Raw genomic sequence first — 72,089 nt, 5'->3', positions numbered from 1 at the left:
ATGTCACTTTTATAATGGTTTAAAAATAGGAACTTTTGTGTAATTACCCCTGATATATAATCCGAATAGTCTACATGAAACTTCAAAGTGTTACCTTTAATTTGAAACCTGGATTATGCTTCTACACCAATAGGTTGCCACACAATAAGCCTTTTTTGTCAGTATTTCATATTTTATTATAACAGTAATATTCATATTATAAAAGTATGTATGTAAATATAAATAAATTAGGACTGTGAAATAATTAATCACCATACCATACCATACCAGCTTTATTTATAAAGCACTTTAAAACAACCACAGTTGATACAAAGTGCTGTACAATCCAAAAACACAACAAAATAAAAATAATTATAATTAAAAGTAGTTTAAAAACAAAGACATACACTTTAAACTAGATCTCGCTGGTGTTGAAAGCCAAGTTAAATAGATGGGTTTTAAGACGAGCTTTAAAAGTGGACAGAGAAGGGGCCTCTCTGACCTGCAAAGGTAAGTCATTCCATAATTTGGGGCCCATAACAGAGAAAGCCCTGTCCCCTCTGAGCTTCCTTTTTGTTCTCGGTACCTCCAAGAGCAGCTGATTTGCTGACCTGAGAGACCGATGGGGTATGTGGAGTTGAAGAAGCTCAGTGAGGTAAGCCGGGGCAAGATTATGCAATGATTTAAAAACAAACATAAGAATTTTAAAATGAATCCTAAAATATACAGGCAGCCAGTGAAGTGAGGCCAGGACAGGGGTCACATGGTCCCTTTTTCGGGTACCTGTCAACAAACGTGCAGCAGCATTTTGTACTAGCTGCAGACGTGAGAGCAGCGCCTGACTGACTCCCAGATAAAGTGCATTACAGTAGTCCAATCGAGTTGAAATAAAAGCATGGATCACTGTTTCAAAATGCTGCCTGGAAAGAAAAGATTTCACTGACGCCAATCGCCTTAAATGGTAAAAGCTGGACTTAACCACGGCTCTAATTTGGCTGTCCAATTTAAAATCACTATCCACCTTAAAACCAAGATCTGTAATAACAGGTTTAAAATATTCCTCCAAAGGTCCCAGGTCAACAGAGGAGGACTCACAGGAGCCACTGGGTCCAAACACCATCACCTCTGTTTTGTTTTCATTAAAGTTTAAAAAGTTCAAGGCCAACCAAGCTTTAATATCTCCTAGACAAGCCAGGAGATGTTTGATTGACCGTACATCCTGCTGCTTTATGGGCAAATAAATCTGACAATCATCAGCGTAAAAATGAAAAGAGATCCCATGTTTCCTAAGGATAGAACCCAGAGGCAGTATATAAAGAGAGAAAAGCAGTGGGCCAAGAATTGAGCCCTGTGGGACACCGTAAGACATTGAGGCAATAGATGATTTAGAGCCACTAATATTCACCGAAAAAGTTCTCTCCTCCAGGTAAGACCTGAACCATTTAAGAACAGTGCCATCAATACCAACAATGTGGTGTAATCGCGATATTAAAATGTTGTGGTCTACCGTATCAAAGGCAGCAGTTAGGTCAAGTAACATCAGAACAACATGGTGACCAGAATCACATGCAAGAAGAACGTCATTAAAAACTCTAATCAAAGCAGATTCTGTACTATGGAGAGTTTTAAAACCTGACTGAAATACCTCCATGATGCCATTGTCTTCTAAAAACTGTGTCAGCTGACAATACACAATTTTTTCTAAGACCTTAGAAAGAAAAGGCAGCTTCGAAATAGGCCGATAGTTAGCCAGAACAGTAGGATCAAGGCCAGGTTTTTTAAGCAGAGGCTGCACTACTGCATGTTTAAAACTAGCGGGAACCACACCCGAAGACAGGCTGCTATTTATAATTGCAAGAACAGGCTGCGCTATACTAGGAAAAATATCTTTAAAAAGTCGTGGAGGCACAGGATCCCGGGGGGAACCGGATAGCTTAATGTGGCCAACCACGTCCTCTAACAGTGAGACAGTCACAGGCTCAAACTGATTGAAAGCAGCCGAGCAGGGGAGCAGCCGAGCACAGCTGAGCACACCCAAATAAAAGTGTTTATATATATATATATATATATATATATATATATATATATATATATATATATATATATATATTCCATGGTTATAATTATTCATAAGTGTGCAGTGTCATAACTACATGTCTGACTTTTGTTTAACAAACCAAACAGTTTGAGAATCGTTATACAATTGAGGAAGTTATGGTTATTTAAGTACATGCGCCATTGAAACACAATGTTACGAATGAGCGAGCTGCCTGTGGCAAGATGGCCGCCACGTGCGGACGTCGACCCCCATTGGCCAGCAGCGCGGACGAGACACACTGCTTTAACTACTAGGCCATCACTCTGTCTACACTTTTACATTTGGTCCATACTATTGCCACCTTAATTAAAACATTCTGTTATAGACTGTCCATTGCTTTGATTGGTTAATCCCAGGTACTTAAACTCAACAATCTCAACTTCGTGCTCCCTGCATGAAGATTGGTTTAAGGCTTACATCAACAATTTTTTAGACTCTGTTACATAAAATGGCAGTTTTTGGAGTCTTCTGTAAACCACCTTTAGATCTCAGTCAAGATTACTGGGTATTGCAGTTGCAGCAAAAGGCAGCCAAAATAATTGCCAACAAAGCTCTATGTTTTTTCTTACAGTTATTGATACTAAAAAGTAAAAAAAATTATCCCACACCAGCTGCATAGAACCATCAGTTAAATTAACCTACAAGTAACCTGCCCTAGAAAGGAGAAAGAGTTCTGTCATGTTTGCTCAGGCTCAAATCAGAAATTCAGACACTTACCATGTTTAGGATGTCCTGACTTCTGCAAACGAGGCTTTGACATCAGGAGCAGATACAATATATACTGTCTGATGAGGAAGTATCTGAAAGCGTGGGTGCTTTTTCTGTGGTCTAATGATTCTTCGGAAAGGTCAAACTACTTCCCATGTGAAGTGGTTGTGGAAAGTAAATGCTTAGAGGTTTAAATCACGTTGTCAGGGTTATTATTGGTGACTGCTCTGTGTTATTTTAAGGAAGCAGAGAAACAGTTGAATTTTGTATCATTAAATGGATTCATATTTTGATTTTGGCTCATATCATCAGCTGCTGCTCTCTGAGTTCCACCCACCCACAGTTAGTGTTGATCGGGTACATTTCCCATGTACCAAAAGAAAACATTTGTTCAAACACTATTATGCAAGAATACATACCATGGAAATATCCAGCTATCTTTCTGTATGAACTGTGCCTATCAGCACAAAATCAAGAGACCTGGTGAGGATCCTGGCTTTAACTGATAAGAGATTTTCATTTATCATCAGCAAAACAAGTCCAGGTAGTCATTTCTCTCACAGCAGCATAAAAAGGAGAGATTACAGTTTGCAGAATGCACTGCTGAGGTCTCCTAATGTTATTTGTTGTTGTTTCAACTTTTAACTTCATGTTCACTCTGTCATTATTTTTCTTCATAGTAGGTACACCTGGTCTGGCGTTCTGTTAGCTGTGATATCGTCCTGTGGGGCAGATCATCCGCTATTACCATATAACATAGAAAGGATTCCTGGGTCAATGTGTGCTTCTGTGCTTGTTGTGTCTCTGCTCTGTCTTCTCTAACCCCAGTCGGTCGAGGAAGTTGACAGTTCACACTGAGAATGCTTCTGCTGGTGGTTTTCCTGCTTTTTCCACTGTCGCTTCATGAATGCTCAGTATGAGGGATTGCTGCATTTATTGCACTGAAATTATCAGATTAATTCACGTTTACGGACTTTTTAAAGAACGCAATAAGCTGGCTCACCTCTCCTCTACGTGCTCCACCCAGCCTCACTGCTGAGCATTTCTTTAAATAAAGCAGTCACCGTTTCTCTGTACAGTTCACCTTTTCATGACATTTGAATTATAAGTAAAAGTAAATGTCACTGATTAGGGTCAATAACTGCAGTTACTCTTTTTTTCCACATCATGACTAGATGAAGGTTTGGAAGTAAAATCTTTAAAACACGTAATAAATTACTTGATCGATGTATGTGGTTTCATCTATTGTTCATGTTATACTTATTTTTTAACGAAAAGCCTCAAGAAAATATACTTTTTTGCACAACTTGAAAAACTCCTTCTTTCTCAGCCTCTAAGAAATGTCTCTTCTCAGACATCTGCATGACTACGTACAAATTTACCCGACTTTGTAATATTTGAGAAGTCTGAATGATCATTTTCTGCCTAATGATGTAGGAGAGGTTAAATAATTTCCTCTTGCTCATTTAAGAGCATTTCAGTGACTTAAAGGTGGGCAAAGTAGAGCAATTTGCTGAGTTAGGCGAGAAGTCATCGTTTCAGTATCTCTGAGTATTTTTGTGAGTCAGACGGATACACGTGACATCTGTTCCTGTTTCCACAGAGCACTACAATTGAAATACAGCGTCAGAAGGATTTCATTGACCGATTCTCTTCTTAGCTTGATGTTGTGAGATGTTCCATGCCCAAAAATCCAGCTGTTCTTACAAAGATGTACTGAGGTTGCCGCTTTTTCAATAATAAAAAGAACCTTAATTGCTTTTGCACGTACTCCTATTAAAACTAAGACCATTTAAAAATATTCAGAGTTGAAAACATACATACAGGATATATATTGGAAGCATAGTAAGAATATACTGTTTAAGTGTTTATATAAATGTTTAAAAAAAATCAGCAAGACATGTTAGTGTTTTGATTACAAATAGACAAATATGGGTGTTCATATAAAAGCCCAGTGCAGGGATTATGAAAAATAAAAAATGTAATCAAATAAAATAGTTTTGGCTTACTGATCAAAGCTGTGTTTTAAATCCAACAGAAATCTACATTAATTCAGCCAAAGAAATGGGAATAAACTGTGTCTGATAGCTGAATGCTACTTATATGAATACTTGCCTGTTTATCAATTTGGTTTTCCCTATTACTTTATGAGCCTCTTTTGTGCTTGAATAATGTATATTTACACATTAAATTTGTTGAAAATTAAATAAGCTTTCATTTAAAGGTTAACAGAATTCAACTGAATGATCTGGCTTTGAAACAAAATACTTTATAAAGAAATGAAATCAAGTGTGGTGCATTCATAACCTAAAAAAAGGCCGCGTTCCAACTTTTAAAGTGGAACAAAGGTTTGGTCCAGCTTCCTCCAAGAAAGCACTAAAACTGGTCATTGCAAGCTTTCACTTCCACAGAAAGCTCCTATTGACTGTGATCTGTCAGCAGAACTGCAGCAAATTGTCTCTTTCACTTTCACCAATGGAAGGTGTTCCCTTGGTAGCCAGGCGACTCCAGAAAAAAGGACTTGAGGCCAAGTTAACCAGCAGTGACGCTCTTGGGGATCATAACTGACCAGAATCCTTCTTGAAAAACTTACCAAAGGGACAGTCTGTGGACACAAACTGGAAGAGGAAAGCTGTTTTCACCCCCCAGACTCTGACAACAACGAGGCTTGATTAGCCATAACATAGAAGTAGAACTGGGCACACGTAGATAAACTCAGATAAACATCAGGAACTGAACTTCAGATTAGATTTTGTGGGATATAACCTCCTGTACCAACCTTATTGGTTGTCACACAAATCTCCATCCTATGAAGCAGGACTAGACCTTAGGAGGAATATCACACTCCTTCCAAGATTCATTGAGTAGCAAGAATAACCAAGAGGCCATGGCATAGGACGGATAAAGAACTAATGAACTAAAATTTCATTTTGTTTAATGATTTGTGATTTATCTTCAGAATTAAAGGGGCAGACGGTAGGCACAGCTGCCAGCGTGGTGTAACGTCACACCTCAGTGTCTGCTGGCACATTAAAAGGTACCAGCAAAGGACACTGAGGAAGTCCTTTGTCTTGACTATTGTGTTCATTGATGTTTCACCCCTAGCAGCACGTACACAACGCACACACTGTCTGAATCGCTCACATTTCACCTCCGTGGAGACAGCACATGCTGTAGATAGAATAGTACTGAGTATGAGGCAGCGTTTATTAAAATTGAGCGTGACAGATTTAATTACATGTACTAACTGAAAATTCTTTAACCCAGTTTCCCTAGACGTATATTTGCTGAGCCTTTGCTTCAGCTAACTGTAAGCACTCTCTTTTATCCTCTAGACCTGAAAGCTGGTTTAGAGCTTATCTGCTAAGCTGTATTTCTCTCCTGGATGAAGCCACTAAAGAAGCTACTTCTGCCATTATGTTTTTACTGTAATATTCCGATTATAGTTCTGGTTTATGTTTTTGTTTTTCTCCTGTCTTTGATTATTTTGCTGTTTTGATTTGTGTCTTGTCTGGATCCTCGTTTTGTTGGTGTAATGTTTTGGTTTACCGTGTTATCACTTTTAGTCTTAGCCTGTTCTTCTGTCTTTAGTTTGTTCTGCTTAGGTTTATTTTTATTCTTAGATTTGTCCTGTTTGCTCCCTTAATTATTTCCACCTGGTTTTGGTTAATTAGTCCCTCCCTGCTATTGTGTCTGCCCGCCTATTTAAACCCCTCTTAGTTTTCTGTTTGTTGCTGGGACTTCACAATCACCTCTCTCGGCTGTTGGTAAGAGCCCTCCTGTATTCTTGTTTTGCCTGACCTGTTCTTTGTTTTTTGAGTCTGCCTAGCCGTTTGATGTCGGAATATCCGCCAGCCTGGATCCTGTCTGTTTGCCTGTTTTTCCCCTCACCATTCCTTCAATAAACTCCACAAAAAAGGATTACGACTGCGTCTGGTTGAACTCTGGGTTCATCTCTACATAAAACATTACATTTACTTTTCTATCTCCTGGATCAGTGCCTCTGTGTTCCTTCTGTGTGTGTCTGCTATGTTTTCACTGAGCACAAGTCAGTTGTGGCAGATGGTATTACACACCGAGCCTGATTCTGCTGGAGGGTTCCTCCTTTCCCCTGTTGCTACATGGATGCTCGCCACAAGGAAATGGTCACGGACACAATGCAAGCGGCCGTCCACTGCTGCTACATGTTCATTAAGGAGGATTGAATGCTGCAATCTGCTGGGTTTCCTCAAAAAACTTTTGAACCAATCCGTCTATGTGATTCAGTCGAATTCACTTCGTACAGAGCTCTATATAAACAAACAGAATTGAATTGGATCGTTTGTGTTTGAGTGCTGTCATAGCTGATGGTTGTAAAGCCTTAAGTATTCATCCAGCCATCACATTAAAGTGAAACACAAAAGGCCTGATTGCGGAATATAAAGGGGAACCTTAAATGTGATTTTGTTTTCTTCTTAGTTGTCTTTGAAGGAGTGGGGAAAACTATTCCACTGACGCAACTTCTGACCTGGGTTTATTGGGTTTCCTCATCCGCCTTTGCAAAGTGTCAAATGCTTGGCAGAGAGGAAATACACACACTGAGGAACACACCTCAGGTAGCAGGTGCAACCCAGCAGCTGGTTAGCTCTGCGTCCTCTGCTGTAATGGCGCTACCAATCTCTAGGTTAGGACAGGTCTGACAGGTAAAGTGTTAATTAATGCTGGTAAACATTATTGGCTGCGCTGATTGGTAACTTGATTGCTAACCTGTCAGATGTTTCAGGGTGATTTAGTGACACATAGCAGCAATTTAAATTATTTCATGATGTACTTTAGCGCAGGAAGTAAATATAAAATAATTTTGCCCTCGGGCCAGGGAAGGCTGTCAGTGAGCGTGCATCCAGACCATTTAAGACCCATAAATTATTATTAGTTATGACTTCCTGCTTTCCAGGGGATGCCCCAAGAAATGAATGACATGAATATTTCTAATGATCATCAGCTTCCTTTAGACACTCTATTAGCTAGAATAGCTTTGACTCTGCTAATCAGTTATTGTCGAATTATTTGTGCCCCTGTTGGGTTTAGATTTAAAATTATATTTCAGTTTTACCAATATGTTTCTTCTTAATAGAAGTAATATTGCATTATGCAGTCCCAACTTGAATCCGATGAGTTAAAGATTAAGATGATGGCAAGGAGGCCTTGCAACCACAAAGACTTGGAGCTCGTCACAACAGATATATCCCCAACATATTAGTGGAAACATGCAAAAATAATTTTATTTTGATTAAGGAAATGGATGATATTGATTTAAAAAATTCTAAACTATTAAATGAAATCTGGGTAATACATTGTTTCCTTCAAGACTGATACAGATTTTACTTTGTCTTATCATCCTTTGTGAGACGCCTGTCTAATTTCCTACCAAAAACAAACTAAGCCCATGTGTTGGGTGTCATTTTGGGCTTAACTGTACATTTCTGATAGTTTGATAATGAAGCGACTGATGATACTCTGGGGCTCAGGCCTGAAGCACATCTCTGGGCCAGACATTCACACTAAGAGTGTCCAAAAAAGGGCATAAGGAACACCAGTGAGATGGAGGGCTGAGGATGTCCATAAATGGGCAGTGCATGCTCTCTGGAGGCGTATAAGAAAAGAGCAGGGAACAGTGCTCCAGAGAATCCCTTTATCCTGTTACTTTGGATATGTGCCTGATTGAAATAGAGTCCTCATGTCTTATGTCTTGTTATGTTTTGTCTCTCCTATTGTGTCTCTGCTCTGTCTTCTCTAACCCCCAGCTAGTTGAGGCTGATGATTGTTAATACTGAGCCCGGTTCTGCTGGAGGTTTTTCCTTCCCGTTAATGGGGAGTTTTCCTCTCCACTGTCGCTTCATGCTTGCTCAGTATGAGGGATTGATGCAAAGCCATGGACAATGCAGACGACTCTCCCTGTGGCTCTACGCTTCTCCAGGAGAGAATGCTGCTTGTTGCTGCTTGATTTCATTATGAAATCAAATTCTTGCTCTCAAACAGCGAGAAAGCTCTAATAGTACAAACCAGAATCTGCCAGACCTTTATCCACAATACAGCCTCTTCTTTCTGTTTTTCTTTTTTTTACATCTCCACTATATCCTAATTTTTCAACAGTCTGGTCAAAATATATCCTGGAAACAAATGTAGGAACACATTAGCTGTGGGAGTTTGTTTTACTTCACATAGATAACGTAGAACAGGATGACGACATTTGCATCCTTTTCTGTAGAACAGCAAAGAATTTACCTCCTGTATGATTTCCTTGAATATGTCAATGTGATTTTCCTTGGCCATTTGCATACGAATGAATGACCAATCAGGGCAGCCAAACTTTTTTACAGTAGCAGGCCACAAACTATCAGGTAGGAGGGTGCACTTATGCCGGTGCCCGAGCCCCAGAAGGGAGAATTTTGAAAAATAGAGTCTCCCTGATGTATTTTGGAAGCTTTCAAGACAGGTGATTATTTAAACAATAGAGTGAGAGTGCATGTTTCAAATTGAATAAAAGGCAAAAAAAAGAAGTGAATAATCAATTCTTCAAAAACAACCTTTGTTTTTTTATTATTATTCTTAAAACATTTTTTTCACATGATGTTATCATGTTTTAACAAGGTAACAAAAGACTAAGAGTACATATAAAGTACAATAAAGTCAAAAGAGTGCTTAGATATATGTCCTACTACTAATAGAGACTGAGGTTCAGTCAGAGTTTGAGTCAGATTCTCTATGATCATCTGAGGAATATTGATCAAGGCCCAATTCAGCAATTGCCTAATCAGCAGATATTTGCTGTCTGTCTTTTTCTTTGTCCACTACTACCTGGGTTTGTTCCACAACAGTTGGATTACTAGTGGTTTTGTTTGAGAGCCTGCTTTTACATGTCATCTTCCCCATCATCCTCCTTTTTCTGGTCAAGAATTGTGTTACTGTCTTATCAACCACAACATTCAATTCTGATGAATTCACTTTTGGACCATTAATGGAAATATGGAGCAAGGAATTCAGCATGTCCATTTTCATACTACTCCTCAGTCTGGTTTTGAGGCGTTTCATTGCACTTGCCCCCCTTTCAGGCCAGGCATTGGAGATTGGTGCTGCCAAGGCAACCTCAGCCAGGTAGCATAGTACTTCATATTGAAGACTACTCTGAAGTACAATCAAGCGCTTCAAACACCACACTGTTGGAGTTGTACCAATTTGTCTTTCCAGCTCTGGCTTCCACCACCTAGCAAGTTGGTACTTGAACAGATTCCACTCAGCAAGCACCTGACCACGCTTCACTTTATCATTGCTAAAGAAATGTTTCCCTATTGCTGTGATTTGGTCCTCCCCATACTTTGAGAATTCAGGTGTGCCTACCTTTGGCAGGAGCCTAGGATCAAAAACACTAAACCGATTAAGAATCTCAAGGCCACTGTCAAAACGATTTTCTATGTTAGTTGTTAGAGCATTTACATATTTTTCCAGCAACCTTGTCAGTTCATTTTCTACATGGCCAGTAAGGGAGATACCACTTCCAGTGGCTTTTCTCAACTGACTTTTTAAACTCTCTGATGGCATTTCAGCAGTGGTGGAGAAAGTACTCATACAATGTACTTAAGTAAAAGTACAAATACACAGACAAAAATTTACTCAAGTAAAAGTCAAAGTACCACATTATTATTTTACTTAAGTAAAAGTAAGAAAGTACAAGCTTTTAAAACTACTTAAGTATTAAAAGTAAAAGTACTTGCCAACCATAATACCTAACGGCTTATATAATGTCATTAAGTGTACCTATCATATTTAGTTTTAATAAATCAGTAATGTACCATTTTAATGAGCAATGCTGCAGATAAAGCATGTTTTTATTGTGTTTACCCCCGTTTCCAACCAGAACGCGCGATGACGTAAAAAACGCGCGCTCGCGTAAAATACGGGTTGGAACTGCGCGTTATTGTACGGACGATAATACGCCTAACACAAATTAATTTAACATCGATAGCGTTTAGCAACTTAACTTACCTCAATATGTTTTTTCAAATTTGATGGTGAATTTTTGAAAGATAGAATTTCATGCTTTCGGGGAAGGCAAAGGCGGCATTGGAATCTCCAGGAAGCGTTTTTTGACCCAGTTATTTCAAAGAAATCTTTTAAATAAGGCCATGGGTGTAGCAGGTCTTCTGGAGGATGACTATCCTTGGACTCCATTCTGGGAGTTAATGATTCTGCAGGTCCTGCGTACTGTGCTGCTCTTCTTGAGGGAGGGCCTAATGGTTATTTCCCGCTTTGGATTGGTTCAGCGGACTGATTCTGCTCTCGCAGTTGGATACTTTCAAACTAACGAACAAATCAAAAAACCGAAATGCGTCTTGGATGTAACGGGTAACGAAACGCTGTATAGAAATGTAGTGAAGTAGAAAGTACAGATACTTACTGTTAAATGTAGTGGAGTAAAAGTAGAAAGTATCCATTATTAAATCTACTTAAGTAAAGTACAGATACACGGAAATTGTACTTAAGTACAGTAACGAAGTACTTGTACTTCGTTACTTCCCACCACTGCATTTCAGATGGAGCATTGGTCATCTGATGCTGACTTTTTAAACTCTCAGCATCTGAGAGTTGTAAGGCACTGTAGTGAACATCACCTGCCTGTAGAGATTTGCTCATGATAGATAGCACTGGCATTATTTGATGGAGAAGGTAGACAGCACCGAGGAATTTGGGAGTCCGAAACTCTGCAAGAAGACCAGAGGTTTTTGGCTCACTGTCAGCTAATTGGCTCAGTGTTAGAAGAATAGAAATATAATCTTGATGGACAGATTTTATAGAGTTGTCAAATGACAACCATCTGGTTGTACATGCCTTCTTTAGGCGTCTTTCTACCCTGGACTTGGAGCATGGAGAAATGAACCCTGCAGCAGCTGTCCCAAGAGGTTGTCTTTCAGCAAGTTCAATGCCTCTCAACTTCATTTGTATGCTGAGGTACAAAGACAACCTCTCGGGAGAGCCTTTAAAAAATTTCCAAAGAGATACTAGCCAATCATGTACCTTATTAATGTACTTCAGACTATCATCTGCCAGAGTGTCGGTGCACGCCAAGGTCAGTCTGTGGCACACACAGTGGATGCTAATCATAGCAGGGTTGACATCTCTCTTGAGTTTGGCTGCCACCCCATTTGTCCGGCCTGTCATGACCGATGCTCCATCTGAAACAAAGGCAGTCATGTTTTCTGGATAGTGTTTAATTTTTCCAAATTTTGTATGAGAACTTTCACAATTGTTTCAGAATTTTGCTGAATCTGAGTTGGCCAGCAGGTTGTCAGCAAAGAGGAAATCTGTGCACACCTCTCCACCCTTGAATACATATTGGACGAAGGTTACTATGACTTCAACAATTGCTATGTCCGTCACCTCATCAGTCAGAAGGCCATAGCAGTTAGCTTCAGTGACATGATTAGCAACTTCATCCCTTATCACCTCACCAAGAATGAGGAAGATTTCTCTTGCAATACCTGTACTGGTATAAGTTAAGTGTTTCATCTCCTCCACTCCAACCCTCTGCAGTAAACCTAGCAATGAGTAAAGTTTGATGTTAGGGAGTTCCTCCTTTGCTAGCCAATAGGCAGCAAAAAAGGCATTGGAGATGGTGGACACTTTAGTAGTCTGCTTTTCTGTCAAACATGGACACTCTGCTGGTAGGTTCTGACTGTATAGATGCTTTGTGTTTGTCACTTTCTGCATGCTGTTCAACAGCCCGCTTGCAGAACCTGATAGCTGATTGCTGATTGTACTCAGCTGCCTTGTTCTGGAGGTTGGATGTATTATGTTTTTTACACAGCAAGCAAAACATACCAACATTTTCTTCATATAAGAGCCACCACATCCCTGTTACCTTGCAATATGCCACCTGTGAATCAAGGACCCAATTGTGAGAAAAATATTCCCTGCGCTTATTAGGTTTGTCTATTCTCTTAGTGTCATTTGGTGTCAACTTGACACAACCTGCTTCCCGGCAGACATGGTACTGGTGCACTTGGGTCTCTGCATTTGGGAACTGTTGCTCGGCCAGTTTCTTCACTTCGTCAGCATCAACTTTTGGGCTTGACTTATCAGGAATCTTGCTGTTACTGCTTGTGGTGGTGCTGGACTTTTCTTCCAGGGCCCCTGAAAAATATTAATATGGAAATTAAATATTTTAAGATGAGGTGAATGAAGTTGCAAATTTGCTGACAGGGGTACACTACATAACAATTACACAAAAACAGAAGCAGACGACAGGAGGTTAGCTAGCTCACTATGTTATGGTAAATAAAATTTATTTAAGCTATGTGTTTGTACTATTAGCAGTACAAACTATTAAGTTAAAGCTGAAAAGTGAGTTTGTGCAATTGCATACTGTGGGACATACATCATGCAGAGAAAAAGCTCTGAAAAACCAGCAATGAGTGAGTGCTGGTTGAAGAACGTGCAGCACCAGGTATGTTGAAAACTCAGAAGAGTACCACCACCAAAAAGTTAATAATTTTATTATATTTTATACCTAATACATCTTCAACATGGCTCTTTCAAAAATTAATTCTGTGGAGAGAAAACAAAATGTAAGCATTATAAATACTTCAACAAAACAAAAACACCAGAGAAGGTTCAGAGAAACACCTCCAATTTCTATTCCAGACGTGGTGGACTGGGACCTTGGAGAGTCTGGCACCATCAGCGATGGGCTGGCTTCCAAATCCAATCCATCATCACATGAAGGTGTGGTGGACGATATGAGTTCTTGAGAAAATTAATTTTTTTCATCAGTTGCAAGTGAGGCAGACTGGGACGGTTGAGACTCTCCTGGAAAAATATGAAAAATATGTTTATTGAATTTTAGTCATTTATTGGCTTAACACCAATCATTTGTCACTGTTAGTTAAAATGACTCTGGGCATTATAGTGTAGCCAATAAGCCTTAGCCTATAGTAGGCCAGGCCTATGAAAATATAAATAATTAAATATATTATTAGGCTATCATTAATAAAAAAAAATACAAATTTTAATCCTAATTATTGGAAAAATCAAGCTTGAAATTAACACAATCAATACATATAGGTCTATTCATCTTCTTCTTCTTCTTCTTCTTCTTCTTCTTATTATTATTATTATTATTATTCACAGTTCTGTTCTAAAAACGATCGTAACATTTCTTCACAAACAAAGTCGAATTTTTATGATAAAAATACAGGGTTTGAATTTGAAATTTAATTTACATGTTGAATTTATTTTAGTCATATCACTGTTGAAATCTCTTATCTCACAGTTAAATTTCACTTGCACTAGAGACGAACACATTGTCGTATACAAACCTGGCGAAGTTGCCCGTGACTTTTTAGAAGGTAATCCGCACAGCCAAGAATCCAACGTAGACCTTTTCCTGCTGGCCATTTTTGCAAATTAGTGATCACGTGCTGTCAGGACAAATCAGGGCACACGGAACAAATCAAGTGTGCGTTAACCAATCAGAGTTCGGCTTACTACGGCGACTACATTCCAAGATGGCAGCGACCAATGACGTTGATATCTGTGTTTTGATTGGAAAAGTAGCATCTCGGTTGAAACAAGGGGCCCAATCACTGGTTGCAAACGTGATTTTTGGGATGTATAGTCGGGGAAAAGTAGGTAGACGGCGGTTTGCCGCCATTGACTGGCTACTTTTGACTGCCCTGACCAATGCTTCCTGTGTTGACAAGCGTCTTACGTATTTCTTACTGTATTCTCAATCAAACAAGCCCCCTGGTTGCGCAGCTCCCTCAGACTGCGAGACAGATTTTTGGCTAGATCCAGGTTGTAGTTAGCCGTTTTCCACAGGTGGAGGATCTGCAGGGGGTACTGCCTCGGCAGGCAGGTGGCCACCACGGCCCTCACATCCTGCTCCTGGACCTTTATCCCCGGCAGGCTGTTGGTCACCTTCATCAGGTCGTCCACGGTCAGGTTTTTCAGAGCGTTGCAGCGGGAGACCTTTCGCTCACAGTGGTTCACACCTGGTGGAATGCAGGGAAACTTGAAATAAAAGTGTGAAGGTGCTTCCCTGTTTTATCGTCTTCCTCCATTATGATGTTCAGGCAGCTTTTTTTAATCCCACTTTTTTTCATTTAGCTGCAGTAACACGCATCAAACTGATTCATAACATTTGTAAACACCTTTAAAAACAAACAAAAAAAATATGTATAACTAAAGCATGGTGTTTTAATTTTTAAGGCCTAGTCACACATGTAGCAGGATGTCTGGGAAAAACGAGACATTTTCATGCGGTTGTAAACGGTGTTATACATCCCTTAAAACGAATGATCCTTAAAGCTCCGGCTAAAGTGGAGATTTATAAACGCCTCGGTTTAGAGCCTGCATGTTTACATGAAAAGACGGATATTAATGTCCGCTGCGTCACACACGAGCGACCATTGGTTATACACTTGGTCATACAGTGGAGTTAAAAATTTATTTCATCACAGAGGTGCTGATTTTTACATTACTTCAGATGTTCAGAAAGTTTTTTAAAGATAGAATCTCCCGGGCGTCATGATTCATTCCTAACAGGAAGTCATGGTTGTTTTGAAAGATTCTGATTGGCTGACATAAGTTTTAGTTTTGTGGTACACTGCCTCCTATGAGTCTGGCGTATTTAAAAAAAAAAAAAAAAAAAACGCTTAGCGGCGCATTTCTGCAGGTTGGTGTGGATGAAAACATTTCTAAAAAAAATCATGATGGTGGCAAAGACACAGAGTTACACACAATTCATGAAAAAACAAACTAATCTAACCTAAAGTTAGTTCCAAAGCAGAGCTTTGTCAGAAACGCCAAAATTTAAAGCACAAAAATAAATGCCACAGTAAATATGGAGGCACATTGCTCCTCACCACTTTGCCAAAATGGGAAAGACAAGAGCACATCTCACACTTGCAAGGTATCAGTCTTCATGACTAAGGAAGTGGTTACAACAAAAAAGCTCCTTGTCTAAACTTGTCCATATCTGCAACCTGATGGTCAGTAAAACGTTACAAAACGGCCAGAGCAATGACAGACGCAGACCCATTTTTTCTTTAACAATCCTTATGCGAGTCTCCATATCACCCATTCATTTTAAGGGATTTCTAATGATGGCTGCGCGCTCAGGATGTGTTTCTGATCCATACCTTGTATGATGCCGTACAGCTTGTCTTTGTTCTGCTCCCTCCACAGCCGCAGCAGGTGCAGGATCTGCTGCTGGGGAGAGCACGCCGTCTTCAGCCTCTCCAGGCTCTTGAGGTCCACCTTCTGTCCAGGGAGACTCTCAAGGATGCGCTCCAGAGGCAGCGAGGACAGCCGCAGCGAGGCCAGAGACTGGAAAACTGCTTCCTCGCAAAGAGTCACGTCTGGGGGGAATTATAAAACAGAAATCATTGGTGGAATTATTACAAGACGTATAACACACAGTTACTGCATGTTTAACTACTAAATACTTTCATGATACTTTTCATTTTGTCCCCCCACATTTACCAGCCTTGGTGAATTCAATGCATTTAGCAAACGTATATCCACATGAGAAAACCTTGAATTACATGTACTTTAAAACCAGAATTCCTTTAAGAGAAGTGGGCAAGAATATTCAGCTTTAATGTTAACATGCATTTTTCATAGCAATAGTCATGTTGCAGTTACACTCCAAATTACTCATGTCCCTGATGTATTTAGATTTGAAATGAATCTCATTCAACCAAGAGGTTTGTTACAACCTAAATCTGCCAGAGTATGAATATTTTTGCCCTTAACTGTGTTTATTCTGACTGAATATAAAGCATTTCATCAGACTACACGTCTCATGTGTTCATACGTGTTTTTAACATGTTGTACCATAAAAACAACAGCTCAGTCTTCTGTCTGCGGAGCAAAGCTTAAATGTATGAGCTGCACAAAAATGCAAGTCTGAGGCTGCAAAGAAGTTCCTATAAGCCTATAAGGCAAAGTTATATATATATATATATATATATATATATATATATATATATATATATATATATTAAGCTAAATCTCATTATTAGGAAAGTGTAGAGTAGCTTCCTGTCGCTGAGGACAGTCCCATTTGCATATGACATTCAGAGCTGAAGGTGATCAGAAAGTTATCGACGTTTCGATAAATAATTTCTGCAAGCGTGTTTTTTTTTTTTGGATTAATTTCAAATATTCAAGAGTTAGCAAAAAAGTATTTTTAAGCCAGTGGTTGGAAAGACTTTACACTAAAATGAAGAAGAAAATTACATATTCTCTCTCATGCCCTGATGATATAACTGTGGCTTTCCGTCATTGGCATTCGTACATCCCACATCACTCAGCAGCTTTGGGAACCCCAATGATCTCAGTTTCACATTTTTGCTAAAATCGGCCAACCGATGCAGGATTGGCTGCAGGCCGTTTGCAGCTGTGTGGTTCAAAGGACGACAGCTGGTGAACAAAATTTTTGAGGGAAGCATCATTCTTGTTGAGGGCCAAGATCTTTGTGACTTATGGAGCCAGATCGGTGTCGATATTCACAAGCAAGCACAGCCCGATTCATGCAAGCACAAAAAAATCCACACATGCACAGTTTGATTCATGCAAGCACAAAAATATCCACAAATGCACAAAAAGTCCATGCACACACAGGACAAGATCCTAGAAGATTTTTGAGACTCCCTGCCGTGCGCTGATTCACGCATACATTTTTTTAAACAGAGAATGGTTTGCAACCAATCAGAAGCCTCCCTTGTATAAGCCAATCACTGGAAAGTACTGCACTTACTCATAAGCCAATCACATTCAATCTGTTCAGGAAGCGCGTACTATGAGCACACTACCTGTGTCTCAATTCGGCGGCTACGTCCTTCGAAGGATGCATTTTAAGGCCGGTGACGTCACAACGATGCGCGAAGGCTGTCCATTTGGCAAAAATTCTGAGGATGCTTAAAATGCAGGCTTCGAATGCGTCCTCCTTTTCCCCGAATTCTGAGGATGCACCGATACCATCCTCAGTGGCCTCGCCTGCCATAAGATTTCCCGAGGTGCTTTACGCGCTTTTTTTTTAGTAGTCGAAGAAGAAGAAAGAAGGCGGATTTTCATCAAAACTAATGAAAGTAGTGCTGAGTACAGCTTTAAATGTAAGTAGTTTGTTTTTATTTTTTTAACTGAACATCTATTAAAATACATGACGGTAACGGAGCCACCGGAATTTGTAGGACCAGCTAAAGCTAAAGCTTAGAGCTAATCTGTTGATACGAGACGTTCAGCAACATTAAAAGCCTTCATAAAAATGTCACAATTTTTGATTTTAACCTACATCTTATTGTAACTGTGCTGATAGCCGTGTCCCTCACAAATCCGATCAATTTATTCTCATGCAGTTTATTACAAATAATTAGAACTGTCAAAGCTTAATGCAGCTGAAGAAATAACATCAGTCCAGCTGTACTGGGCTGTCAACACTGCCCATGTTTTGTTTGAATACTCAATAACGTATAGTTAATTTACAGTACAATATAATAAGGTTTAAAGTATAATTCACTTGAAGAACAATACCGGTGTAATTATACAGAACAGTCATTTTGCCTGTTGACATAACAGAAATATGCTTTACATGACATTTTGTTCTAGGGAGCAGGGAGCATACAGAGGAGTTGATAAAACTCCGTGGGCAAAATGACCACCTCTTTACCGGGGCCAAAAACACTGCCGCAGTCGGATGAAGGCAAGAGTTGAGACATAATTCCATAAACATGTTGTATTTGTATGTAAAATTCACACAAAGTCCTGTTCAAACACCAACGTACAAATATAATCTTTTGATCACATCAAATGATGCCCAGATGTCACTTTTTTTAATCTTATAGTTGTGATAGTAGTGATCCTTGTGTGTTTATCTCTTCTCGTTTCTCTTGTTTAGAACTGAGCCTGGAGGGTGAAGTTAAGCCACAACAGGCCAAAAAAGAGTGGGACAACTTGAAAAAAAATACAAAGTATGTTCAGGTTTGGCTAATGTAATGAAACACACACACACACACACACATATATATATATATATATATATATATATATATATATATATATATATATATATATGAAACACTCCTTTTTTTCAGCTTTTACATTATCTGTTTCATCACTTCTTTACAATTTAAGTAAACTTAGAACAACTTCTCAGTGACAACATCAATTTATTTTTAGAGAAACAAGTATTTACAATAAACTATCAAAAGCATTTTAACTATTTACATTCGATTTTAAAATTAACTACTACAACTATTTACAGAAAAATAAATATTACTAAAGAACACATATATATATATATATATATATACACACAAATTTTGACTGAGCAGGAGTCCCTGGTGGTGCTGCTGGACTGGATGGGATGCCGCACAGATGACCTTGGAGTCTTCTGACTGCGAGTGGGACATCATCTGGGGGGTGGGGGATGCCTCTCTCCACTGTTCACCACATCGTCCATCAGGGTTTGCAGGGCTGACCCAATTGACGGCTGCCAAGTTCCTAAAAATGTTTAAGAAGACGCAGAAAATGACTTTTCTACAACTGTTTTCATAACCCTTACATGAGAAAAGCTAAAAAGTGATTATACTTGCCATCTAAATGTAATCGTGGTCGGGTAGAACCTCCTCCAGGGCAGACACCTCGGCAGACAGCTGGTCCCGCCAGGGAGCACCGCTGACTGCCTCCAACACGTTCTCCCCCTCCTCATCCACTGGCTTGTCGTCCTGCACTTCATCGTCTGGGGCCATGATATCACCGGCTCCCAGGCAGATGTTGTGCATTTAAGTTGATGCAGCGGTACATCGGCCTTGTCTGGATAGAGACATGAAGATTAAGAACAACAGGATTAGATGATAGCAATTTCATTTTAGCTGATACAATTCTAGTGAATGTTAACCCCTTAACACCTGGTGTTGCTAATTTGTGACCAAACAATTCTGGCCTTTACTTATTTTACTTCATCTAGATCCACTATTTAACTTTTTTTTTTTTTACGTTTTTATATTTAGATTTATTTTTCCTGTATTATTTTTTCGTTATATAATTACAAATAAAATCAGGCAGTAAGGGGATAACAATTTAGACAAATAATGATTTATTTCCCAATATTAGTTTGGCTTCTCAACACAACATTAGTGATAGTGAAAGTAGTGATTTAAGTCAGTTATTTACAGGGTTTGTACACATTTAACTATTCAATTCAAATTACTAAAGTTACAAACATAAACCTATATCAAGTCTTACAAATAAATATAACATTTTATATTTAAACATATTCGTCAATCTGCTAACAAGCGTTTGTTTAATAACTGGTATATTATGATCATTACATCTACTTGGGGTAGACGTGATGACGTCGTGTCGCAACCAGGAAGTGCTCCAAAGGCTAGACCGTCCCATTTACCAACGGTTGAGGATCCTCCGCAGCATCCTCCGATGGCTGGGTCCTCCTAAGGCTGTGTAGGCTGGGTCCTTTGAAGGACGCAGCCACCTAATTGAGACACAGCTTGTATGAGAATGACTCACGTGTTTCTTCCTCATAACACCCACACATAGTTTCTAGAGTGTACTGTATCTTCTGCTACTACTACTACTGTGAGATGTGAACTTCAGAGTTCATCATAAGAAATATCAGATTGATCTCGGTCTGAAAAAAAAAATCCTGCTTCTTTTTTCATGCAACGGTATCTTAATGTTATTTTTGAGTCTTGTAACATGAATACAGGGCGACACGCCGCAGTGATACTTCACACAAGCCTATCCTGAAAAGATGCTGCGTAAGTTTCGACAGTTTACCGACAGCCTTTCGTTTCGTCTGAAACGGCCGTTTTCAGGGTGCCAAAATCATCTACTTCGTCAAGCTCATCAATTAATCTGACGTTATTCAAGGAAGTGAGCCCGCAAGCATACGACTGTCAATCAAAGCCACAGATCACTGTATGAGAATGACTCACGCGTTTCTTCCTCATAACACCCACACATAGTTTCTAGTGTGTACTGTATCTGCTGCTACTACTACTACAATGACATGTGAACTTCAGAGTTCAGCATAAGAAATATCAGATTGTTCTCGATGTAAAAAAAAAAATCATGCTTCTTTTTTCATGCAACGGTATCTTAATGTTATTTTTGCGTCTTGTAACATGAAAATGAAGTTTATTGATTGAAACGCACGCTATAGATGGGAATGAGGGGTTCTTGGTTATTATAATATTACAATAACTGCTCTGAGCTTGTGGTATTTCACCCCGCAGATCACATGACTGCCTGTATGTAACAGAAATAGTGGTTTAATCCCTTCCTCTTTTTTTATTTTAAAGCCCTGACCAAAGAATTGAAAGTGCGTGGGAAGACACCGTGCCCTGTATCAGATGAAACGTTTTTATGCGTTTCCCGCTCACATGGCCTTTTATCATTGCGCAAAAACAAAAAAATCACCTGCAGATATGCATACGGCAAATGTTTGCTGCACTGCTGATGACAAAGCACGTACAGTACAGACTTTTGAATGAGACAGACAATTCGACACACATGCTGACATTAAGGATTTTTTTTCTTTTTCTCAAAATGTGCCGAACTACGGAGCCCCTAAAGGGACACCGAAGAGAAATAAAAAAATAATACTTTCTCGTGCGCACCACTTAGTTGTTGCATGATCGCATGAGTATTTCGGGCAACCGTGTTCATTAGAATGGATGTAGATGAACTAATTGCGCTATATTTTCAGTTTGGGCTACCATACAAAGACATTGCTGCATTGCTTGCAAGACGTCACAGTTATGTTGTGTCTGAACGTCACATAAAACGTATCCTGAAGTCCTGTGGTCTATTTAATTCCAAAAAAAGTAAAAAAACAAAGCAACTGGACTTGTTTTCCGTAGTTGAAGACATTTCGCTTCCTCTCCAGGAAGCTTTCTCATTTCAAAAAGTCTGGAGTAATGTGCACTACCAAGCTTTATACTGCTGCCTAACAAAGGCCTTGTAATGGTCAAAAATTCATCTTCAGCAGCAGTTCATGTTTACTTTCAAAGTAGATATGATTTATCATATGTTACTGGAGCGCATACAGAAAATGTAATTAAGACCTTGAAAGAACTCAGTACACATATCCTATTAAAAAGTGTTATTTAAGATAAGATAACATTAGCTAATCCTTTATTTATCCCACGACGGGGAAATGATAGGATTAAAGCAACAGGCAGGTGCACACAACACAACAAAATTACATAAGGATTGAAAGATATAAGAGGTGGATTAGGAAAAAAACACTATGAACATAACATTATTATTATTTAATTGTAATAATAAAATAAAAATCACAAAACCCGAAAGGTCAACAGTTTCATGATACATCAAGCTTAGGGACTGGCTAATATACAGCAGGTCAAAAAAGGCCATATTTTGGCTGCAGTGCTTTCTGATCTCTTATGAAGAAAAGATCAACTAGTGTACTAAATTCAATAGATGGGTTGAAAATATCCTGTATAAAATACAGAGATTTCCAGGGCATGAAGTATACAGTTAAGTTGACTTTTGTTTTGGTGTGTGTGTGTGTGTGTGTGTGTGTGTGTGTGTGTGTGTGTGTGTGTGTGTGGCGGGAGGTGTAGGGGGGGCCCAAAATACACCGTAATACGGTGGCCCTGAGGTGCAAAGCACTACAACATTAACAAAAACATTACAACATTTAGGAAAGCACTACAACATTTACAAACCGGAAGAGGTACGTCCCAGTGGGAGATCTAAGAAATCGCTGATTGGACTACAGCTTGTTTTTACTTTTGAACCGGAAGTTATTCTGGCTTTAATGTGTTTTTTAAAAAATAATAATGTTCTTGGTGATCCAAACCGTAAGAGGCAGTCTAAAACGCCACTTAGTCTGTGTATAAGTTTCGTTTTTATTACTTCTGCTTTTTTTTTTAACAACGTGTGCTGTGTTTCTGTGCATCAGCGCTCTAACTGGTCTGCTCCTCTCCCCTCCCTTCCCACTTCGGTAAAGTTAGAAAGATATTCACAGATTCGGCTTTTCCGGATCAATAACTCATCGGCGGATGATTTATTCTACAAAACAGACACCTCTCTGTAACCACAGCAAGGCAGACAGTCAGCTACAACCGTAGTTTCCTCAAAACGAGTCTCCCACCGCGCAGGGAGTGGTTCACTCAAAGCTGTGTCTTTACGCTGATCCAGCTGCTCCATTTTACCCTCGTGCGCTGCGCGGAGCAGACCAGAGCGTTGAGGTACAGAAACACAGCGCACGTAGAATAAATCATCCGCCGATGAGTTATTGATCCGGAAAAGCCGAATCTGTGAATATCTTTCTAACTTTACCGAAGTGGGAAGGGAGGGGAGAAGAGCAGACCAGTTAGAGCGCTGATGCACAGAAACACAGCGCATGTTGTTAAAAAAAAAAGCATAATTAATAAAAGCGAAACTTATAAACAGACTAAGTGGCGTTTTAGACTGCATCTTACGGTTTGGATCACCGAGAACATTCACGTTTTTAAAAAAACACAGTAAAGCCAGAATAACTTCCGGTTCAAAAGTAAAAACGAGCTGTAGTCCAATCAGCGATTTCTTAGGTCTCCCACTGGGACATACCTCTTCCGGTTTGTAAATGTTGTAGCGCTTTCCTAAATGTTGTAGCGCTTTCGTTATTGTTGGAGTGCTTTTGTTAATGTTGTAATATTTTTGTTAATGTTGGAGTGTTTTCCTTATTGTTGTAGCGCTTTCATTAATGTTGGAGTGCTTTTGTTAATGTTGTAATATTTTTGTTAATGTCGGAGTGCTTTCCTTATTGTTGTAGCGCTTTCATTAATGTTGGAGTGCTTTCCTTAAAGTTGTAGCGCTTTGCACCTCAGGGCCACCGTACCAAAAAGACTGCGTTGTCCCAGGCCCTAGCAAAGCTGTCAGCTGGTCTGTATGTACAATATACACACATATACATGTGTATATGTGTGTATATGTGTAGAATTATATACTGTTTTTACTATTATGAACATGTTTATTGTTAAAAACCTGACTGTTTGATTATATTTATTAATTTTATTTTTATGACTTGATTGCGATTATATTCACTCTTATCACCATGTGGATATTCTGTACATTAAAAGATTTTAGTTATTTTATTTATTTCCTTTTTTTGTTTAAACTATGGACAATAATGTTTTTTAATTGCACTGTCTGAGCCAATGCCGTATTTAATGATATTTTGATCTTAATATTGCCTGTTCTTGGTATTGTACTGTATTGTTTTGTTATTGTTATTGCAATGTATTGTTCTGTTGAGGGTGGCTCTGCCTCCTGAGGAACCAGAGATGGAAATTAGCACTGGCTATAATCTTGCATATTTACATCATGTTCATTAATATACATTGTCCCTTTATAAATAAATGAATACAAATACACATTTGCGGCTTTATTGCTTTTTACCACCTATTACGTCTTCTGAGACTGAAAATCAGATTGAATGCCTTAACTTAATTTAGCAGCAAAACTCCATGCCAGACACAAAGGAAAAGCAATGTAGTTGGAAACAGAATGTTATTTAACGGGACTGAAGCAGCAGCTTGTGGTTTAAAAGTCAGAATCCCAACCAGAGGCTTTGTGCATTCATTCCTTGCAAATGGACAAACGCTGAATGACTCAGCTCTTAGTGTCTGAATAAAGAAATATTCATGATATATTAACTAGCATGAGCCAAATTTCAGTCAAGCCAAAGAGGAAGCAGTCTCAGAGATTTAGTGGAAATATTGTTCTTTTTATTGAGACAAAGTAGTTTCCGCTTTAACTCAGCCATTATATATCCGTCACAATGTATGACTGGAATTATGACTCTTTAACAATGCCACTGTGCTCTCTGACATTTGGTCAAATGACATTAAGAGATTCTTTGGAACAAAACGCTCTTTTTATAAAGAGCAGTTTAATGTTCTGCTTAAACACTGTAAATGAGACTGCAATGAAAAAAGTTGATCCAACTATTATTTCAGAGACGTTGGAGAAGTCACGACCTCGGGTGAATGCTACACCACATCGATCATGATTCAGATACTGTGCTGAGGATGGACCAGTACGGATGCAATGGAAACAAGTGTGCATCACGCTGAACTAATATTTAACAAAGGAGTTAACAAAGTAAAGACAATCCAAACTTAGTCGCTTCTGTCAAATGAAAATAAACCCTACTGATTCAACTACGACGGAGTATTAGGTACGACGGAGTATTAGGGCCACACATGAAGGTAATTTTATTTTATTTTTTTGCCATGACGAGATTAAACTCGACATGTCGACTTTAAAGTCGCCATGTCGACATTAAACTCAACATTTCGAGAATCTCAAATTCAGAATTGCGAACCCAGGTAAGCATCACTAGGGAAAGACGTTACGTTATTGGTAGGCCACCGTTTCCAGTGATGATTGTACAGTTGCAGCACGGCAAAGACTACCTTCACACTTAATTAAAACGCAGAGACTGCAGCTGTGGAGCGCGGTTGTTCTTTTCTCTTCAACATCCCGAGTTTCATTAGGACAACTAAAATTACTACTGACTGATAAATGTGCGCTGATGTTATTGCTGTGAGGAATTCATGAGTGGCATTCCATCCACACGATGCAGTACTTCTCTGAACATTCAGACGTCACCTCGTTAGCAGCTTCGGTCCCTTCGTCTTCACCGGGGCAGTGCAGTGTTCTACTATGACGGCCTCAGTTACAATGCAAAGACAAGAGTTCCTTTTACTGATGTTTAATGGTCTTAAACACCGTAGAACTGACAAATAAGCACAAAAATACAACAGAAATAATTAGCCTCACCACATAACTTAACATACAATAAATGTAGCTAAAATAAAAAAAAAAACATACCACTTTGGCCTGCTTGTGACAAAGGCTTTATTATTCTGTTTAAATCTTCTGTTTTAACTGGCGAACGTAGTTCTTAGCTTTTGTGAGCTCTTACAGTCCACCCTGAACCACAACGTTGACAGGAAATGGAAATGTCACTTTCAAAATACGTGCATCCATCTTAATCTTATTTCAATTAAATACTGTGACTAATATTCAAAACAAATGATACTTATAAGGTACAACATACAAATATTAAAACTATATAAAATAAACAATAAGTACAAACTTAAATAAGGTGCAACCACTGGGTGCAACAGCGGCAAAAAGTACAAATTTATATAAGGTGCAACAGCGCCATCTATTGGATTTCAAAACTATTGCACAAACAAAACAATAGCATTTACAGATACTTATATCTTGGCTCTTAGGATTGTACCTAATATTCGCAAAGTTTTAATCTTGGGCTTATCCTCGTTTGATAAAATAAACAAAATCGAGCTAGATTGATAGAATGTTATAACATTGATAAGGCCATTAAATAGACCCTCACTGACTTTAATGCGTAGATGATAAAGAAATGTGCTGCAGGAGGATTTTCGTGACAGAGAAATTATTAGTGTTTAAGCATCAAAAAAGTACAGGATACTAACCTTCATATCATCTGAAATAAAATTAATGTTGTTCACTGATGCATTGGAGCTCTTAGCATATATCAATTTAAGGCAAAGCCCAAAAAAAAGTAGTAGATTTGATCCATCAGAGAAGGTCAATGGTAAATTGGTTGACAGGAACCTTCTTTTTTGATCAAAAGCCTCCTTGTTACTTCTGCCATGGTGGCGGTAGAAGTGACATGGTCTGAGCAGGAGCGCCTCCACATCAAAGCGGTGTCTCAGCTGTATATATACATACATACATATATATATATATATATATATATATATATATATATATATATATATATATATATATATATATATATATATGTATGTATGTATATGTATATGTATGTATGTATGTATGTATGTATGTATGTATGTATGTATATGTATATACATGCTTCAGCTTTGGCTAAAGAATCTTTACCCAGTAGAGGTGTTCGGGTGGAGTCTCTGAGTGTCTGTTCTTGCTGCACTGTGGTCGGAAGCAGTAAGACAATTTGGGCAAATGTGAATCAGTCAGTTTTTATTGATTTTGATGTAAATGGGTATCTTTCAATAATTCATTTATGCATCAATTACATTGTGATGCTGACTATTTTAGATAATCCTAGTCTGCATTCTAATTCTAAATGTGGGATTGAGTTTCACTGCCTAAATCTCACACAAACTAAAATGCGCCAAATGTTAAACTTCACAAAAAATTAGGGAAGAACAAATGGAAAATAGATTTGTGGGGAAGATAAATAGACTGAAAAATTAAACAAACTGAAAGAAATCCCTTTGTGTATGTAATAGAAACAGAATTTCTCCTGGCAACTGAGATTTGAGCAAGCACAATGGTACGTTTAAAATAGTTACGTACTGTATCAGTATCATCAATAAAAGTATAGAAAAAAACTTGTGAATGTACTACAGCTTTTACAGTTGTAGAGAGTATTGTGATACAGTAAAAATGAAATAAAAACTTTTCTCATGACTGTATAGAAATTTAACATCTGTTACACTTCTATACACAGTACAGGGTTGTGTCTGAGCAGGAGCAAAAAGAATCAAGAGTAGTTACACTGTTTTCAAACTGAGTCAAACAACATTCTCAAAGAAACACAAATATTTATATGTAAAACAGTAAAATAGGGTCTATTTGCCTTTTGTTTCAAGACCCACAACATGGTTTAACTGTGCATATTCATGAGAGCATTAATGGAATAATAAAAATAACATAAAACAAAACAATTTTTTTAACAATGTAAGCAATGCTTTTATAAGCTTACTTTATAACTTTAAAAAGTTACTTTCCACCAAATGGGACAAAGTTAGAGTTTGTCTAATGTGATATTTTTTAACAACTTAATTTACCACTGCAAAGAAAAAAAAACAGAGATAAAAAGCTATAAAATAAACTTGATTAATCTGCATTTGAAGTGCCAGAAAATCAATCAACCTGAAACTCTATTATAATAGATATGTAGTGTTTTATTATTAAACCCTAATTTGCATTTTTTTTCACCACTCAGTAAACAATATGAGGGCCTGTGGCGGACAAATACAATAAAAGCTTCGTATCGCCCCGATGTGACCTGCGGAACAAATGTGTGTTGCACTTTGTTCCAGTCGGACCCTTTGAAGCGCTACACGCCAGAATCTCATTGCTGCGCGGGAGAAAGAAACTAGTCTACAGATTCATAACAGTCAGTAAGAGTTAGTGCAGAGATTTGAGGTAAGCAAACCTATGTTTTTTGTGTAACTGTTATAAAGTACCACTTCAGGTTAGCAAATGTTGATTAACTTTAGTTAATAGACGCCAGATGTAAACACAAAGGCTAAAGTTATAACAATATGAATAAGCCAACACCTATCCTATCATATGGAATATTTATATTCTGGTTTGCTGATATGTTTTGTGTTCTTTTCCATTGTTTTGTTTTTTTGTTACAATAGTTCAAAATGAGGAGAAGAAAGGACATTACGTCCTATTTCCACCCTCAAAAGAAGGTTGAGAATTACGAGGCAGAAGCTGAGACAGGCAGAGATGTGTCAGAATGATGAGACTGAGAGGGTCACAGAGAGCCTGTGAACTTTGGGGTGATTTTCAGTAAGGCCACAGAGCAGGAACAAGAGAAAGATGAAGGACCTAATAGTGAAGAAGAGCCTGAGGGAGGCATGCAAGCAGAGTTTGAGACACAGACAGAGGACCCACGTTCATCCACAAGCACTGGACCATCAGGTTTGTGAGGTGGGAAAAGAACAATATGTGTGTGTGTGTGTGTGTGTGTGTGTGGCAGAGCAGCTTTAGGAAATGTGTGCTGTAATTAAGGTTCAGAACATTTAAACAATACAGAGGGAAAACCCTTTATATTCATGCGTGGATTAATATAACAAGTTTTAGCTTCATAGAATCTAAGTTTATTTAAATGTATCTGGTTTGTCTTTCTCCACAGATATCAGCAAAATTAGAGAAGAGCCACCGATGCGGCCAAGCCTTAAGTTGTTCCCAAGGAGCTTGATGGGGGGCAGAAGGAGGCGCTTCAAGGAAGCCTGGTACCACATCTGCCCCTGGCTTGAGTTTTCACAGAACTCGGACTGGGTGTACTGTTACGCTTGCAGACATTTTAGCCCTCCAGACACGGTCTCTGACTCACCATCAGGATTCAAAAACTGGAAGAAAGCAACCTATAAAGTGGGGGGGTTTGCAATGCACGCAAGATCTGAGAGGCACAAACAAGCTATGGTCAGCTGGAGGGACTATCGGAAAGCTGCAGCAGCTAATGCAACACTGGTGAATGCCTTAAACAAGGAGCACAACAGACAGATCAGAGAAAACAGGGAATGCGTAAAAACTATAGGGGAAGTTCTGCTACTTATGGCCACGCAGAACATGTTCCAAAGAGGTCCCGATGAGTCTGCAGACTCTGACAACAAAGGTATTTTCATGGCATTTCTAGAGACAATTGCTAATCATGACAAAGCTGTTAAAAAAAGGTTAACTTCGTTTCACAAGGCAAATTGCACAAGCAAAATAATCCAGAATCAGGCCCTGGATTGCTTAGCAGACATGGTTCGGACTGAAATTGCTGAAGAAGTGAAAAGCAGTGAAATCTTCAGCGTCATGGCTGACGAAACAAAAGATGTCCAGAAACGGGAACAGATCTCTCTGGTGCTGAGGTATTACTACGATGGAGCTATCCGGGAAAGCTTTCTCCATTTTGAGTCCGCAGAGATGCTGGATGCAGCAGGTCTCAGTCAGAAAATAATCCACGTGCTAAAAAGTCACGGCCTAGAGTACAAAACGAACCTGGTAGCTCAAGCGTACGATGGGGCTTCGTTCACCAGTGGTAAGCATTCTGGGATCCCGGAACGAATCAGAGAGGAAGCAAAATACGCCTTTTACATCCATTGTAGTGGCCACTGTCTAAATCTAGTTTTAGTAGATGCGGTCAAAGCTGTCCCAGGGGCGGAGGCGTTCTTCTCCTTGCTGGAAAAACTTTACGCGTTCACATCTGGATGGGCCGTCCATCCTAAATGGCTGGCAATACAAAGAGAGATGTATGAAGGAGCACCAAGTGAGCTTCAGCGATTAAGCGACACACGTTGGGCGTGTCGATTCATAGCTCTGCGTGACATCATGGATCGGCTGCCCGCTCTCCAGCGACTCCTTCAAGAGATAGCCCAAGAACGTAACGGCGAAAGCTCCGTTGAGGCCCGAGGTCTGCTGGCACAGATGGATCTTGGGTTCGTGGTGCATCTTGTCACGCTCCGTAAAGTGTTTGGAGAAACAAAACCTCTCTCTGATATGCTGCAGGCCTCGTCACTGGATATTTCGAAAGCTGTAGAGGTAGCCGAAGCTTTGGTTCAGACATTAAATGACCTCAGGCAGGAGTCGAGTTTTGATAACGTTTGGGATGAAGCGCTAAACATTTCCGGGCAATGCGATGTAACACAGCCAGCTGCCAAAAGACAGAAAACGCTAAGCTCTAAACTCGGTGAGAACCGTACAATGACTGCTGTTGGTCAGAGGGAGTCGGAACGAGATGAAGATGAGTTTCGCAAAACCTTTTTCTACCCTGTCATTGATCTGGTGCTCAGTGAGATTAATAGGCGTTTTTCCAGGACAAACTGGGACATAATGAGTAGCATCCAGGCTCTAAATCCTAAAAAAGATGCATTTTTAAACAAGGCCACTCTGTACTCAGCTGCCCGACTGTACGATTCAAATATCGATGATTTGGGGCATGAACTGGATCACTTTAGCAGGGTTTTGGAGAGAAAGATCCAGACCGGGATGCCGAGACCCTCTAGCACAGTGGAGCTAATACAGTTCATTGAGCCGTATAAAGAAGTTTTTTTCGAGCTCTACAGACTCTGCAAAATAGCAGTTGCCATCCCAGTGAGTACTGCTTCTTGTGAGCGGAGTTTTTCCACTTTGAGACGAGTGAAAACTTACCTCAGATCCACCATGAACGATGACAGATTGAGCAATCTGGGTGTACTGAGCATTGAGTGGAGGAGGGCCAAGGCTTTAAATCTTGACTCATTTGTTGATCGCTTTGCTAGAAATCACCAAAACCGCAGAATACAGTTGCTTTAATTTGAAATCCTATGTAGGAAAGAAGACTGAGATACAGATGCTATCTAGACTAACATTAAAAGGCTATTGTGGATGCACTCATTGGTTTAATTTGTTTTCATTGTCAGTATTGTTACAGAAATAAATACAAGTGCTATTTTATTTAAAGCCTTCAACAAACAAGGATGTTTTATTTTGTTTTCTTCGCCAATTTCTTTGGACATTGTAAAAGATGTGCAATAAAGCTTAACTGCAACTGGAATACTTTTACTATGACAGTGTGTTTATTTTAGAATTATTTAGACCAACGCAGCCAAGAAAGCAGTCGAAAAGAGTGATGGCATAACATTTTGATCTGCGTTTAACTTTACACTCTTTTAGCTGCATAGGAATCGGCTCACGCTGGAACCAGCATGTGTTTATGTTGCGTTGCTTTGCAGCCCGTGGAGAAGAGAATCACTGCCACCGCTCGTGTCCTAAATGTATAGAACTACAGAATGGAGTAGAGGCCTGTCTGGGTGTTGGTCTTAAACAACTTGAATTTTATTTTTGGTGCTTTAACAGGATTTGTTTAATGTTTCAAACTGTTTTTAAAGCTTTTATTCTTTGCGTAACATTTTTTTAAAACATTTTACAATAACTTATTTTTGAGTCATGTTTATGGCCACCACTGGAGATGTATATAGCATTTGCCTCACAAATCAAGACTTAAAATGTCAATGTCCATATCTTTTTATGTTATGTACTAGAATTACTAAGTACTGAAAAGTCATGTGCTGGAAATAGTTTTGCATATTATATATATATATATATATGTATATATATATATATATATATATATATATATATATATATATATATATATATATATATATATATATATATATATATATATATATATATATATATATATATATATATATATATGTGTATATATATATATCTCTCTATATCTCTCTCTCTATCTCTCTCTTCTCTCTCTCTCTCTATCTATATATATATTAATCAATAATCAGAAGAAAGTGCCAAAAGTAGGACAAGGTGCATTAGTTAAATACAGTGTGTCCTCGTTTATACGGTGGGTCAAAAAAAAGAAGTAGATAAGAAAAATAAGAATAAAAATACAAAATAGAAATAAGGCAGAGGATGTCTACATATGTATACATATATTCAGGTGGCAATAGCAGAAATCACTTCTTTCAGGATTATTGCACAGTGTATTAAATAGAATTGCACATGAGTTATTGCACGTTGGTTATTATAGTTATAGTTACAGTTGTAGTTACAGTTATAATGACGTTATAATTACAGTTATAGTGCAGCATTGTATAATCTGATGGTAGCAGGGATGAATGACCTGCGGTAACGCTCCTTTTTACAGACAGGATGTCTACGTCTGTTGCTAAAGGAGCTGCTCAGCTCCTCTACAGTCTGGTGCAGGGGGTGGAAGGTGTTGTCCATGATGGATGTGAGTTTGGACAACACCCTCCTCTCCGCTACTTCCTCCACAGAGTCCAGAGTGCAGCAGAAGTGGCCTTCCTCACCAGCTTATTTAGTCTCTTTCTGTCCCGCTCTGCGCTGCCAGGGGCCCAGCAGACGACAGCGTAGAGGAGAGCTGAGGCCACCACAGAGTCACAAAAAGTCTTAAGCAGAAAAATATTTCAGCACATAATTTCCTAGTAGTTGATAGTGGTAGTACATCCACTGACTGTAGATTCACCTGGAACTGATCGCCCCAACAATGGAGAGTCTGAGTCCTCCTCGTCAGTTTAAGGTTGTTTTTTCTCGCTTTATATAAATGGCTTCCTTCACCCCTCTCTCAAACCATCTGTCTTCTCTGTCCAACATGTGAACATTGTGGTCCTCAGAAGAGTGTCCTTTACCCTTGAGGTGCAGGTGGACGGCTGAGTCTTATCCTGAGGAGGTAGCTCTCCTGTGTTGAGCCATGCGTCTGTGGAGAGGTTGTTTGATTTCTCTAATATAAAGATCAGAACATTCCTCACTGCACTGAACTGCATACACCACTCCGCTCATTTTAGGTTTGGAATCTACACCTGAATCTAAGCTCTAATGAGGCCTCACCAGCAGGTCTATAAAGCTGAGAACTCCACACTACTCCAGACATTTTGACTTGAGAAATCTTCCTGGATGCGAAGCAAAACGTCTTCAGCTTCAGAACAGAAGTCCAGCGGTTTTATTTTTATAACCTTTTATTTTTTTTAGAGATATTACCACCAAACAGCATTTACAGGGGCTCTGTTTCACTAGCATTAAAGACATCACATCACCCAATAATTTCATCTTTTTGCTATTTTCTGAAGAAGATTGAAACGTGTGGAAAAAATACGGTTTTTCACTCCTTCAGATTTCTGTGTAATTACTCAAGTAAGAAACAGAACATAAAATAAACAAGTAGCTTTATCTAAAGTGACCTATGTTTTCAGATAATTTAAAACAAAGTTTATAATGTTTGATTTCTTTTCAGTGGTATTCAAAATCTTTGTTTGCACAGCTTTCCATTGATTGTACATAGCGATATCTTTAGAGAAGAATACACAACTCTGTAGAGGACAATGCAAAGACTTGCATCTAAACATGTAGAATTAAGTGGGTCGGTCTCGAGCGTAGAAACATTGAAAATTATTCCCATCCACCCCAATTCATGGTCTTGGAGAAGTTTTAGATGAAAAAATATTTTAATTTCTTGGGGCCATAAAGAAGAAACGGCTTTGTTCAGTTTCTATACAATAAAACTACACATAGCAACACAAGTTTCCTGAATTTGTCAAAGAAACTGTTATTTCAAACACATTTACATTTCTTTCACAACATTTAAAAGCTTATTTAACTCAAACATAGTTCTGTCTCTCACCGGGACATTCAAAACATTTGCATCACTACCTCTTTTTAAATTAGGTCCATTACACAGGAAACAATAACGGCAACATTATCAATGAAAAAGCTATTCTGCACAGAAATGAAGAACATTTTGTAATACTGATGACAATGCAGTCTATCAAAAAAGGATTTTCTATAGACATACATTTATTGAGAAGCAATGCTGAAGTCCAAAACATCTTCCAAACATTTTGAAACTTTATAGACTGCAGCTAGGGTGATGTTGCTTGATTTCCTCGAGCATTCTGTCAAGTTTAGCTCCTATGGTGCCACACTGAGCGACCCTCAGGGTTTTTGGCACTTCTTTAAGCTGCTCTGCAGAAGCCTGGGCCAGCCATGCTCTGATATGATCCACAAGAGGGCCTCTCTGATTTGGTAGAGCTGAGTCCCCAGGGCAGTCATCCTCTTGCTTTTTATGAACGATGCTGTCGTAGGGGGAAAAAAAATGTTTTAAACGTCATCAAAAGAGGAACAGGTAATAGAAAATAACATCTTATAGCAAAAAAAAAAAAAAAAAAATGTAAACGTAATCTCACCTGTGAATAAATCTTTTTAAATCTCGTTTTTGTATCCCTTTCCCACTAAATGACGCAGACAGGACTGCCCTGAGATCATCCCCTGTGGATGAGAATGCCACATGTTCGAATTAAAGTGTGAAAGTCTTGTCTTACCAACATTCACCAAACATCTTTATGATCTTTAATAGCTTTTGGATTCTGGTCAGACAGAACTGCAGACACAAGGGCCACACCTCCATTTGTGAAACTGCCACAGGTGCCGCACACTGTGTCGTGGACCGCTGAGCCGTGGAGGAGCACGACGTCGCCGTTTGAGCAGTGCTGATGTTTTACGCACTGATCCGAGGCAGAAGACGAGTTGGAAAAATACCCCTTGGGGCATTTTTCGCACACAGTGTTCTTTGTAGGTGTACCTACAGCAGAAAAATAAAAAAATGTATCACATCATTGAATTGGGAGTGGGAATGGTGAATCTCATGAAGGTGCCACATGATCTTATCATTCATATTTAGCCATAGGTTATTGAAAGTAACATTACCTAAGGTGAGAACTCCGTTTCCAGGGCCACACTCTGAGTGTCTGACACAGAAGTCATCTACCATGTAAAAGCCTGCTTTGCAACGACAGACTCTGTTGTTGAATGGGGAGCACTCGGTCTCCACTTCCTGGTTGTGGGTGCAGAAGTTGTTGCAGTACAGACACCTGGGCAGGTAGTTCCACAGCTCTGTGAAGTGGTCCCCCTTGCACGGTTCACACTTTGTGGGCGTGGTGGCGGTGCAGTGAGCGGCCCGGTAAGTCCCCGGGCGACACTGGTCGCACCGGAGGATTTCGCCTGTCGACCGGTCTTGCTGCTCATAGGTGGGGTTTGCCGAGGCAAAGCAGAGAGCGCCAGGGAGCAGGAGTAGGACTGCCAGGAAATGCTGGGGAGAGAATTATCAAAGGATGAGAAATGAATGAGAAATGCTGCTGGGACTCTGCATAAGTGTAAAATAGTTTTTCCTTTCCCCCTTAGGTCTGCCTCTGTTTTATACAGCTATCAATAGTAAGTTAAAAAAAATAATCCGACATGAACATCTTACATTCATTAGCTAAATGAATGTATAAGTAACCTGCCTCTGTTTTATACAGCTATCAATAGTAAGTTAAAAAAAATAATCCCACATGAACATCTTACATTCATTAGCTAAATGAATGTATAAGTAACCTGCTTTAGAAAGAAGAAATAGTTCTGTCATGTTTGCTCAGGTTCAAATCAGAAAGTCTCAAGTAAAACATCAAGTTTCATTCATTATCGAAGCTCTTATTCAGACACTCACCATGCTCAGGATGTCTTGACTTCTGCATACGAGGCTTTGACATCAGGAGCAGATACAATATATACTGTCAGTGATGAGGAAGTATCTGACCGCGTGGGTGCTTTTTCTGTGGTCTAATGATTCTTCAGAAAGGTCAAACTACTTCCCATGTGAAGTGGTTGTGGAAAGTAAATGCTTAGAGGTTTAAATCACGTTGTCAGGGTTATTATTGGTGACTGCTCTGTGTTATTTTAAGGAAGCAGAGAAACAGTTGAATTTTGTATCATTAAATGGATTCATATTTTGATTATGGCTCACATCTTCATCTGCTGCTCTCTGAGTTCCACCCACCCACAGTTAGTGTTGATCGGGTACATTTCCCATGTACCAAAAGATAACATTTGTTCAAACACTATTATGCAAGAATACATACCATGGGAATGTCCAGCTATCTTACTGTATGAACTGTGCCTATCAGCACAAAATCAAGAGACCTGGTGAGGATTGTGGCTTAAACTGATAAGAGATTTTCATTTATTATCAGCGAAACAAGTCCAGGTAGTCATTTCTCTCACAGCAGCATAAAAAGGAAAGATTACAGTTTGCAGAATGCACTACTGAGTTCTCCTACCGTTACTTGTTGTTGTTTCAACTTTTAACCTCATGTTCACTCTGTCATTATTTTTCTTTATAGTAGGTACACCTGGTCTGGCATTCTGTTAGCTGTGATATCATCCTGTGGGGCAGATCATCCGCTATTACCATATAACATAGAAAGGATTCCTGGGTCAATGTGTGCTTCTGTGTTTGTTGTGTCTCTGCTCTGTCTTCTCTAACTCCAGTCGGTCGAGGCAGATGACCGTTCACACTGAGCCTGCTTCTGCTGGAGGTTTTCCTGCTTTTTCCACTGTCGCTTCATGCATGCTCAGTATGAGGGATTGCTGCATTTATTGCACTGAAATTATCAGATTAATTCACGTTTACAGAGTTTTTAAAGAACGCAATAAGCTGGATCACCTCTCCTCTACGGTATTTGCTCCACCCAGCCTCACTGCTGAGCATTTCTTTAAATAAAGCAGTCACCGTTTCTCTGTACAGTTCACCGTTTCATGACATTTGAATTATAAGTAAAAGTAAATGTCACTGATTAGGGTCAATAACTGCAGTTACTCTTTTTTTCCGCATCATGACTAGATTAAGGTTTGGAAGTAAAATCTTTAAAATGCGTAGTAAATTACTTGATCAATGTATGTGGTTTCATCTATTGTTCAAGTTAGATTTTTTTTGTTTTACAAAATGCCTCAAGAAAATACACTTTTTTGCACAACTTGAAAAACTCCTTCTTTCTCAGCTTCTAAGAAATGTCTCTTCTCAGACATTTGCATGACTACGTACAAATTTACCCGACTTTGTAATATTTGAGAAGTCTGAATGATCATTTTCTGCCTAATGATGTAGGAGAGGTTAAATAATTTCCCCTTGCTCATTTAAGAGCATTTCAGTGACTCAAAGGTGGGCAAAGTAGAGCAATTTGCTGAGTTAGGCGAGAAGTCATCGTTTCAGTATCTATGAGTATTCTTGTGAGTCAGACGGATACACGTGACATCTGTTCCTGTTTCCACAGAGCACTACAATTGAAATACAGCGTCAGAAGGATTTCATTGACCGATTCTCTTCTTAGCTTGATGTTGTGAGATGTTCCATGCCCAAAAATCCAGCTGTTCTTACAAAGATGTGCTGAGGTTGGCGCCTTTTCAATAATAAAAAGAACCTTAATTGCTTTTGCACATACTCCTATTAAAACTAAGACCATTTAAAAAAATATTCAGAGTTGAAAACATAAATTCTGAATATATATATTGGAAGCATATCAAGAATATTTTCCTGAACATAAAGAATTTACTGTTTAAGTGTTTATATAAATGTTTAAAAAATCAGCAAGAAATGTTTGTGTTTTGATTACAAATAGACAAATATGGGTGTTCATATAAACGCCCAGTGGAGGGATTATGAAAAATAAAAAATGTAATCAAATAGAATATTTTTGGCATACTGATCAAAGCTGTGTTTTAAATCCACCTCTTTCTACATTAATTCAGCCAAAGAAATGGGAATAACCTGTGACTGATAGCTGAATGCTACTTATATGAATACTTGCCTGTTTATCAATTTGGTTTTCCCTACTACTTTGTGAGCCTCTTTTGTTCTTGAATAATGGACATTTACACATTAAATTTGTTGAAAATAAAAAAGCTTTAATTTAAAAGTTAACAGAATTCAACTGAATGATTTGGCTTTGAAACAAAATACTTTATAAAGAAATTAAATTGTGTGTGGTGCATTCATAACCTAAAAAAGGGTCGCGTTCCAACTTTTAAGGTGGAACAAAGGTTTGGTCCAGCTTCCTCCAAGAAAGCACTAAAATTGGTCATTGCAAGCTTTCACTTCCATAGAAAGCTCCTATTGACTGCAGAACTGCAGCAAATTGTCTCTTTCACTTTCACCAGCGGCTTACAAACATGGAAGGTGTTCCCTTGGTAGCCAGGCGACTCCAGAAAAAAGGACTTGAGGCCAAGTTAACCAGCAGTGACGCTCTTGGGGATCATAACTGACCAGAATCCTTCTTAAAAAACTTACCAAAGGGACAGTCTGTGGACACAAACTGGAAGAGGAAAGCTGTTGTCCTTTGATCAGAAAGAAAACACCCCCCAGACTCTGACAACAACGAGGCTTGATTGGCCATAACATAGAAGTAGAACAGGGCACACATAGATAAATTCAGATAAACATCAGGAACTGAACTCCAGATTAGATTTTGTGGGATATAACCTCCTGTACCAACCTTATTGGTTGGTACAGGAGGGTCATACTGCTTGTTCAACCGGACACATCAGTCACACAAATCTCCATCCTATGAAGCAGGACTAGACCTTAGGAGGAATATCACACTCCTTCCAAGATTCATTGGGTAACAAGAATGTACTCTGATAACCAAGAGGCCATGGCATAGAATGGATAAAGATGCTGAACTAAAATTTTAAAAACATTGAGTTTAATGATTTGTGATTTATCTTCAGCGTTAAAGAGGCAGACTGCAGGCACAGCTGCCAGCGTGGTGTATAACGTCACACCGAACACATCAAAAGGTACCAGCAGACACTGAGGAAGTCCTTTGTCTTTGCTATTGTGTTCATTGATGTTTCACCCCTAGCAGCACGTACACAACGCACACACTGTCTGAAACGCTCACATTTCACCTCCATGGAGACAACACATGCTGTAGATAGAATAGTACTGAGTATGAGGCAGCGTTTATTAAAATTGAGAATTTAACTGAAAATTCTTTAACCCAGTTTCCCTCCTAGATGTATATTTGCTGAGCCTTTGCTCCAACTAACTGTAAGCGCTCTCTTTCATCCTCTAGACCTGAAAGCTGGTTTAGAGCTTATCTGCAAAGCTGTATTTCTCTCCTGGATGAAGTCACTAAAGAAGCTACTTCTGCCATTATGTTTTTACTTTTCTATCTCCTGGATCAGTGCCTCTGTGTTCTTTTTGTGTGTGTCTGCTATGTTTTTGCTAAGCACAAGTCAGTTGTGGCAGATGGTTTTACACACCGAGCCCGGTTCTGCTGGAGGGTTCTTCCTGCTAAAGGCAAATTTTCCTTTCCACTGTTGCTACATGCATGCTCGCCACAAGGAACCGATCACCGACACAATGCAAGCGGCCGTCCACTGCTGCTACACGTTCATTCAGGAGGAGTGAATGCTGCAATCTGCTGGGTTTCCTTAAACTTTTGAACCAATCCGTCTGTGTGATTATGTCGAATTCACCTCGTACAGAGCTCTATATAAACAAACAGAATTGAATTGGATCGTCTGTGTTTGAGTGCTGTCATAGCTGATGGTTGAAAAGCCTTAAGTATTGATCCAGCCATCACATTAAAGTGAATAAATAGTGTTGTTGTTGTTTTTTTTTTCACAAAAGGCCTGATTGCGGAATATAAAGGGGAACCTTATATGTGATTTACGGCAAACTGTTTCCATTGTTTTCTTCCTAGTTGTCTTTGAAGGAGTGGGGAAAACTATTCCACTGACGCAACTTCTGACCTGGGTTTATTGGGTTTCCTCATCCGCCTTTGCAAAGTGTCAAATGCTTGGCAGAGAGGAAATACACACACTGAGGAACACACCTCAGGTACCAGGTGCAACCCAGCAGCTGGTTAGCTCTGCGTCCTCTGCTGTAATGGCGCTACCAATCTCTAGGCTAGGACAGGTCTGACAGGTAAATGTTAATTAAGGCTGGTAAACATTATTGGCTGCGCTGATTGGTAACTTGCTCTGGGTTACCCTGCACAGAAACTAAGATGTGCAGGGTAACCTGTCGGATGTTTCAGGGTAATTTAGTGACGCATAGCAGCAATTTAAATTTTTTCATGATGTACTTTAGCGCAGGAAGCAAATATAAAATAATTTTGCCCTAGGGCCAGGGAAGGCTGTCAGAGAGCATGCATTCAGACCATTTAAGACCCATAAATTATTATTAGTTATGACTTCCTGCTTTCCAGGGGATGCCCCAAGAAATGAATGACATGAATATTTCTAATGATCATCAGCTTCCTTTAGACACTCTATTAGCTAGAATAGCTTCGGCTCTGCTTATCAGTTATTGTCGAATTATTTGCGCCCCTGTTGGGTTTAGATTTAAAATTATATTTCAGTTTTACCAATATGTTTCTTCTTAATAGAAGTAATATTGCATTATGCAGTCCCAACTTGAATCCGATGAGTTAAAGATTAAGATGATGGCAAGGAGGCCTTGCAACCACAAAGACTTGGAGCTCATCACAACAGATATATCCCCAACATATCAGTGGAAAAATGCTAAAATAATTTTCTTTTGATTAAGGAAATGGATATTATTGATTTAAAAAAATCTAAACTATTAAACAAACTCTGGGTAAAACATTATTTCCTTCAAGACTGATACAGATTTTACTTTGTCTTATCATCCTTTGTGAGACGCCTGTCTAATTTCCTACCAAAAACAAACAAACTAAGCCCATGTGTTGGGTGTCATTTTGGGCTTAACTGTACATTTCTGATAGTTTGATAATGAAGCGACTAATGATACTCTGGGGCTCAGGCCTGAAGCACATCTCTGGGCCAGACGTTCACACTAAGAGTGTCCAAAAAAGGGCATAAGGAACACCAGTGAGATGGAGGGCTGAGGAAGTCCATAAATGGGCAGTGCATGCTCTCTGGAGGCGTATAAGAAAAGATCAGGGAACAGTGCTCCAGAGAATCCTTTTATCCTGTTACTTTGGATATGTGCCTGATTGAAATAGAGTCCTCATGTCTTATGTCTTGTTATGTTTTGTCTCTCTTGTTGTGTCTCTGCTCTGTCTTCTCTAACCCCCAGTAAGTTGAGGCTGATGATTGTTAATACTGAGCCCGGTTCTGCTGGAAGTTTTCCTTCCCGCTAATGGGTGGTTTTTCTTTCCACTGTCGCTTCATGCTTGCTCAGTATGAGGGATTGCTGCAAAGCCATGGACAATGCAGACGACTCTCCCTGTGGCTCTACTTTTCTTTTACCAATCTGTATAATCTGATTGTATTTGACTTTGGAAAGTGCCTTGAGATGACATGTTTCATGAATTGGCGCTATATAAATAAACTTTAATTTAATTATGTAAAGCCTCTGTCGAGCGTTTTGGGGACATGCTTTATTGCTGGGTGACCTGACCCAAAATATACTTCAGTAATTTATAAATTTGCTTTGGGTCTGATTTGGTGCTGAATTTAATATTCCTTTGTGTGTGATAATGAAGATTTCCATCCAGGTAATATACCAAAGAATCACTTGAAAGAGAGTTTGGTGAGGATCACAGATAAGTTGTTTTTTTTTCTCTCCTTTTTTACATTTAATGTGGAAGAATAAAGTGCTAACGTGTGGATAATGTGGATAAGTTTTCTTTGGAAATACTGTCCTTTTACCTATCGAATAATGTATTAGTCCCACTATGTTTTATCCTTTTCAACATGATATTAGAAGAGAAAAACAAAAGGAAAGAATTTTACCTTTGAGGGTCCTGATTTTAGCTGACAACAAAAAAAAGCAAAGGCAAGTCATTCATTCTTTTTCTGTTCAATGCTTATTTATAATAAAACAATACATTTTTTACAAACTGACATCAGAGATTTAGAAATGTTCACAACTTAGTTACACAAGCTTGAAGAGAACCAGAAAGGCATTTATACAACACAGACCATCCACTTCTAATATAAAAGTGACAAAACAAAATATAAAAAAAATATCACTTCATGAACTTGCAGCATTTCAGAATCCAGTATTTACGAAAGAAAAGCAACAAAAACAAGATTTTACACTTTAAGAAAGTAAAATTACACTTTAAATAAAAACAAACAAACAATTGCACTCCTTTATACATTCATATAACTGACCAAAAAAGAAAAATATAAAACAAACCAGCTTTCCCTTTCAGCAGCCCAGAACAAATAAAAATGGACAGCTGAGGAAAATAAAAGTATTTCATTATGAAATCAAATTCTTGCTCTCAAACAGCGAGAAAGCTCTAATAGTACAAACCAGAATCTGCCAGACCTTTATCCACAATACAGCCTCTTCTTTCTTTTTTTTTTTTTTTTTACATCTCCACTATATCCTAATTTTTCAACAGTCTGGTCAAAATATATCCTGGAAACAAATGTAGGAACACATTAGCTGTGGGAGTTTGTTTTACTTCACATAGATAACGTAGAACAGGATGACGGCATTTGCATCTGTTCTTTTCTGTAGAACAGCAAAGAATTTACCTCCTGTATGATTTCCTTGTATATGTCAATGTGATTTTCCTTGGCCATTTGCTTACGAATGACTGACCAATGCTTCCTGTGTTGACAAGCGTCTTACGTATTTCTTACTGTGTTCTCAATCAGACAATGCGTTAGTGTTTTGGAAATGCTGTGGGGATGCGACGTTTCCTATTTGCGCACGCCTCATTCATTCAGTGGCTTGTGCGCTTTAAAGCATGACTCATCCTGAAACATGCTCATAAACATCTTCTCGTACTTCTTGTGCGCCGTCGTGGTTCCTATGATGCGGCTGATTTTCTTGAGGCCTTTGATTAGGTAGCGCGGAGCCCCCTGGTTGCGCAGCTCCCTCAGACTGCGAGACAGACTCTTGGCTAGATCCAGGTTGTAGTTGGCCGTCTTCCACAGGTGGAGGATCTGCAGGAGGTACTGCCTCGGCAGGCAGGTGGCCACCACGGCCCTCACATCCTGCTCCTGGACTTTTATCCCCGGCAGGCTGTTGGTCACCTTCATCAGGTCGTCCACGGTCAGGTTTTTCAGAGCGTTGCAGCGGGACACCTTTCGCTCACAGTGGTTCACACCTGGTGAAATGCAGGGAAACTTGAAATAAAAGTGTGAAGGTGCTTCCCTTTTTTATCGTCTTCCTCCATTATGATGTTCAGGCAGCTTTTTTAATCCCACTTTTTTTCATTTAGCTGCAGTAACATGCATCAACTGATTCATAACATTTGTGAACACCTTTAAAAACATAAAAAAATATGTAAAACTAAAGCATAGTGTTTTAATTCTTAAGGCCTAGTCACACACGTAGCAGGATGTCTGGGAAAAACGAGACATTTTCATGCGGTTGTAAACGGTGTTATACATCCCTTAAAACGAATGATCCTTAAAGCTCCGGCTAAAGTGGAGATTTATAAACGCCTCGGTTTAGAGCCTGCATGTTTACATGAAAAGACGGATATTAACGTCCGCTGCGTCACACACGAGCGACCATTGGTTATACATTTGGTCATACGGTGGAGTTAAAAATGAATTTCATCAGAAAAGTGCTGATTTTTACATTGCTTCAGATGTTCAGAATGTTTTTTTCAAGATCGAACCTTCTGGCGCCATGATTCATTCCTAACAGGAAGTCATGGTTGTTTTGAAAGATTCTGATTGGCTGACATAAGTTTTAGTTTTGTGGTACACTGCCTCCTATGCATCTGGCATATAAAAAAAATGCTTAGTGGCATATTTCTGCAGGTTGGTGTGGATGAAAACATTTCTTGTAAAAATTCCCCATGTGTATGGTATTGTTTTTAAAAACGGTGTATTTGGTTTTAAAAACCCTGCTTTGTGTGGACTAGGCCTAAGTTGAACAAAGCATCCAAGGACCTTTAATTTCTAGAAAACTTTTTGTTTCCCTGTGGAAAAATTTGGTGTGATTAAGATAAAAAATCCTTTACAATGGGTAAATTTGGGCATGACAGTGGCAAAGACACAGAGTTACACACAATTCATAGTTATGAAAAAAAAAAACTAATCTAACCTAAAGTTAGTTCCAAAGCAGAGCTTTGTCAGAAACGGCAAAATTTAAAGCACAAGAATAAATGCCACAGTAAATATGGAGGCACATTGCCCCTCACCACCTTGCCAAAATGGGAAAGACAAGAGCACATCTCACACTTGCAAGGTATCAGTCTGCATGATTAAGACAGTGGTTACAACAAAAAAGCTACTTGTCTAAACTTGTCCATATCTGCAACCTGATGGTCGGTAAAACGTTACATAACGGCCAGAGCAATGACAGACGCAGACCCATTTTTTTCTTTAACAATCCTTATGCGAGTCTCCATATCACCCATTCATTTTAAGGGATTTCTAATGATGGCTGCGTGCTCAGGATGTGTTTCTGATCCATACCTTGTATGATGCCGTACAGCTTGTCTTTGTTCTGCTCCCTCCACAGCCGCAGCAGGTGCAGGATCTGCTGCTGGGGAGAGCACGCCGTCTTCAGCCTCTCCAGGCTCTTGAGGTCCACCTTCTGTCCAGGGAGACTCTCAAGGATGCGCTCCAGAGGCAGCGAGGACAGCCGCAGCGAGGCCAGAGACTGGAAAACTGCTTCCTCGCAAAGAGTGACGTCTGGGGGGGAATTATAAAACAGAAAACGTTGGTGGAGTTATTACAAGATGTATAACACACAGTTAATGCATGTAATTAGTTATTTGTTTAACTACTAAATACTTTCATGATACTTTTCATTTTGTCCCCCCACATTTACCAAAGCCTTGGTGAATTCAATGCATTTAGCAAACGTATATCCACATGAGAAAACCTTGAATTACATGTACTTTAAAACCAGAATTCCTTTAAGAGAAGTGGGCAAGAAAGCTCCACTCTAATGTTAATATGCATTTTTCATAGCAATAGTCATGTTGCAGTTACACTCCAAATTACTCATGTCCCTGATATATTTAGATTTGAAATGAATCTGATTCAACCAAGAGGTTTGTTACAACCTAAATCTGCCAGAGTATAAATATTCTTGCCCTTAACTGTATTTTTTCTGACTGAATATAAAGCATTTCATTAGACTACACGTCTCATGTGTTCATACGTGTTTTTAACATGTTGTACCATAAAAACAACAGCTCAGTCTTCTGTCTGCGGAGCGAAGCTTAAATGTATGAGCTGCACAAAAATGCACGTCTGAGGGTGCAAAGAAGTTCTTATAAGGCAAAGTTATATTTGGGGGTTTTTAAGCTAAATCTCACTATTAGGAAAGTGTAGAGTAGCTTCCTGTCGCTGAGGACAGTCCCCATTTGCATATGACATTCAGAGCTGAAGGTGATCGGAAAGTTATCGACGTTTCCATGTATGAATTTGATCGAGTCATGAATAATTTCTGCAAGTGTGTGTTTTTTTTTGATTAATTTCAAATATTCAAGAGTTAGCAAAAAAAGTATTTTTAAGCCAGTGGTTGGAAAGACTTTACTCTAAAATGAAGAAGAAAATTAGCTATTTTCTCTCATGCCCTGATGATATAACTGTGGCTTTCCGTCATTGGCATTCGTACATCCCACATCACTCAGCAGCTTTGGGAACCCCAATGTTTCACATTTTTGCTAAAACTGGCCAACCGATGCAGGATTGGCTGCAGGCCGTTTGCAGCTGTGTGGTTCAAAGGACGACAGCTGGTGAACACAATTTTTGAGGGAAGCATCATTCTTGTTGAGGGCCGATATCTTTGTGACTGTGCTTTGAAATATTCTACAGACGGCGCGGAGAGTGTGCCAGGGTCTGGACATGCGTGCGATTTCTAAAGCTGCAGGAATTCAGCATCATATTTGAGGATTTGCTTTTCAAATATATGTTGGCATCTGTCATAGCTGCAGTCTGAGTAACACAGACCCAAAAGCTCGCCTTGTGTCCTATTATGACTCAGTTTCCTCTGTTTTTGCGTTTGGGGATGTTAAAGGGGGTAATTGGTCCATCATGGGGTCATTATGAATTGCGCGCCATACACATTCCTTGTTCTCTGGAGCTGGTTTTCAGACATGCAAGAATTAGTATAAAAAAAAAAAAAAAAGCCTGGAATCTTTAAGCAAAACCTGACCGAGGAAATCCCCTGCCTCGGGGAACGAGATTGACCACAAGTCTGAAATAGCTCGGCTTGGAATGATTTTAACTTGTTGACGATTGAGGTTTACTCTAAACACTCTGATATGTGTGTGTAAAGGGGGTATGTGCTGGATATAAACTGACCCCTCGCTGGACCGCTTCAAAAAGCCTTTCAAATAATTCCAGTCATTGCAACCCTCGTATTCTCACCGTTATGGCACAGGGTGTAGTGCTGGGAGCAGTCCAGTGCTGCCTTGATGTCCGCGGAGCCGCACAGGCTGTCTGAGGTGGACGTGCCCCATCTCAGGGTCTTCATGCCGGAATCCGCGCAGTTCCTGTGCGGCTGACATGGCTCGGTGGAGGAACTGCCAGCAGAGAAGTAACCGTCTGGACAGCGTTCGCACACGGTGTCACTTTCTGGTGTGCCTGCAAGACATCCACAAAAAATTATTTAGATTTCAGACTGACAGAAAGGATTCTTCTCGTTTTAAATATCTTGAACAGGAAAAACCTGAAAGGCAGCACCTTGCCATTGACAACCCTCCCTGTAGCTCTACGCTTCTCCAGGAGTGAATGCTGCTTTTCGGGACTTTGAAGCAATCAACTGGTTCCCTTATATAGGACATTTTTGACCAATCTGTATAATCTGACTGATTCTGACTTTGTAAAGTGCCTCAAGATGACATGTTTCATGAATTGGCGTTATATTAATAAAATTGAATTGAATTGAATTGAACCCTGGAGCCACTTTTTGTACATTCCAACCTAAAACCAAATCTTCTTTTATTGGGATTTTATCGTTGCAATCATCATGTAGCGCTCAATTCTAAATGGAAAAGTGGAAAAGTTTTCCATTTTTACTTCTGTGTGTGGTCTCAGCTCGATTTTGGCCCCAATGGACGGAGGGTTGGACGCCACTGGTTAAGCTCAAAGGACGTTTATGTGTTAGAACGGCTTAAAGTCCAGAGCTAAATCCACACTTTAAGCCAGATGTTCCCAGACCCTCTCCATCTAATCCGACTGAGCTGAGCCATTTTACAGTCAAAAATATCCGTATAGATGTGTAAAACTGGTTTTAGCTGTAAACCTTTAATCGTGAATTAGAATTATGCACCTCCTTGTGTTGGCCAATGACATAAAATCCCCGTAGAATACATTCAAGTTTCTGGTTGAAATATGACAAAGTGGAAGAATGAAACCTCTGCCAGGCAGTGTGGTCCCCCTACAACCAGAAAAATCATCATTTTCTTTCCCCTCCTCCCCACGTCGAAATACAGGGCGACACGCCGTAGTGATACTTCACACAAGCCTATCCTGAAAAGATGCTGCGTAAGTTTCGACAGTTTACCGACAGCCTTTCGTTTCGTCTGAAACGGCCGTTTTCAGGGTGCCAAAATCATCTACTTCGTCAAGCTCATCAATTAATCTGACGTTATTCAAAGAAGTGAGCCCGCAAGCATATGACTGTCAATCAAAGCCACAGATCACTGTATGAGAATGACTCACGCGTTTCTTCCTCATAACACCCACACATAGTTTCTAGTGTGTACTGTATCTGCTGCTACTACTACTACAATGACATGTGAACTTCAGAGTTCAGCATAATAAATATCAGATTGTTCTCGGTCTAAAAAAAAAAAATCATGCTTCTTTTTTCATGCAACGGTATCTTAATGTTATTTTTGCGTCTTGTAACATGAAAATGAAGTTTATTGAATGAAACGCACGCTATAGATGGGAATGAGGGGTTCTCAGTTATTATAATATTACAATAACTGCTCTGAGCTTGTGGTATTTCACCCCGCAGATCACATGACTGCCTGTATGTAACAGAAATAGTGGTTTAATCCCTTCCTCTTTTTTTATTTTAAAGCCCTGACCAAAGAATTGAAAGTGCGTGGGAAGACACCGTGCCCTGTATCAGATGAAACATTTTTATGCGTTTCCCGCTCACATGGCCTTTTATCATTGCGCAAAAACAGAAAACCACCTGCAGATATGCATACGGCAAATGTTTCCTGCACTGCTGATGACAAAGCACGTACAGTACAGACTTTTGAATGAGACAGACGATTCGACACACATGCTGACATTAAGGATTTTTTTTTTTGTTTTTCTCAAAATGTGCCGAATCAGTCCTTTGTCTAAATGCTTTCTAGATGTGTTCTAGAATAAAGATTGAAATTGGAGTTTTAAAAGCCTACACAGAAGAAAAAAACCCTGGTTAAGTTATAATTCAGTAGTTGTCCTTATGAAATTGGGGAAACTAACATTTAGAGCTAAGATTATCTGCTTCCATTATCTGTAACGTAGGTCAAAGGCATTAAATATTAATAAAACTAAATTATATACAACTCCACCAGAAGGTTTCATTAGCTGATTTTATTTTTTCCCCACATTAAGTTGCATTACAGAGGTAATCCGTTTAAGTTTTTGCAAAATACCCTTCACAATAGCCCCATATAGACACAGTAAAAAGTTTTTCTTCATAGCTTTTAGCAAACTCGTTAGAAAAGAAAACATTTAAACAAAATAAATACTTACTCCTTATGCCATGACACACAAAGCTGAGCTCATCTGCATCCTTAAGAAGCTTTTGTAACTTTATTAGAATCCTTTGTGGCTCAGATGATTGAAGGTGCATCGGAAAGGAAAGTGTCTCATAGTTGACCATGTATATGAGAGCTGAGACCAAGCAATGAAGTTAACAGAACTGCATGTGGACCTCCAAAACTGGATCGTGTCAAACCACTTGGAGGATACCAAAAAAAAAAAAAAAATATGTGAGTACAGTCTTCCAAAACACTGCAGTCTCCATAATTTCAAAAAGGAAGAAGTAAGGAAACGCGTAGATCTTCCATAGATCCACAGTAGCAAATTTACCAGAGTGAGTAATTCTGGAAAGAAAGGCCAAGCCTTGGGTCAGGTGAAGAAACCCATTGGTCACTTCAGTAGAACTTCAGTGTTGCCTTCTAGAGATCTGATAACCATCCCTTTGCCAAAATACCATCTCAGTGAATGTCGGACAATGGAAAATAAAATTCTCGGGTCTGATGTTTGGGTCCCACCTGCTCCATTGCTTCTTGTACGGCTGTGAAGCTGCTCCGTGTGAGCTCGGCTGGGAGTCTCCCGCCTGCTCTCGGTGCTTACCTCTTTCTATCACGTATCACCTCCATTCCATCGCTGCCTTTCACTCACCTGCCGATCCGCCCTCCGCTATGTCGTAAACTCACCTCTTGCTGGAACTCACCATCTATCCATCTCCAACCGTAAGAACCTCCTCTTATGTCTGCGTAATCTGGTGGACCTGTTTCAACCCGCCACTCACCGAGCCGGAGTCCTCCCGGAAAACCAGACGCCCAGATTCAGAGTATGTATGTATGTATGTATGTATGTATGTATGTATGTATGTATGTACGTACACTTATACACACATATACATGTGTATGTGTGTGTATATATGTACAAATATATTCTGTTTTTACTATTATGAACATGTTTACTGTTAAAAACCTGACTGATTATATGTATTAATTTTATTTTTATGACTTGATTGCGATTATATGCACTGTTATCACCTTGTGGATATTCTGATATTCTGTACATTAAAAGATTTTAGTTATTTGTTTCCTTTTTTGTTTAAACTATGGACAGTAATGTTTTTTAATTGCACTGTCTGAGCCAATGGTCTATTTAATGATATTTTGATCTTAATATTGCCTGTTCTTGGTATTGTACTGTATTGTTTTGTTTGTTATTGCAATGTATTGTTCTGTTGAGGGTGGCTCTGCCTCCTGAGGAACTAGAGATGAAAATTAGCACTGGCTATAATCTCGCATATTTACATCCTGTTCATTAGTATACATTGTCCCTTTATAAATAAATGAATACAAATACCAATTGTGTGGCTTTATTGCTTTTTACCACCTATTACGTCTTCTGAGACTGAAAATCAGATTGAATGCCTTAACTTAATTTAGCAGCAAAACTCCATGCCAGACACAAAGGAAAAGCAAGGTAGTCGGAAACAGAATGTTATTTAACGGGACTGAAGCAGCAGCTTGTGGTTTAAAAGTCAGAATCCCAACCAGAGGCTTTGTGCATTCATTCCTTGCAAATGGACAAACGCTGAATGACTCAGCTCTTAGTGTCTGAATAAAGAAATATTCATGATATATTAACTAGCATGAGCCAAATTTCAGTCAAGCCAAAGAGGAAGCAGTCTCAGAGATTTAGTGGAAATATTGTTCTTTTTATTGAGACAAAGTAGTTTCCGCTTTAACTCAGCCATTATATATCCGTCACAATGTATGACTGGAATTATGACTCTTTAACAATGCCACTGTGCTCTCTGACATTTGGTCAAATGACATTAAGAGATTCTTTGGAACAAAATGCTCTTTTTATAAAGGGCAGTTTAATGTTCTGCTCAAACACTGTAAATGAGACTGCAAGGAAAAAAGTTGATCCAACTATTATTTCAGAGACGTTGGAGAAGTCACGACCTCGGGTGAATGCAACACCACATCGATCATGATTCAGATACTGTGCTGAGGAGGGACCAGTACGGATGCAATGGAAACAAGTGTGCATCACGCTGAACTAATATTTACCCAAGGAGTTAACAAAGTAAAGACAATCCAAACTTAGTCACCTCCGTCAAATGAAACTAAACCCTACTGATTCAACATCCCGAGTTTCATTAGGACTACTAAAATTACTACTGTCTGATAAATGTGCGCTGATGTTATTGCTGTGAGGAATTCATGAGTGGCATCTAAGATTACGAAAATGTTAAGGGTGAACACATTTGATATCATGTGATCAATCTAAACAGAAATTACATGAGGATTTAAAAAGGCTACATCTCTTTAAAGCAGATGCAGTTTAAACCTGATATTAACACGTCCCCCCCCCCCCCCAGTCTTTAGATATTTTAATAAGACTAAATGTTTTTGTTTTAGGTCAGCAAGGTTTATCAAAGCTATTTCTATTTGCTAAATGTCAGAAATAACTTTTTTAACAGAGTTTTTCTTTACATTTCTTTCATTTCTAAAGTCTACATAAACTAAGGTTAGCTTTACAAGCTACCAAATGAAATCACAACATTCAAGTTATTTCGAGGCACATCTGTGAATGTGTTGAAAGGTAATACCTAAAACCCACTGTTTCCTTGTGTGGCGCCATAGAAAAATCTAAAGAAATCCACCAAGATATCACAAAAAGAATTGTGGACCTTCACAACTTTTATATTCCTTTTGTACAATTCACAGATTTCATTCATACATTTTTTTTTCAAACAATCACATGCAATTAGAAAGACCACATGAACGTCCAGCCATCAGACTTCTGAGGATAGCGATAGGTTCTTTATCGTACTGATGAACATGGCTTTAGTTTACAAATGTGAGGATCAACCACAGAACAAAATACCTTCCTCATGCTGGTGAGAAAGTGTGATTATCCACAGTGAAACAAGCTGTGTTGCCAGCATGGCCTGAAAGCCCACTCAGAGAGGAAGATGCCACGGCTAATTAAAAAACATGAAAGAAAACTGACTTTAGTTTGCAAATACATTCATGGACAAAGACCAGGACAAAGGGCAGACATGTCCTCTGGTGTGATGAAATTGTTTGCCCATGATGACCATTGTTACTTTGGGAGGAATAAGGCGGAGACCTGAATTGAAGAAAATTGTGCTTTTCATCAAAAATATAGCCGCATTTCTGAGTGACGCCAAACTTTTGAGCAGTAGTGTATGTAAACTTCCGAGTTTTATTAAAATGTTTACAGAAATTCTCTAGGGAATCCTGTCACTCATTCTTCAGACATTTAGCAAAAACAAGTCACCCTTTGTTGAACTAAAACAGGACACGTTTCGTTTAATGTCCAGCAGTGAGAGAAAAAGGTAACGTGTCTTCCTACACAGGGTTTGCAAACATCTGGAGTCAGCTGAACATCAGCTGAACATCTTGGTGTGAGGAACTGAGAGACTGATGTAGCAAGGTACTCAGCTAGATGGACATATGCAGCAATCACCTAATGTAGTGTTTCGCTGCCTAACCACAAGTTATATGGTGGTTACAGACGATAAAACTTTAAACATACAGAGAGATACTTATACTAAATAACCCTTTAATAATGCTAAATGTAGCACTTTCATTTTTTCTCTTTGACACATTGTTGTGTTCTTTGAACGTTATCATTACATTTAAAGAAAGAAAATGCTTGCAATGTGGGTCATTTGTTTCAGTCACACATGATCATGAATCATCATATCAATTGACTGACAGTACTTCCTGGTATTAGCCAATCACCTCCAGGGGTCATTAGTCTTGTGCAAAATAAGATGAGGAATAATGAGCTGGAAAGTAGTTTTTTAGACACAAAGCTGCGCCTAGCTTAACTTGATCAGCAAACATCAAACGCATCCCAACTTTAACGGTATCGGCTAACGTAAAACGGTTGCCTCAGCGTGTGTTTTGCCAAGTAGAGGCTCTGACTCCACTGCTTGCAGTTCTTTCAGCACTGCCAGGGTTGAAAATCAGCAGCATTAAGGTTCAGCAAAAGCAGGCGGGCATGGAATCAAATCAATGACTGTAGAGAATTATAACCCAGTGGTTCTCCTATTTCTTGACATTTTAAACACTCTTTATATATACTGTATATAAACAATAACATGTAAAATTTATATTGGCAAAACCTGGAACAATTGATTATACATTACGCTCTTTGGTCTAATATAATCGGAACTGTCGCCTCAGTTTTTTATCGTGAGCAAAAAGAAATCCCTCTGTTTACATGAATGAGGCAAACACGTAGAGAGGAGAGTTGGCATTAAAAATATTTAAGTGCTGGAGATGTCAGATAGCACGCAAAAGCTATTTGTGGCTGTCTGAAAACAAATCTGAGAAAATAAAAAACATACTTTTCTTATATTGTTTGCATTCACAGATAATTTCAGTCAACAAAAATGACGGTAAAAAAAGAGATCAAATAATAAAACAAAGGGAGGTCATGTAGGTCACGTTTCGGAGAGGGAGACAAGCGAGCAAAGACAAAATTCACTTCTTAGAAAGAATCAGTTTATGAGAAAGTAGTTCTATAGGTTCTGTAAAAGAGACATATCTGATAAGTATTTGATGTGGTAACTTGGAGGAAAAGAGATAGGCTTCCAGAGGTGCAGAAGAAGGTGTGAAGATAAAAAAACATTGCATGTCAACTGTTTCATGGTTGAAGTTTCTGCAATATCAGTAAATTAACAGAAATGAAGAGAAATACAGAGCTTTCTTCACTGAAAATGCACTTCTTGCGTTTTCAGTGAAAGCTCCCCCCATGAACATTCAAACATTAGCTGTTCTCATCTATAACAGATAAAAATGAGTTGGAAAATATTTAATACAGTACATTACAAAAAAGAAAAAAAAACTTTATGAACTGTATAGGTATTTTACGTATGTGGTACACTGACACAAAGCAGAGCCTAAGCGTGGAATGACTTAGATGGAAAAGGATTCACGCTTTTTTTTTAATCTTTTAAAAATAAAATCTGAAACATGTTTTGTATTCAGGTCCCTTTACCCTGATTCCCCTAAATGTCCACGTACGTCTTTGTACTTCAATCTCAGAATAAATGCAGCTGTTCTGTGAAGGCCTCAGAAGTTTGTCAGAGCACATTAATGAACAATCGGCATTGAAGACCAAGGAATAATCGCACAAGTCAGGGAGAATGTTGTGGGGTTGGGTTGTTAAATAATATCCCAAACTTTGAAAGTGATCATGTCAATCCATCAGCTGGAAGCGTAGAGTATGGCCCAACTGCAAACCTAAAGATATCCTTGACCATCTAAACTAAGAAGGCGAGCAACAAGGGTTTAACTAGCGAAGCAAACAAGACATCCATGATTACTCTGGAGGAGCTGCAGAGATCTACAGCTTATGTGGAAGAAATCTCCCTGCAGGACAGCAAAACTTAACATGCAGTCAGATGAGCTTGGGATATTATTTCACATCTGTTTGAATGGTCCAGCCAAAGTTCAGAACTAAATCAAAATTGTGTTGTTTTTCTTTTATTTATTTATTTATTTTTTATTTTTTCCCCAAAGAAGAATGGGGAAACATTCAAGTCTATATGTGAAAAGCTAATAGAATCATGTCCCCACAGACAATAGCTGCAGTGAGATCAACAAAAACTGATTTTACAAAGTATCAGCTTATGAAAGTTAAATATGCACCACAGCTTTCATATTTTTATGCATATAATTTCAATAAAACCGTTCATCCTTTTCCTTCCAGTTCACGGTCATGCACTACTGTATTTTGGCCTATCACATAAAATTATGGTAAACTACACATAAGTTTGTGGCTTTACTGTGACAAAATGTGGGAAAGTTCAAGTCTGCAGGCTTCCTGCTAGCTGAATGACACCTGATCAGGTTTGTCCTCAAAAGTGAGAATTATAGACCTACCTAAAGCTGCGACTCCGTATCCAGGCAGACAGGGACTGTGTGCAATGCAGAATTCCACCACTAGATGGTAGCCGGGCACACATTCGCAGAGCTGGTCGTGCGTGCTGTTGCACTGCTGCTTCACAAGCTGCCTCTCCTTGCACACCTAAACACAACAGGCACTGGTCACTAGGTGGAGACATTCCATGAAAAGTGCAGAAAAAGTTCATTCCCATAAGCATAACCTTGCTATGTGAAAATCATGGGAAATGTGTTTTTAAAAGTGTTATTTTGAAAGAGGATGAATTCACTTCAGTGGATATGAAAATAACAGCATTAGCTTCAGGTTGGACAACAACAAAAAGCAAAAGGTGCTTTCAGAGCACGTTGTGAGGATTAGAGTAAAATATACAATAAAATTTGCCTTCTGAAGATGCATTAAAAATCTCACATTTCGTAGGAGAGCTAAATTTAAATTTAGGAATGTGCAGCAAGAAACAAAACTGTGTGTAGACCAGCTTGCGTTGTACATACTGAGGTACAGTATTGGCACGTATCCCCCCAGTGCCAGTTCTCAGCAAAATGCCTCTCAGGACAGGGCTGGCACTCGGTGGGTGCGTCGGCCGTGCAGTGTCGTTTCACAGCCGTGCCAGGGGGGCACTGGTCACAATAACGGACTTGAGACGTCACGGGATCCCTGTGCTGGTATTTGGGCGGCACGGCTTGCTGCTGAAAGGCCCATGAAAATGAAGCCGTGAAGAGCTGCAAGAGAAAAAGGAAAACTGGATGAGCAAGTGATTCGGTAGGGTTAAAATCCCTCAACGCAGCCCGCCTCGTGCACAGCTCTTCCTTCGCAAAACGTTTAAAATTCATTCATGAATTTACGAATTCATGCCAAACCAAGCTGTCCAGCAAGAATGAGTTCAAGTGAAGGTCAACGTGGCAGAGGTGAAGCTCCTGCTGGGCTGCATTTAAAGTCTGAGAAGCAAATTGGCAGCGGCTTCACAGTTTTGTGGCAACTGCATTCAGACAACATAATCGGCTCCCCCAATTTAACTTGTTTCCTATCTGCGCAACATTGCCTTTTGCAGCAATATCACAAAGTTATCTGGCCCGGAGTAGCTGTCAGTGAATCTCTCGCCGCAAGCCAATTTACATATTGCTTCGTTAGGAAGCTCGCATGTCTCTGCCTGGGCAGGATGTGCGAGCCTTTGGTCAGGCCTCAAATAGAGGACATTAATTGGTAAGCATGTCTGACATGCAGCCATGGAGCAGGACCAGGCCACATGCGGACCAGATGTCCCCCACCAGGCTCCAAACTCTGAGGGCCTCAGCCATTGGCTCTGCGGACTTTCCCGTTGGCCAGGGTTCATCCTTACTGCTCGGGCAGCTAACAATAGATTTCACATGCACTGTTTGCTTGTGTGTATATATCTATATCCATATCTATAGATATATAACAAAAAAATAAGTTTAAGTGTGAATCTTCAAAACCTTTTAAACAAACGACAACAACAAAAAAAAACACAGAATAGTACGCCCAGTTGGGAATGTGCTTTTTACTGGTGTGTGTGTTTGCCGCCTGTTTGTTGAGCTTCATGTACAATTACGGTCTTCCTTAGTGTTGGTCTTTGAGCTCTGTGGCCTCCTGTCCTGGCTGCAGCACATAAAGGGAGCTGCTAGAGGTTTGCTGGGCTTTCCCCGGTTCGCCACCGGAGTACAAAACACTCTGTCCTACAGTTTACCAAACTTTAAACTGCCCATCTTTTTTTCCTGGGTGTTTGCGTCTGTGCTTGTGATTGATCGAACGCAGTTTAGTATGTGTCGATGCGTCTGAAACAAGATGGCCATCTACAGGTACAGGAGATCTTTTTACCGCCCACAGCCATCACCATCTATGATAACTGTTTTTAATTTGCCTTTGGGATAAATAAAGAGTTTTTGGATTGAATTGAATCAGAGAACAGGAGAGCTATTTTAAAAGGGAACGCCAGCATTGCATCAGATCACATGTTGCCACGGATACATTTTTTATTAATGATAATAAGAAATGCATGTGTCATCATGCGCGGGTGTGAGCAGGAATAAGGGAGCATGCAGAATAGCTCATTTTGCATGTGTCATATATTACCAAACACCATTGAAAACAGGTACTTGCATACACTATAGAAATGGACACCACCTGTTCTTATGCCTCACTGTTTAATCAGATGAACCCTTTTGCAGTTTTAGGGGATTTAGTGTGACTTGCTAAATACCATAATAATGGGAGAAGTTTATGTTTGCTTCAGATTCAAATATTTCCATACATTTCATGTTTTGCAGGAATTTAGGGCTATTTCTCATGAAAAAAAACGATATAACTCAGCAAAGGCATGTTGACCAATCTGCTCATACACAGCTTTTCAAGTCTGCCCGCGAAAGGCAATGAAAACACTGACTTTTGTTGTCCTTGAGTCACTTTGAAACTATTTCGGTGCAATGATAAGGGTCACCATCTTAAATCTGGAAGCCAAATTTGTGCTCAAGCTTTGCCTTGCCAGCTGTTTGCTAAAGGCGTTCCTTCAATATTTCCACAGAATGTGCTTTCGTCATCATGCCGTCAGTTTTGTGAAGTTTGCCAGTGATGCTACCAAATTTGAGATGGTGGTTTGGAGCTGGCAATCTCCCCCTTTCTCTTCTGAATTTAACAATTACCATTACAGCCGAATACTTGAAGTTCAGATTTATCAGACCAACAGCATATGTCTCTGAACATTATTGTCTTTGTCCCCGAGTGCGTTTGTAAACCGTAATCTGGGCTCTTTTGCTTTTAGAGTTATCTTTTTATTCCTTGTGAAGCGGCATTACATCCAAAAGTCTTTTTCTCTGATTCTAGAGTGGATTTACACATTTAACCCCCCCAATAACATTCATCACTGGGACATAGAAAAAGAGTAAGTAACCCTAACCCTACAGATCAGGTCGGTCTTCCATCACGCCGAGCTGTCACTTTACTGCGAGGCATTACAGGACGGTCTGCTGGCTCTTACAGCAGCTGTGTCAATTGTCGCCATCTTGCTTTCTGATATCCCTACAGAACTGCCGGCAGATGGCGCAACAATGTTTATGTGCGCTGATTGCGTCCGGTGCAAAGTTCTTTTCAGGTTCAAAAAGGACTGAGTAAGAAATATACTATTCATAGAAAATCGTTCTCTTTGAAGACGAGTTTATGATTATTTGTGTTTTCCTTTTAAGATAATCAAACTATATGACTAGGCCCCTTTAAGCAGGTTAGTTCATTCACCATCCAACCCCAACAATATTTTTGTAGTTAAAAATAAAAATAATAAAACCTTTGTGAGCAGATATTTTGTAAATCTACATCTTTTTATATAAAGTACATACATATTTGGTTTTAATTGCATGATGCTTTCGCGTTAAACTGCTTCAAGCTTTTCTCCTAACCAATTTATTACAATTCATGCACTGTGTGCATGTCATTCGGTCCTAAATACTGCTCTTTTTCTATCTGTTACTGCTCCTCTTTGCAATGTTGTACACTGAAGAGGATGGCAAAAATAGATGAACGGTTTTTAAACACCATAATAGAAACTCATGCTTCAAACAGTCCGGCGAATGCGGCGGTTTTCCCGGCAAAACCTATCGAACTCTGAACACAGCGTCTTTCTGGGCAAAGCTTTCATCTACGGCGGCTCACTGAGGAGAACCATAACTGCACGAGCTTGTTTGTAGTGTGGGTGGCCCCATCAGGGCTCAAACCCACAATCACAGTGTATACATTTGTTATTAGGGCCGTGAAGCCACATCCTATTAAGTTTAGAAACATCAGGAGCTACAGATGATGTGTGCTGATGCAGAGGGTCAGCAGAGGGTTATGCAGATTTAAGTTGTCTAATTAATGGGGCAGCTAAATAGAGCGAGGCAATACCGAGAATGGATAAAAGCAGCAGCAAAGTTAAATTGAATTTTCAGAGATGCTGATTAAAACAAACAAACGATCAAACAGAAATGTTTTTGAACGTCCTAAAACAACCATAACTGCTTGATGATTCAGTGCAACTTTCAACATTTGATTTTTCTCCGACTACAGCTTTCCTGTGCAGCAATACTGCACTATGACAACTCTACAAGAAGTGTTGAGTGTTGCAGATTTTGGAAAATTAACAGATAGACTAACTATTGTTACAATGCATGTGATCTACCCCTAAATGTTCTGCATGGATCCTCATACTTCTCTTTTTTTTTGCATATACAAAAGCAAAAATGAACAATCTCATCTATTGGGAATGTCTAATTGAATAATTTAGTTTAATTGTGCAATACATTTTTACTCAAAAGTCCGTTTTTTTAAAGATTGCATTGCACAACTAGTGTTATGTGAACATGTGTCTTTAATATTTATGGAATAAAAAAGGAAAAGGAATCTACTAACATTATCTTATATTGTCAGTAATACGTTTTTTTTTTTTTTTTTTTACTTTTTTCCCCCACTGTACATCTCTTTTGATTCCCTGACAGGGAGAACACCTGACGTGGGAGTGCTGGCCAGGTAGATACAGAACCAGGCGTTTGCATCCTAGAGAGGCCCCAAAGGTTGATGGTTTGAAACTCAGTCTGTCACTCTGGGTCCCTGAGCGAGACCCTTGACCACAGAATATATAATCTGTGGTCAATCTGTAGTGCTATATAAACTGAATTGAATAGATTCCTCCCCGTGTGCCACTCAGTGTCAGCAGCACACCGCTCCCTCAGGGACAGGTTGGAAACAAATTTCCCCTCTTGGGGACTATTAAGGGAAATATTTATTAGCTTCTTTGTGATAGAAGGTCCATGTCAGAATCATGCAGTTTCTAAGCTCTACATTACAGGCAAAAAGATGATTACTTACCTCTAAATAGGTGTTACCAAACACTAGAGGTGACCCAGGTCCTACCATTTGTAAAACAGTTTGAGAACCTTAAATGTAGCTCTGCCAATGAGGGCAAACTCTGTGAAAACGTCTAAATTATGGCATACATCTACTGTGAAATCCTTATTTAAAATAATAAAACAATAAGTGGTTGTGGTGTTAAAGAAGACTTGAGATCTGACCTTTTACCAAGAGCCTTAAACACACCCCTGTTGGTCTCTTAGACCTTATTCTATGCTGATGGTGTCCAGAATCACAGCATAAGAATGTTATGATTGCCCTGAAGTGTTGGGGCTGTGCAAATGGCTGCAAACATGTGTCATAGGATCTCATATATGAATCATCTTAATTTGCTAATGTAGAATTCCAGAAAAGCTTTTTTTAAATAAGTTATTCTTAGCTAACTTAAAATTGCAATTAAATGATTAATCTGAATGTGAATTTGCCTTTTTATTCATTAGAATAATGTATGCTGGAAACCTTGATTTTGAAACAGCTTCACTCAGGAGTCTTTAGGTCAATAATGGCTTGTTTATGTTCCAGGCCTCTCTAGAGTTCTAAGGAAGTAATTAAAAAAAAAAAAGTAACAGATTCCATCTTCATTCTTGGAAATGTTTACAGCCAAATACTTGCTAAAGTCAGCTCCTGCAGTTAATTTAACTGATCTTAGGAAACTCTAAGATATATTGGGTACATTATTGCTTTATTCAATGTGTGACAAAAGCATTTCATTTAGATGGATTTTTTGATAGATTACGTGATAAATTATGAGGCTAATAGAGTATCAAGGTTTCAGGTTGTAATGGATGCAAACGCACAGCAAAGAGGGAGAAAGGTGCATGATACTGAGGATAATTTAATGAAAGAATTAAGTAACTTCAAGGGAACTGCAAAACTGACACAGGGAGAACAGGACAAGGAACTAAGAGGAGCATAACAGAATAATTGACAGAGCTTAAACACTGAGGATGTATGATCAGTGACATGGGAGCCAAGTGAGTCCAGAAATCAGATGCTCACCAGCTGAGGGATAGTACTGAGCAGGGGAACTGAGGGAAGGAGACTAACACAAAGAGCACAGAGAGAGCTGAACTAAATTCAATAATCTACAGACCAAAAGGAAAAAGCCACTAATCTAAAAATATGAACACATTGCAAAGGAAGCAAAACAGAAGAAATAAAGAAACTCGACACAGATACATGAACTGTACACAGCAAAACCTTAACGACAACCTAGGAATGAACGACAAACAATCACAAAAGCAAACTAAAACGCAAACACCCAGGGAGCATGGCATACAGACAGTTTTTTCCCCCCACATATTATCATAGTTTAAATCCAGCATATCAAATGATACTTGGTTTTTACTTCCTAATTAGCTGCTTATAATTTTATCATTCTACAACTATCTGCGTAAATAAACATAGAAATTGAATAATTCTGGTCAGGCGCCATGAATTTTCCCAGTCCACATTCCGACGAGCCACATAAGCAGCTTTTGGCCATGAAGCGTTTTGAATATTGAACATTTCTGAGGAGTGGGAGGATAGCTGTCCTGTTGCGGGCAAGGGCCTCCACCAACTGTTAAAAGAGACATTTAACTTTTTACCCATGTCGTTACTTCAGAAGCCTCCATGTGAGGATCACTTGGACAACCCCTGGAATCCTAAATTACACCGTCATAATTACACTGTCACCATTTTCAGAGAAGCCAAGAGGCCCATCATGGAGCTCATCCAGCTGAGAGAAGAGGATGGATGAAGGTATGTTTGGAAGCATGCTCTTAAAAGAGCCTACATAAGCTAGACAGAGGCTGCGCGACGTATAAATAAACCCTTTGATGTAAAACTATTTGATGGAGATCAACAGACCTCCATAGGCTGTGAGGCGAACACACTCAGATCCAGACAGATGTTTACCGACTGTGAGATGATGTTGAGTGAGCAAAGCCTGAGCTGTTCGCTCTGTTTATACATCACGGGGCTGATGCACATTAACTGGGAACTTAAGCAATCTAAAGAGCTGTCTATCAGTTAGATGGCGCCAAAAGACCTTAGAGAGCGGATTCTTCTTTGACCAATCCGATGACAGAGCTGAAAAACTACCTCAGGCAATGGATGAGAGACGGGGCATGAACAGAGAGTTCAAACTAAATCACACTTTAAAGATCATTAAACAAGCTTTGATAATGAGGTCATGAATGCATCAGCAAACAGTGAATTTGTGGAGGGCTACTTGTTTTTAGCTTGAGGGAATTAATTAGTAGAAATTGAATCTTTAAGAAACCATCGGCGTCTCTGGTGCATCTGTACGTTAGTGAAGCGTCTTTCAACATGCACGTTTTAAAGGGTTAGAGTTACATTAAACTTCCAGCAGCATTACTGACATGCAACCCGGGACCAGACTCCACGTTTGGCTCCTGCCTTGGGGTTAGCTTTAAAGCCGTGGCACGAGGAGACGACCAATGGCACAAAGGGAGCAAACCGCACCGGCTCATGCACCGAGCACATGGATTCAGTTAACTGTAGAGAGTGCAGGTGGTCTGAGGGGGGATTCCAGCTCACTGGTGTGCATGTGTGTTTGCGTTAGTTCACATGAATATCAAATCAGTCATCTTTTTTTAAACCGCGCAGAGATCTGGAGCGACTTTGGGACACACTGCCAGGCCACATCACATTATACCTCGCTCCGTCATCCCCATGCAGGGGGTTTAGTTTTAGTCTCTGCTGCTGGAAATATCATAGATTACCATGGAGACCAGGATTATGCAGCTAATCACTTGAAGCCAGATAGTCTGCTAATTTGCAAAAAGTCCGTTATGATAGTTCAGGATCATATTTGGTTTCTATTGAAAATAATAATTTAGCTGTTTTTAGGGGCTGGCCATGCAACACATTTAACATGAGTATGTTCAATTTGGCTTGGTGAAATCTTTCAACACAAATTCTCATTGCAGTTGCAGATTAACGTGGAAAGAAAATAGCTGTTATGAGCTACATTAATATTGACAGGAAAATCAGGATTATATTTTTCCTTCAGTCTCTAAAAGAGACAAAAATGATCTGAGGCTGTGAAAATATTTAGATAATATTCATGCGGCTCAAACTATATTACGGAGGCAAGAACTGATTTTTATTGTCAGGACCATATAGTTTTATAGTGAGATCACACAGAGGGCAAGAGATTTGAGATTCAGAGGCACTGCACCTTTGATACAGTTAAATTCAAGTGCTGTGAACGTGGCTTTCTTAGACTTTGTATTTCCTTTTGGTTAATAAAATATCAATAGGAAATTTGATTTTGCCTAAGATTTAAGTAAATGTAAAACAGAAAGGTTTGATCAATTTGAAAATTTATTAGAATTTAACCAATGTAAGGTACACAAATAACAAATCTTATACACAAATAACAAATTTTATATTTAAGGGCCTTTTAGCTGTTAAAGTTACATAATTTCTAATCTGAAATATAAATATAAATCTACAAAGACAAAATGCAGCGCATTGTTTCGCTGGTTTTATTGAATACAATCTAACAGATGTTTTGATCAGTGTAGCTAAACCAAATATGAACTAGTTGGCACGTCCGGTTAGCAGCACAAAATAAACTTAAAAGCAGTTCAAGCACACATAGGCAAAATTCAGGCACAACCAAAATGTGACTTTAAAGAATTGCTCATTTCAGTTTCAATCAATTTAAAGGACTCGGAAGGCAGATGATGAAAACTGCTTTTCGGAGAGAGAGAGAGAAAAAACTGCAATCTGAGATTAAAAGAAGTATTTCAATGGCATTTTATTCTAAAGCAGAAGCACTGCTGTTTTCTATCTGCACCAAAAAAAAAAAAGTTTATTCTCAGTTACATGCTACACCAGAAAGAAATCAAGAAGAAATTCAACAGTTGCTGCAATTTTATCCACACACTGAAATTGGAAGTAAAAGAAACCAAACTCTTCTTGTGTGACAGGGAAGCTGATACTGCAGAAATTTGCGTCCTGTTTTTAATATGCAGCATAAAATGTTCAAATTGAAACAAAGATGAGGACCTGAGGGTGATTTTAACCTTTTGCAGCAACTGTATTTCTTCTGTTTTGTCACTTTCAGTCTCCTACTGCTCATGCATACTCTTATACTTATTTGTTGACTTCTTAAGGCAATTTGGCTCACCAGAGTTTTATTTAGAGGGTTGCAGTAAACGCCACACTTGTAAACCATGTATCATTTTGCTTTAAACTGTATGCACTACTTCGTGCAGGTCTGTCTGGTTAAATCCCAATAAATACACAGACGTTTGTGGGCGTGCTGTGACAAAATGTGCAAAAGTCCAAGGGGTGCAAATCCTTTTACAAGGCACCGAAGATAGTCTGGATCAGTTGGTTCGTCGCAGCTGTGCATCACTCATAAACCCCCACAAAGGCACACAGGCAGGTACGGACTTCTGCTATCAGAGCTACTGTTGATGGAAAAGGGGAAGTTAGGAGTGAGGAAGCAGCTTACAGAGGCGTTCTATTCTGAATCCACAACAACTTGTTTGGATGTTGCACGATTTTGACACAAGAACTTTACACACACACACACACACACACACACACACATTTGCGCTGTTTATCTTTCCCTAGCCCATGCACTTCCAAGTATTATTCTAATACTTTCATGAAGAAAAACAAATAAGGGGTTGGTATTTGTGGCTAATTTATCTTTGCACATGTTCCCTGTACTGTGTGCAATGCTGCCCAGGTTTAGGGAAGTTGGTGCAGCTTCAGCCAACGGACACAACAGAGACTTAAGAAGGGGGAGTGTGTGTGTGTGTGGGGGGGGGGGGGGGGGGGGGGGATTGCAGAGATAAGGATGCACAGATAGTAGATAGAACTTAACACAAAGGAAGGATAAAGTTTGCTTCTGCATGTGGATTTAAGTGGTGCGTAGGGCGGGGATTGGAAGAAAAACTGCTAACTGTCCTCTGGCCTCCTACCTGTTTAGACTATTTCACAGTTCTCATTATGTAAACATGTTTTCTCATCCGAATGGACAGACCTGCATTAGGTTTTCCAGTGGCTTCATCCAAGAAAACACCCAAACAAAAGGTGTTTGTTTAAGACGAGAAAAAAAAAACGTGCATCAGCAACAGGCGGGAAAACGCAGAGCATCACGTGCTACGGCTATGAACAGTTCACTCAAAAAAGTGAGCCAGGGCCGATGTCCACTTCATGTTAACATTTCATTTCTGGTTCATACATAAGAGAAAAGGTTTTTGTCGGGTTCAATTGATTATTTATTTTATTTTTTTCGTAGTGAATATTAGGCTACATAATTGTTGGCTTTTAACCCAATAAACACCTTTTTTATGCGTTAGCTGGAAACGAAATGTTAATATTATGTTAACATTTGGTGGTTGACCAGGTGAACCAGGACTGTTATAAAGTGAACAACAGTTCTGGTTCACCTGGTTCAGGGAGCAAAACGCACTGAGTTGCGTTAGGGGAGTTTTTTATCTGCAATCGTGACTCCCCATAGCACACAACAGCAGACGCGCCCTCACCGTTCATTTGCATTTAAATCCCCTGGTCCTTTGAACGCAACACACAAACAAGAACCTCTAACTGACCAGGGGTGGTCCAAAATACGGGCTCTCTTCACAGCTGTGTGACACACACACACACACACACACACACACACACACACACACACACACACACACACACACACACACACACACACACACACCGCGACCACAGGGACAGATAGTGAAGCGAGTGTTCTGGGTTACAGAGTGTTTTCTGTTTCCGACATGATACACATCGCCATATGCAAAACGGGAGAGGGCTCTGGTGTAACACTGCGCACAAAGCACACCACAGAAAACGACAGCTTTGATCCTAACATATTCAAAAACGATACGGGTGTCATGTCAGACAAAGCCCACCTCTGCCCCAGGCAGAGGCGAATATAATTTATTGTGGCAAAAGCTGCGAAACGTGAACTAAACTATCATCCAGGTAGGAGTTGCAGCTCTTCCCTCAGAGTATTCACACATGGGGGGAATATGCGCTCCGCTCATCACTAAAAAGCACACAGCGCAGTCAGTATACACAAAGTTCAGCTTTCCATGCAAAGATTTGATAAATGTTCTGATATTGGGAGATACATATCTGATAACTATAACGTCAGTATTTCATAACAGAGAAAACACATAGCCCACACACGCCCGCAGCCTTATGGAGTTGTGTCAGCCTTGCATCCATTTACGAACCCCCTTTTAAAAATAAATAATAATAAATACTATTATTATTATTATTATTATTATAAGTCACTACATAAAACGATGGCGCTCACATACCAGTGCCGATAAACACGAACAGGAATGAAAGTTAATTTTATATTACAAAACGCACGAACAGCTCAATTAAAAGAGGAAGGTGCATGAGTGCGGCGAGCGTGATGACCGGCCGGGATCTACCTGCAGCGACGCACGCTCCACAACGCAACACGACTGTGGGGAATGCTGCGTTTCCCTCCACTCCTGATTATTTCTACAGGGACTATCTGAGACTTAATTGATGTTGTTCAAGAAAGGAGAGAAAAAATGAGAGAAAGATAAAAACCTCCATACTCAAACGTGTAAGATGAAACAAAATCATTGACTCCTTTCCCAAGAAGAACATCTGCGCTCCAGCTGTTCAGTCGCAAACGCGCAGAATGCGGAATTCTGGTTACTCACCACTATCAGTTTCATGGCAGGGTTGGATTTCATTATCCGTGTGCTCATCTTCTCTGCGTAACAGCGAACTGCAGTGTGATGGGGTCTCCATAACAGTTCTGCTCTTATATGCAGCCAGGGGGAGGGAGAGAAAAAAAAGGAGGGAGAAAGAGAGAGAAAAAAAAAAAGCTCCAGCTCTGATTCAAACAAACGTGGCACCATTTTTGGAAAGCATTAAGCTTTAAGGCATCCCATTAAGGAAAAAAGGTTGAGTTTCTTTTACAAGAACACTTGTGCCAAAACAGGAATGTAACTTAGACTAAATCATATTACTCTGATTTGTAGACGTAGGCTGAAGACATAATGTGTGGTAACGATCTATATTAAGTGCATTTTGTCCCCATGGTCTTATGATTGGTCTCAGGGGTATTGCTAGATATAAAGCCATAAAGTCCTGACCCTAACTCTTAGAATGTTGAAGTTCCTGGAAAACAAGCATGTTTGTTATCTGCTTTCTATGAATATATACATTAAATCACTGGTGTCAAGTTTTCTTCCATCCATTATGTGCTTAAAACCATGTTACCATTTGGAGTTGAAATATACACTTTGGCCGCATCATTCTAAGTTTGGACGTGTGTTTTGCAATAACAGTTTAAATGTTCTGAATTTTCCTATAGCGTTTTTAAATGTACCACAAGGCTCTTTTCTGTTTCCTTTGTAATTACCTTTCATATAGTCAGAAGTTATCAATATCTTTTTAAAGGGAATCCCCTGAAAGCTGACGGTCACCACGTTTTGTTGAAAAATGGGCTGGCGTTTTTCTTTGGAGCTGAAGATATATCCTGTGGAACCCGTCCCAGTATTACGGGTATGACAATGCCTGTGACTCGTCGTATGGGTAATAGAGGAAACCATCGCAATTTTCCTGGACTACTGTGTTTCCATGCAGCAGCAAGTGACGTTTTTTTGTCCTGGGAGGCTGTGAATTCAAACATATTTAATGGGACTGCAAAATAAGCTTCTTTGAAATAATAATTACAATTTTCTGTCAATCTGCTTTTAAATAAAAGCTACTAGATAAAATAATAATAATAATAATAATAATAATAATAATAATAATAATAATAATAATAATAATAATAATCTATAACCGGAGTAATAAATCAATATCAATTGAAATAAATTATCTTTTTTTCAGTTTGTTTGCTTAAGTTAGCATGAAAATGTATCAGAATAAAAAGGAATAAAGAAAGCAGCCTCATGGTGTATGATACGATTTTTATTGACAATTGAATTTGGATAACAAACGTATTATTACATATTAACATCTGTAACAACATATTCCCTGTCAATGCTGACTTTATTAAGCAATTCTTTGGTCAAAGTGTAAATGTTAGTTTAAGTAAAGAACCTGTTCTTTAGTGTAACCTAAAGTCCCTTAAATCATTTAAGGGACTTTAGTGTAACCCAAAGTCAGTACCACAAAGCGAGTGACGTTAACATTACTGTACAGCATTTACAATTCTTCTTAATTCATCCTGTTCCACAGGTTTCCTGAATTCTGATTAAAGGTGCATAGTGCAAGTTTTGAAGTTAAATATTGTTTATTTTCTTTCCCATACATGCCCTTACGGTTGCCCAGCGTGCCAAACGAGTTATCCTCTATTTACCGCATTTGCCTCCATAAGCTCCGTTAGTCAGTTCATGAGAGAGTGATTTGGGCCGAATCATCTGGGTGTGACGCGCTGCACTCATTCGTTCGCCAGGCTACTTTGTTGAGTCTCCTTTGACGCATTAGCGAGAGAACACAGACTAACTTTATTAGCTTTCTCACCTCAGAAGACATTCCGCCTCTAAACAAAAGACCTGTGCAGTCGCAGCGGAAGATGTTTTTCCACTATTCCAATGCACGTGCACGACGCTGGCGTCATTTCAACTTGTCACCAGACGGAGCAGACGTCTGTAAAAATCCTGGAACTTACCCTATGCTCCTTTAAAGTTGTTGAAGAATTAAAAATGGCGGACTGGTAATAATGACGAGGTTCCTTCTAGTCTCTACTCTAACCCAACGACCTAGGTCATATTTTGTGACCATCTGTTTAGTTAATTGTACCTAATGTCTAACAACATTAAAAGTTATTTGCCAAACACTAAATATCTCCGCTAATGTTTGAGAAAAAACTATGAACTCATCACTTTGCTATTGCTGTAGCTGCCCTTCTCATTCTGCTTAAATGTTGTTTTTTACTGACTAGTTCATGAAAATGAAGCTAAATAATGGTTATCACAGTGGCATTGCATGTTGTGGTTTTGGGATTTTTTTGGAGTTTATTTTTGGACTATTCAGGACTGTTTTTTGTTTCATTCCTATCAGCCACTAGTTATTATTATTCAGCTCAGGCACCTCCCAGCCATCTGTCACCACCCAATCAGCTCAGTCCACTCCTCAGTCACCCGTTAATCAGTCAGATCAGATCCACCTGCTGCACTGCATCAGTTTCTACTCTGCTCACCTGTTACCCTGCCCACTTATACCTGCCTCAGTCATCCACTCAGAACGTCTTGTGTCTATGCACTGCCTCTTTGATGCATCCAGTTACTGTGTGCTCAGCCTGTTGGACTCAGTCTTTTCTGCATTATTCACTTCATTGGAATAAACTTTTTAAAACGAAGCTCTGTGTCCGACTGAATATCGGGTTCTCCACCAGTAAGCTTTATATTTCAACCTTTTAATTGTGCCTTGTTTTACTTATAGCATGAATCTAAGTTTGGTGTCAATCTATTTTACTTGGGTATACTTGAAAATGTTGTGCTAAATGGGTGCCTTCATCTAGTAACCACTTTATTATGTTGTTATTAGGCAATAAGCTAAATTCCCATTTGTTTGTGTTGATATTCAGCACCCATCTAGAAAAAGGAAGGGAGTAACATAGAAAATGTCCAGCACTAGAGTTGAGGAACTATTTTTTACACATTATGCAGTAATACGTGAAACGCATGCAGGAAAACACACAAATCATGTGCCTCAATGGCAAGATTAGTTGTCTGGTGAGTTCAATTCCAAATTCCCCCAACTAGGTATTGAATGCTTTCCAATCTGCATATCAATAGAGTGCCATAAAGGTTCAGCCTGTTTTACTTGTACTCACCTGGTTTTTACACAAGTATCACATGGTACTATTGCAGATTTTACATGAGCATCAGATATGATTCCATAGTTTACATGAAAATTTATAAATGAGTAAATTCGGTAACAGTAGGCTAAACACGGTTAATATTTTTCTTCCAAAATCCCTCAAAGAGGGAGGCTTTAATGTCACTAAAACAAGTCACTGAAATAGTTTTTTTTTTTCACACATACTGATCAGTACTTACATCACTTTAAACACAGAAGATGCCACTTAAAGGTCTGTCCAACATGCCAGAGTCGTCGGGCCACATACATGTTCTTGCTCCGCCCCTCATGGCAGGTATCCTTGGAAACTAGAGAGTTACACCTTTCCAACACAAGTATATCCTGCAGCAGCCTCGCACACTGTAAAACACCTCCCTATCCTCCAAAACATGCCCCCCGTCCTGCAACACATGCCCACTGACTTTAGGGTTAGGGGACAGGGATAGGCGTGTTTTGTAGCGGCTAGCTGCTAGCAGCTAGACCCTTCTCTTCCAACATCCTATCGCACGTCTTTTTCTGATGTTGTCAGGTGATGCGATCCTTCATGCGTAACGGAGGCTATAGAAGTGGTAGTCACTTTGTTACGCACGGTTCACTTAACAAACTGCTTTGGACACAGTTAATGATGTACAGCACAAATGTTGTGAGAGAGCCGGGCACAATGGCTCACTAAAACCATCTGGATCAAATATGCTTCAGCGAATTCAGTCCAACTTTGCTGCAGTTATATTAAATATGTTGGTAAATACAATCTGAGGTGTCTCCCAGGTAGTCATAGTTCTTTCACTGCTTATTTACTGTCTATTTAGAAAAAAAACTTTAGGCAAGGCTCAACAATCTTTGTTTAATCACATGTATATCACAAATAGTAATTGTTGTGGTAGTGGTTCCCCAGGAAAAACATAATTTTATGTGCTTACACTGGTACCAAAAGGTTACATTCAGACCTGATAATTGTGGAGCTATTCTTGATTTATTTAAGGGATGACAGGGGAACAGGAACTGGGTCTAGTTTGTCCTGTAACCGCAGGTTGTGAGCTTGAGCTCCCGCCCCAACCGTCTCAGTTGTCGTGTCCTTGGGCACAACAACTGTATGCTGGCGGTGGTCAGAGGGCCAGGTGGAAATTGCTTCTGAAAAGCTCTGTGCTTAACAGGTTTAAATATATGGTCATTTATTAAGAAATCTTTACAGTTAATCTAACCTTTTTTCTCTGAAAAGGAAAGGGATTCAGTTAAGCAACAGAAAATGACCTTGTTACACTCATTAATAAGATATGTATAAAAATGTGTTTTCTAAACACCCAAGTTTGCCACTCTTAATTTTTTTAGTTCTCCACCTGTCCTCGATGGATTTACTTGAATGTTTTGCATCATCGTCATGTTTCAGGTTCTGGGTCTGAACAGAGAATGCTGTATTTGTTTTTTGCCATATTATCATTTGTCCTGATGCCTAAATAATTTAACATTAAACTGTTCTTTGAAAACGTAAGAATTTCTGGAGACTTCTTTGAGTATCTTGCAGTGAGACCTGGGAAAAGGTGGGTAGTAACTACTTGCATTTACTCAGTTACATTTATCTGAGTAGCTTTTTGATAAAATGTACTTTTTACTTTTACTTTAGTAAAAATATGTTGAAGTATTTCTACTCTTACTTGAGTAAAATGTTTGGCTACTCTACCCATCTCTGGAGCTGGGTATGTTGCCAATTGTTTTAAATAACACCACTTGTACACTACTTTCTGTACAGTGGAATGAGGTATTACAAATTCCCTATACACATTTATGAGCTGCTAAAATCCTTTTTTCTAAAGGCCTTTGACAGCTCTCTCTATCTCACTATGGGTTCACTCTCACCTCATTAGTCAGGAGCACATAAAACGAAATGTCTGAGGTTAAACCTTATTTAAAATGCCAAGTAGTAGTGTTCTGATCATATTCCCTCTTTGTAAACCAAACTTATGCTGGATTTTCACCATTTATTGGGTTGTTCTATAGCAGGGGTTCCCAAATGTTTCAGCCTGCGACCTCAAAAATAACAGTGCCAGACACCGGTGACAGGTGAGACTTTTTTCCCCCCTCTCTTTTTTTGTGTGTGGAAATTATAAGAATAAAATCATAATATTACAAGAGTCAATATGTAAAATTACGAGAATAAAGTTGCATTTTTATAAAAAGTCTTACAAGAAAAAGTGCAGCCTTCCCCTTGCGTTAAAATGAGAAATGTTAAGCATCTTCTAAAGTTATACTTTGGTGTCAGTTTCACAAAGAGGGACATATGAAATCTTTTTAGCACATCAACAATATCTGGTATTTCTCACCAGATATTGTAATGAATAATGCTGGGGAACCCGATATTCAGCCAGACACAGAGTTACGTTTTTAAAAGGCTTATTGTGAGCATGATTAGTGACAGCTGAGGCAGGCAAGCAGAACCAGACTTGGCAGATGAGTTATGGCTGAAGGTGCATGCAGGCAGGGATGAGCAGAGGACCAAAAAGTCCAGAAAAAGTCCTTAACAAACAAAACCTTAAATCATGACCAATATAGATTGTTATTACTTTGCATACATAATCTAAACAGTACCTTCAATATTTATTTATTTAACTATATCATGATTTGTTCCCAGTGTTGTTTAAATGTATATTAAATGCCCATATGTCCAGATGTCTTAGAAAACATATATGGTGTTATAGGAGTTCCTGATTTGCTCACGAATGCATATTTTACCTTCAAATATAAAGCGAAAAAGGAACCGTAGCCATTTCTGAGGGCAAGCGCCTAAACTAATAATTTTTCTAAGCAAAGACTTTGGCACAAG

The 72,089-nt window shown here is 39.3% G+C and overlaps 3 protein-coding genes across 6 annotated transcripts; 1 reads left to right on the top strand and 2 right to left on the bottom strand.

The window, feature by feature from the left end:
- The first annotated feature begins 27,958 nt into the window (after window positions 1-27,958).
- On the top strand, window positions 27,959-30,950 carry LOC118556307 (zinc finger MYM-type protein 1-like). Of its 4 annotated transcripts, XM_036130804.1 has the most exons (3): window positions 27,959-28,048; window positions 28,270-28,555; window positions 28,770-30,950. In XM_036130804.1, the coding sequence occupies exons 2-3, from the start codon at window positions 28,492-28,494 to the stop codon at window positions 30,914-30,916; spliced, it is 2,211 nt and encodes a 736-aa protein (XP_035986697.1). In that variant the 5' UTR covers window positions 27,959-28,048; window positions 28,270-28,491; the 3' UTR covers window positions 30,917-30,950. The 4 variants fall into 4 exon arrangements, with proteins under 4 accessions (XP_035986697.1, XP_035986704.1, XP_035986701.1 ...); XM_036130811.1 differs by lacking the exon at window positions 28,270-28,555 and having other exon boundaries at window positions 27,985-28,048; XM_036130808.1 differs by lacking the exon at window positions 27,959-28,048 and having other exon boundaries at window positions 28,057-28,555.
- A 2,547-nt stretch (window positions 30,951-33,497) lies between these two features.
- On the bottom strand, window positions 33,498-35,646 carry LOC105940375 (tumor necrosis factor receptor superfamily member 6B). Its single transcript, XM_012882894.3, has 5 exons — window positions 35,628-35,646; window positions 34,850-35,231; window positions 34,545-34,724; window positions 34,330-34,411; window positions 33,498-34,218 (listed from the first exon to the last, which is right to left on the bottom strand). Exons 1-5 carry the CDS (start codon window positions 35,628-35,630, stop codon window positions 33,993-33,995), a joined length of 873 nt encoding a protein of 290 aa, XP_012738348.2. The 5' UTR covers window positions 35,631-35,646; the 3' UTR covers window positions 33,498-33,992.
- A 6,095-nt stretch (window positions 35,647-41,741) lies between these two features.
- LOC105940374 (tumor necrosis factor receptor superfamily member 11B) lies at window positions 41,742-66,204 on the bottom strand. Its single transcript, XM_012882893.3, has 6 exons — window positions 66,115-66,204; window positions 55,021-55,248; window positions 54,508-54,652; window positions 46,250-46,465; window positions 44,342-44,560; window positions 41,742-43,017 (listed from the first exon to the last, which is right to left on the bottom strand). Exons 1-6 carry the CDS (start codon window positions 66,160-66,162, stop codon window positions 42,623-42,625), a joined length of 1,251 nt encoding a protein of 416 aa, XP_012738347.2. The 5' UTR covers window positions 66,163-66,204; the 3' UTR covers window positions 41,742-42,622.
- Window positions 66,205-72,089: the final 5,885 nt, after the last annotated feature.

This window comes from Fundulus heteroclitus, chromosome 3, assembly GCF_011125445.2.
Source record: "Fundulus heteroclitus isolate FHET01 chromosome 3, MU-UCD_Fhet_4.1, whole genome shotgun sequence".
Classification (NCBI taxonomy): Eukaryota; Metazoa; Chordata; class Actinopteri; order Cyprinodontiformes; family Fundulidae; genus Fundulus; species Fundulus heteroclitus.
Note: the sequence above shows the minus strand (reverse complement) of the source record. Positions and strands in the feature narration are given on the sequence as shown.

What these genes read in the sequence shown, in the direction of transcription:
- LOC118556307 (XM_036130804.1), top strand. Translation starts at nt 28,492, where the DNA reads ATGCAAGCAGAGTTTGAGACACAGACAGAGGACCCACGTTCATCCACA. An exon ending in CACAAGCACTGGACCATCAG is followed by an intron (nt 28,556 to 28,769) that starts GTTTGTGAGGTG and finishes CTTTCTCCACAG; the next exon opens with ATATCAGCAAAATTAGAGAA.
- LOC105940375 (XM_012882894.3), bottom strand. An exon ending in TGGCAGTTTCACAAATGGAG is followed by an intron (nt 34,412 to 34,544) that starts GTGTGGCCCTTG and finishes TCTCATCCACAG; the next exon opens with GGGATGATCTCAGGGCAGTC. An exon ending in TTAAAAAGATTTATTCACAG is followed by an intron (nt 34,219 to 34,329) that starts GTGAGATTACGT and finishes CCCCTACGACAG; the next exon opens with CATCGTTCATAAAAAGCAAG.
- LOC105940374 (XM_012882893.3), bottom strand. Translation starts at nt 66,162, where the DNA reads ATGAGCACACGGATAATGAAATCCAACCCTGCCATGAAACTGATAGTG. An exon ending in CGTGCCAATACTGTACCTCA is followed by an intron (nt 54,653 to 55,020) that starts GTATGTACAACG and finishes TGTTGTGTTTAG; the next exon opens with GTGTGCAAGGAGAGGCAGCT. An exon ending in GCTGTACGGCATCATACAAG is followed by an intron (nt 43,018 to 44,341) that starts GTATGGATCAGA and finishes GCATTTCACCAG; the next exon opens with GTGTGAACCACTGTGAGCGA.